The sequence below is a fragment of the Molothrus aeneus genome, unplaced genomic scaffold, assembly GCF_037042795.1.
Source record: "Molothrus aeneus isolate 106 unplaced genomic scaffold, BPBGC_Maene_1.0 scaffold_34, whole genome shotgun sequence".
Classification (NCBI taxonomy): domain Eukaryota; kingdom Metazoa; phylum Chordata; class Aves; order Passeriformes; family Icteridae; genus Molothrus; species Molothrus aeneus.
In genome coordinates this window covers 1,260,939-1,331,456 of record NW_027099005.1, presented here as the reverse complement: position 1 = coordinate 1,331,456, position 70,518 = coordinate 1,260,939, and the positions used below count along the sequence as shown (strand labels likewise).

At 52.1% G+C, this 70,518-nt stretch overlaps 3 protein-coding genes across 3 annotated transcripts; 2 read left to right on the top strand and 1 right to left on the bottom strand.

Annotated features, from left to right (window-relative positions):
* Positions 1–14,626: 14,626 nt before the first annotated feature.
* On the top strand, positions 14,627–15,544 carry LOC136570437 (olfactory receptor 14C36-like). Its single transcript, XM_066570910.1, has one exon. It carries the CDS (start codon positions 14,627–14,629, stop codon positions 15,542–15,544), a length of 918 nt encoding a protein of 305 aa, XP_066427007.1.
* Positions 15,545–32,640: 17,096 nt separating this feature from the next.
* LOC136570435 (olfactory receptor 14C36-like) lies at positions 32,641–33,573 on the bottom strand. The gene has a single exon (XM_066570909.1). The coding sequence runs from the start codon at positions 33,571–33,573 to the stop codon at positions 32,641–32,643; it is 933 nt and encodes a 310-aa protein (XP_066427006.1).
* A 20,245-nt stretch (positions 33,574–53,818) lies between these two features.
* On the top strand, positions 53,819–54,751 carry LOC136570530 (olfactory receptor 14C36-like). Its single transcript, XM_066570993.1, has one exon. The coding sequence runs from the start codon at positions 53,819–53,821 to the stop codon at positions 54,749–54,751; it is 933 nt and encodes a 310-aa protein (XP_066427090.1).
* Positions 54,752–70,518: the final 15,767 nt, after the last annotated feature.

The following is a 70,518-nucleotide window of genomic DNA, read 5'->3' as shown; positions in this document are numbered from 1 at the left end:
CTATTCCCAGCAGCCGGGCAAGCTTCTATTTCCCACGTGTCACAAAGGGGCCTTGGACACCGGGTTCCGTTCCATGGCATGGTGACCGTGCTGCAGCGTGCCAGCCAGGGCCCTTGCACACACTGCCTTCTGCCCTGGGGCTGCCCCCAGCCCAGCCCAAGTGGCCCAGCTTGGAAGGAATGCCTGGCCCCATGTGTCTAAGACAGCCCGCACAGGATATTTAGCAAGGGATCAGAGCATCAGCAAACGCTGCCCGGCTCTGCGGGCTCACTCCTATCCCCATATCTTTGCCTGAGAGCATTTGAATTTCTAAATTAGAATCATTTGAAGGGAGGGCATGTTCATTTTCCATTTCAGAGAAGCCTTCTGCCTTCATTAGCAGACGCCTCTCTCTTCAAAGCAAGGCAATTTTTTATCATCTTGCAGATCCGCAGTTGCTGGGGAGCCCCGTTTTACACCAGGGACCTGGAGAACCATTGCCAGCAACTGGGAAAATCCTAGCTGCTCCATCCACCTGTAGATGAGCTCTCCAAATTTGCCCCAAAATTGGGTCCAGCTCTTAGAGGCCACAAAGAGCAAGTCCAAGTGACTTGATGATATTTTTAGCCCAGAAAGCCCTGCAGCTGATGGCACACTTGACAATCAGCAGGGGACACAGCTAGGCCAAAGGCCAGACCTCTGCTGGGAGCCTTTCTCCTCAAACACCCTTCAAAACAAACCTCCATGCAAGTCACTTGGGAAAGTTTCTTCAAATGATCCATTGCTGGCACACAACTACACAGCCTTATGGGAAAGATCCTAAAGCAGCTGCTCTGGAGTCAAAGAGCCAGCACTAAGAATCCTTGTCATCTATTTGGAGCTAAATGCCACTTTGGGGGATTTGAAGGAGTTTGGAAAGAGCTAGAGAGCGGACCTCTGAGCTTTTTAAAGGATGCCATTGCTTTTTCTTCTCTTCTACATAGCCAGGAAGGGTGACTTTGGCTCACATCTCCACTGCATGGCTCACAAGGCCGCAAGACTTGTAGTTCCAAGAGCTTTGAAGGACTTCTTGGCCAAGAAGACACTGCCAACAAGGATATTGATGTTTTGGAGCCAATGCTTCAATATTTCCTCTTCTGGACTCACGCTACAGTGGAAGCTTCCTTAGCCAATCATGTTAGGACACACAAACCTACAGCACTGCATCCTAAGCTTCTTGTTTACCATTGGAACTACTTGGATTTTTTCTAGATCTTCAGCCCTAAAACTCTCAACTTTCCTCCACTTCAACTTTCCTCCCCGTGTCTCTGCTCTAATCAACTAGAAATCCGCACGCTGGCTTCTAGCACCTAAGTTTGGAAGCCCTTTGCAAGGTCTCCGATCAAATGCTGTGTTGAATTCTAAGCTTTGCTGACAAGACCAAAGGTCTGAGATTGCCCTGCCTTTGGCTTTCCAAAGGCACTGCTGCTGTTAGTTGCACAGTGCCCAGGATCCCTCTTGCAAGTCAATTCTGGCAGGAAGAAGGCAGCTGCCAGGGGGCTGCTTGTGGCCTCTGACAGCCCCATTGCTCAGGGCTTGCCAGCGCCCCAGCCCCTCAGGGGCTGCCCCAGCCCGGCCAAGCTGCCCGGCAGCAGCGCCGCAGCCCCACAGCAGCTCCAGAGGAGCCCCATCCAGAGGCAGCCGGGAGCCCTCAGCAATGCAGCCAGCAGCACGCGGGCAGGAGGACACAGAGGGCGCTTCCTGCCTGGCACAGGGCTTGTGGCCATCTCCAGGCACCGCTCTCACAGCGATCCCCGCAGCTCCGGGCCCTGCCCAGCCGCTCTGTCACCAGCACAAAGGCTTCCGCAGAACCATCAAAGGCCAAGGGGCTTCTGGCCATTTTCCCTGCAACACTGCACGCCTGGGCAGCTGGCTGAGCCCAGGCACCCGTGTCCCCCTCTTCCCCTAAGCCCTGCAGAGCCTGTGTTGGATCGGCGGAAGAAATGCAGCTCGCAATATGCGTGATCAGCAAGTCTCCAATTTTATTGATAGTTCACACATATCTATATTGGTGTTAATGAAGCTTATACATATTGCAGGTCTGAGCTCATTATTGGTTAATCACTTATCGGTCTACCATGCCTACTTCTATACTCTTATGCTTATTTTGTTTCTACTTTTACCCGATTCTACCTGTAGGTTCCCAGTTAACCTCCGCAACTCAGAGAGTTGGGAGTGAATGGACTGTGAATGATCAGAAAGATTCATGCAACACATGCCCTCAAATTCTTCACAACCATGGCCTTGCGTAAGTAAAAGAAAATCGATTGCAGCTCTATTTTGAAGTGTCGCATGGCGAATAGAATCAACATCAAGCAAAAGGCTAGAAAGTGCTAAAGAGGTGGCATTGGTTTGCTTAGCAAGCCAACATCCCAACTTGTTTAAAATACCATGAGCACGTGCTGCTGATGCGCCTGGAGTCAAGAAAGATGCTGCAACTATGGCCTCTGGGGACCAGAATTTTACATCATCCCTGCAGTCTGCAGCAAATGCATGAGCCATTCGTTTATTTCGACGATGGTGGCGGCTCATGTTCAGTATCATGGACATGTTGGGTGTGAGTAGAGACAGCCGTCCCATTGTACATGGGCCCCTGTGCAGCATTGATTGGACACCGGCCCAAGCATGGTCCCCATATATCAGGAAGTATCCTGCTGGCAATTGAATAGGCTCATTTGATGAGATTGACACTTTCTTTGTGGTATAATTGCACCAGGCTGTTGCATTACGGTAGATAGCCATGCTGGAAGTTACAATATTGGAATGGTTCTTGGCTGGCAGCTGGCTTCTATGGTTGAAATTAAGACATGCATCTGCCATCACTGAACCTAACAGCTCCAATTCTTGGGGTTCCTGCGGTGCTATGGGAAGAAAGGAAACCCATTGGTCCCGATTATCTACACTTGCCCTAGCATTGTTAACTCTACAGGTGTGTACATGTGAGGGGCATGGCCTGGGATCTGCTGGTAACCCAACCAAACAGGTTGTAAATGGATTGCCAGGAGAAGACAATGACAGGCAAATAGCCTCCTGGTTAGTTAAGTTTGCCAGGGTGACCCATATGTTAGTCTTGGGCTGAAGTGGGGCCCATGCCTGATGGTCTACACTGTCCACAGAAAGAGCAGAAATTAATAAAGTAATAGCATAAAGTCTCCACATCAAACCGATCTTTCCAGGCACTACTTTGAACCACCCAGACATTTTGGAAACAAGCATGTCTGTCACAAACCGTTAAGAATATCTCTTTTTTCCTCTTCTTTCCTTTCCCTTTGACCTGCCCAGATTTAACCCTTTTAGGTCTTTGAAACAATCATCCCACACTTGGTTGGGATCCTGACCTCCTGAAATCGGACCTATTACACTTGACTGTGACAGGAGAATACCCTGACCACACTTAGACTGTAAAATACACGACTGAGATTGCCCTAAAGCACGTTTGACTAAGTGCTGGGTTTCCCACCTAAACCATGCAAGGATTTTCTGCTCTGGGGATTCATACAACTGTAACCCTTGGCGGCCAGGTAGCCCTGTAAATGCTTCAAGTTCTCTCTGCCAGGAGTTTGACTGCCAATAGAAACCACAGCTCCTACACCACAACTCAGGTAATTGGGATTGCTGTACCCACTTAGTTTCCAGACAACCCCCGCAAAAAAGCAGTATCCATGCAGCACAATGTCTATTTTGACACTTAATACAAGCTAAAATCCTAGGTCCTCTAGATTAAAATGTAGAAAGCACCGAAAGCAAGCTTAATATATTATCAACAGATTTGCACCAATCAACCACTTGGTCGATGGCAAAATCACACGGTCCTTTCAGTTTAAGAAGTATTGGTTGAAGAATGATCAACAGCCTCGTCTCCACTCGCTGACGATCCTCTTCGCTCAGTTGATTGAGGTCTTCCATCAAACACAGCTGCTCGGGTCCATTTAGTACCCACAAAGATCCTGTAGGGGTAGAAACACAAAGATATCTGCGGCCCCAATATAACACCTTAGCAGGACCTTGCCATTGTCCTGTTTTAGGATCCCTGTATCTTACCCATACATCTTGTTTCACATCATCTTTTTCCTGTACATAGTGACGAATTACAGCAGGAACTTTACTTTCCCCAAAAACACACAAGTGATTCAAAACAAATAAATGCTTTAACAATCTTTCTTGTGGCTCTCTGATATCTGTGTATTTACTCAGATATCTTTTCAAGGTACCATTTGCTCTTTCTATGATTGCTTGCCCTGTTGGAGAATTAGGGATGCCTGTCACGTGTTCTATCCCCTACATTTGCATGAATTGCTTTATTCTTTTGCTACAGTAAGCAGGCCCATTATCTGTCTTGATGCGCTCTGGCACTCCCATTACTGCAAAACAACTGCTGAGATGTCTCTCTACCTGCCCTGCTTTCTCACCAGTCTGTGCTGTGGCCCATATAAAATGACTATAAGTATCTAAGGTAACATGCACGTACTTCATCCTTCCAAACTCAGCAACATGTGTGACATCCATCTGCCAGGTCTCATTTGTGCTCAGCCCTCTTGGGTTAACTCCCAGACCTAACCTGCAGCCCCCATTATGATGACTACATATAGGACAGGCTTTGACTATTGCCCGTGCCTCCTCCATAGATATCTGAAATTCTCTACGGAGGCCTTTTGCATTTTGGTGGAACATGGAGTGTGCCTCTCTGGCCATAGTCTGCCTGGGAATTGGAGTTGCTTGTGAGATTGAGACTAACTTATCTGCTCGCGCGTTACCCTCTCCCAGACCAATCTCCCACTTGTGACTTCTGATATGGATAACAGAGAAAGAATGTTTCCTCAGCTTAATTGCCCTCTGCAACTGTATAAACAGCTCATGCAACCTCCTGTTTTTAACCTCTTTTATAGAGGCATCTTCTATTCGTTCACACACTCCTGCAACATACAAAGAATCTGTTACTATTTTGAGAGGCCCAGAGAAATGCATCATGGCCCATACAACAGCCAATAGCTCCATCGTTTGTAAAGTATCCAACTCGGTAGCCTGGAGTATTTGATGATGCCATTGTCCCTCTTCCTGCCAGGTCACTGCAGCAGTTTTGGATTTTCTTCCTGCATCCGTGTAAACTGTTATAGCATCATATAAGGGCTTTTGTGATCTTTTTGGGCATTGAATCCAACCCCACTGTCCTATCCAATTCAACGGTATATTGGGAATATCATCAGTGGCAATCACACTACCAGCTCCCAACAGAGCCTCTTGTAATTCCATACTGTTTGTCAGGTACCAGGTCAATGTATCCTTCTTCATTGGCATCCATATCTGATCAGGTTCCTTTCCCGTAATCTGTAATGCCCGTTCACGACCCTTTTTGAGCAAATCAGCCAAAATTTCAATATTTTGAAGAAGGGTTTTATGTTGTTGAAGTGGAGGAGATATCCATTCCAAGGCCCACCCCTCCCCCGTTTTTCTGACTTGCTGAGTAAGTGCACCCAGTAAAAATTTAGTTCCACACCAAACTGCCAGCTGTATGGGGAGGTTAAGATCGCGTCTCCAAACACTGCCTTGTGTCACACAGTCCAGTATCTGTTGCAGTGTCTTAACCTGCTCAGAGGTTACATGAACAGGCTGTGCTGGATCAGTTCCTTTCAGCAAAGGTCGAAGTTCATCTAACAGTTCATTAGGGATACCAACAATGGGGCGCAGCCATTGCAGATCACCAAGTAACTTTTGAGCATCATGCAATGTATGTATTTTAACATTTAATTGCAATTTCTGGGGGGTAACAATTTGATCAGTAAGTATCCATCCTAAATATTTCCAAGGCGCAGATAATTGAATTTTTTCAGGTCAACTGTATGTTGACACAAGGTGGCGCTGTTGCGCCTGCCCTGGGGAAGAGAAACCCATTCAAATCCCTTGTCCGGCTCTTCCCTGTTTAAAGCTGGCGAGCTAAAGGCAAACCTCCGAGTGTCTCGAGAATGAAGAGCAATAGTAAAAAAGCAGTCCTTCAGATCAATAATCAAAAGTGGCCAGTCCCTTGGCAACATAGCCGGGTTAGGTAATTCTGGTTGTAAGGCTCCCATAGGCTCCATTTGTTCATTTACAGCCCACAAATCATGTATTAAGCGATACTTCCCCAATTTCCTTTTAATAACAAAGATAGGGGCATTCCATGGACTTGTTGACAACTGTAAATGAACTTGTGTATATTGTTCATGTACTAGTATATGAACTTGTTCCAGACTTTCCCTTTTTAACAGCCGTTGCTTAACCCACACTGGAACGTCCGTGATCCAGGTTAATGGGATTGGGAAAGTCCACGCAATGGCCATTAGCCTAAATGGTGCTCGTTTGTCAGTACTACTCCCATTTGAGCCAAAATGTCCCGACCAATAAGGCATTGTACAGTAGGGGGCAAAGGTACAATTGATAAAACACTCTGCAAAGTTTTTCCATCAATAGTTACAGATAACATGGGTGATTTTCTTGCAAGTGTTAGGCCTCCAACCCCGGTAACTGTCACTGTGGTTGGCTGTAATGGCCAGTTGTGGGGCCAAAAATCCGGACTCACAATGCTGGAGTCTGCTCCAGTATCCAATAATCCTTCCAAGGTTTGCCTTTCACCCCGATAATCCAGTATTACAGTGCGCTTTGGTCGATCATTCAGGTTCATTGTTAATAAAGTGAGTCCTCCAGTGGAACCAAATCCTCGCTCCCCTCTTGACCGTGATTGACGAGGGGGTAAAGTTTTAGCCATTTGTTCCAAAGGAACCAATTGAGCTATCCTTTGTCCTTTCTCGATTTGTATAGGTGGAAAAAGAGTATGCACCATAACACAAATTTCCCCCGTATAATCAGCGTCTATTACCCCAGGTAAAACAAATAATCCCATTATGGTGGCCGATGATCATCCCAGAAGCAAAGCTCCCATAGGTAATCTATCAATAATGATTGGTCCCTTTATTCCAGTCGGAACCTTTTCCGGTTGGGTGGTCATCAAGGTTACTGCTGCTGCGGCTGCCACGTCCAGCCCGAGGTTCCCGGTGGTGGCTGGTTGAAGGGAAGCTGGGCTGAGGTGTTGACAGCAGCTACTTGTGTCTGGGCGCGGCGGCTGGTGGACGCGCTGGCTTTCCCGTTTCCCGAGTGGCGTCGGCAGGCTCCAGTGTTGTGGGTATCCAAGCGACAATTTTGGCACCAGACGCTGGCTGCTTGACAGGCCCGTCGCGTGTGTCCTGTGCCTCCACACCGGTAACATTTGAATCGGCCAGTAGATGGAGCCTGTGGAGTATTTGTTGCTGCTGCTTGTAGGGGGGCAAGAGCAGCTAACACCTGACTCTGTGAGGCTTCTGCCTGTTTTTGTAATCCTGCCCCTAACTCCTTAATAGCATCTACTAACATCGCTTGATTCCCTACGGGCACATTCACCAATTGTTCTAAAGCTTCTTCTATAGACCAATTAGCTCCTAGGGTATTTAATACGTTCTTTGTAGCCTGATTACTGTTCTGGAGTGCACATTGTTTTAACAAAGTACCCTTCATGAAATCAGGGACTCCTGCCCGCTCAATAGCATTGGCTACCTTATCTATAAAAGATCCAAATGACTCATCTCTTCTTTGCTTTATTCCCATATAAGAAGGAATCCCCCCTGGCTCTTTTATCCTATCTATAGCCAACCGCACCAGACGCATTGCCTCCCGACACTTATCAGGACCCAGTAACGCTTGTGCTTCTGTCCGAAGAAAAGGCCCGAGACCCATTAACTCCTCTAGGGTTATCCCGTGTAACGGGTCGCCTGGCTGCCGTATTACTGCTACACATTCCTGACAGAGTGACTGCCAGTGTGCATTAAACAAGAGCTGCTGATGCTGAGTGAAGATAAGCTTCGCTATTCCTCTGCAATCAGCCGGCAGCAAAACCTGAGTCCCCCAGATATAATCCAGCATTTGTTTTGTGGGCTCACCGGTTACCCCAAATTGACTAACTGTGGACTGTAATTGCGACAACAACTTCCAGTCTAGAGCAGTTATTGTTGCTTGAAACCCGCCCCCTGCCATGGGTGAATATATCACCAGACAAGCAACATCCATAGCTGCTTTTATAGCCTCCTCATCCCCTGTATCCATGATATCTTTTGCTACCGCTGCCCATGCCTCCCTTCACCCCTGTGCAATGGCCCCTGCTAGGTCACTCTCTGACCCAGGGATCGGCTCATTACTAGGAGGAGGAGATGGAGGGTTTGACACGGGCGGTGCGGATGGTGCTGTTGTAGCACACGCAGGGGGTGAGCTGCTGCTTTAGGCAGGAGCCGATGTTGGTGGCAAAATGACTGTGGATGTGGCAGGGGGTAATGGACAATTAAACCAGTCCCCATAACCCTTATTCTTTTCATGTGCCACGCTAGCTTGCTGAGCAGCCTTTTCTTCTGCCTGATATTGTCATAACTCATCATGCACAACTCGCCACAGCTTTCCCAACTTTTTTGCAGTTTTATCATCTATGATTGCCTCCCACAGCTTATCCCCAAATTTGCACCACTCTGTTAACTCATGAACTGTATGAGGATTTTGAAAAACTCCCTGTTCATACCCATAAGCTAACAACCCAGGAAGCTCTTTCTGCAAATCTATGCCCTTAACCTGACGCTTTTGTAAAAAGCTAGTAAATAAATCATATGCTGCTTGCATTTCTCTATCCATTTTAAGAAGGTCAGCGCTGTTGCAGCCCTACAAGGTCTCGGCAGCACGTATCGGCCGGGCTCTCTGTTGAGGTCACCCAGGGCACGGCACCTTCCCTTTTTCAGCCGTGCTTGTTCGCCGTCCTTGCTGCGACAGGACCCGAACTCCTACACTGATCCACCGTGGTTGCCGTTGCCGGTATCACGTTGCGGGGTCACCAATTGTCGGATCGGCGGAAGAAATGCGGCACACAATATGAGTGATCAGCAAGTCTCCAACTTTATTGATAGTTCACACATATTTATATTGGTGTTAATGAAGCTTATACAAATTGCAAAGCTGAGCTCATTATTGGTTAATTACTTATCAGTCAACCACGCCTACTTCTATATTCTTATGATTATTTTGTTACTACTTCTACATTCTTGTGGTTATTCTGATGAAACTATCATATTTTTGGCAAAAGATCTTCTCCTCTATCCAGTTGTTGCACCAAGGGCACAATGTCCTTGTCAGTGGTTGGACACTGACTGCTGAATCCTAGACTTGCCTCCTTCTAACTTAACCAATGGTATTATGTCAACGTGACCTTTCTCAGCTAGCCAACTCTCCACAAAGCTCTCCACACTTCAGGACCCACTGGAACCAAGGGGCCATTGTGACACTGCAGGGCCTCATGGAATCAAGGGGATCGTAGTGGGGCTCCATGAGACCAGGGGACATTCTGACTCTGGGGAACCAAGGAGACCATTGTGACACTACAGGGCTTGGTGGAACTAGGAACTCATGTGACAGTGAGAAGTCCAATGTAATCAAGAGCCTATTCCGTACTTCATGGTTTCAAGGAGCCAAGGAGCTCTTTGTGACACTGCAGGGCCTTATGGAAGCAATGAGACCATTCTGGCACTCTGAGTCCCCATGGCACCAAGGGGCCAGTGTGACAGAGCCAGGCCTTGTGGAACCAAGAGTCTATTGTGATCCTGGGGAGCCAAATAGAACCAAGGGGCCATTGTGGCACTGCAGAGCCAAGGAGACCATTGTGGTATTACTGGGCCTTATGGAAACAAAGATCTGTTGTGATACTACAGGGCCTCATGGAACCAAGGGACAATTGTCATACTGTAGGGGCCTCAAGGATCCAAGAACATGGAAAAGTTCGGCTGGCTTGGCTCAACTGGTCCAGCTGACCTTGGCATGTTGAGGGTTGCTTCTCATCTGCCCCTGAAGCCCTGGAGTTCTGTGCTTTCCTTCCTGTGGGAAAGAACTCTCCTTTTCCTCCAGGGGTTCATGGCTGAAATTGGGATTCTACCTCCATATTTGATTATATCCAAAGATTATCCCATATGAAACCTGCAAGAACAGACAGCTCTGGATGGCCTTGGCATCCTGGGGGCCATCTCCCATCTGCCTTCAAAACACAGGGGGGCCAAGCTTTTCTTTCCATGGAAAAAACATCTTTCATATGCAGGTGTCCATAGCCAAAATTGGGAATCTGCCTCCAAAATTCCCTATATCCAAGGATAGCTCCCAGACAAAAGCTGCCAGGACTGACTAGGTGCCCTTGGCTTCCTGAGGGCCAGCTCTCATCTGCCTATGAAACTGGGGCTCTGTACTTCCCTTCCTATGGAAAAGAACTGTCCTTCTTATCCAGACGCCCATGGACAAAACTGGGATTTGGCCTCCCAAAGTTCATCTACCCAAGGACTGCTCCCAGACAAAAGCTGCCAAGACAAACAGGTCTGGCTGGCCTTGGCCTCCTTGGGGCTGCCTCTAATCAGCCTTTGAAACACTGGGGCTCTGCCCTTTCCTTCCTGTGGAGAAGAACTGTCATTCTGGTCCAGGCACTCATGGCTGAAATGGAATTCCACCTCCAAAACTCCCCAAATATCCAAGGGTTGCTTTCAGACAAAAGCTGCAAGGACAGACAGGTCTGGCTTGCTTTGGCCTCTGGTGACTGCCTCTGATCTGCCTTCAAAACCCTGGGGCACTGTGTATTCCTCCCTGCAGAAAAGAACCGTCCTTCTTGTCCAGGCAGCCATGGCCTCAAGCACATGAGCACTGTACAGGGACAGAGGAGCTCTGTGCTCAGTGGGGTGGAGACTGAGGACAGCAGAGGAGAGCCCTGGGAGGGACTGAAGGGTGCTTTCAGAGATGGTGGATCCTTTTGACATAATAGAAAAAAGACAAAGAAAGAATTAATAAAAATAGCAGCTGGGGAGGTCCAGACTGGACATAAGGAGACAGGAATTTCCCTTCCAGGGCAGGGCTGTGGTGCAACACATCCCTCAGAAGGAGTCTGGGTCAGTGCAAGGCTTTGTGTGGGCAGGCAGAGGCAGGCAGGAGGCAGAGCTGTCAGCAAAGGAAAGGCTTAGCCAGGTGGGGCAGCCGGGGGATGAGTTTTACAACATGGCTTATGTGGTCCAAGACCTGTTCCACATTGCCAAAAGATGGCTGTAGCCCTGGGAGATATTATTTGGCCAACACCCCTGTCAATCACTGTAACATAAGGTGACCAGGAGATATTCACATCAGACCTCTGTCAGTAGTTTGGTTCCACTGAAGGACAGAAGTTTATTCTGTATTTTCTCCATTTTGAAAGTAAGAGCAGTGATACTGGAGTCTTCTGTAGCAGGGGACATGGTATACCATATGGAACATGTGGACCACGGTAAAAGATGCTAAATAAATAAATAAAATACATTAAATTTAAAAATAAATTTCTAAATAAATAAATAAAAACATTCCCAGATGTTCCAGGAGCACCTCAGCCTCATGCTCTGGGAAGAAAACTTATCACCATGAGTCAGCAGAGTGGCTCTCCAGATGGCTTTGCAGAATGGCTGGTATCAGTGCCTAGTGTTACAGGGTTAATATTGGGGTGCAAGGAAGCAGCATTTTTGAATTTCACTAGACTTAATATGGAATCTTAGGGGAAGAACCAGAGAAGGAAAAGGGAGGGATCAAGGTGGTTTGGAAAGAAATAGACATAGGAAAATAGAGGAAGAATACAATAAGTGGGGTCAGTCATGCTGACAGATGCTGACAAATGCTGATCAGTGTGCTTGTAAAGCCAAACCTGCACTGTTCCACAGTGCCCTGTTTCCTCATTAGACTCAATGTGTATTTTCTGACTGCTCTGCAGAGCCAGTGGGATCTGGTGGAGTCAGATGAGAAACCTTTTTGCACTCTTGTCTGTGTGTATGAACATGTCTGTATGAGGTAGCTGAAAAGTTGAGTGTCCAAAGGCCAGCTGTGGGGTGGTCCATATGGTGTTGATAAAGGGACCCTTTATCAAGGTATACCATGATAACTTATCCTTTGGGGCTCAGTAATCTAAAGATTTATAGAATATCTGACGGATAGGCCTTAGTTACCCTTAATCACCCATTTTTCCTCTAAAAATACAAGTGACATCATATTAGTTATAATTTTACACACAAATTTGTTAAAAAAGAAGCAACATAAGGCTGCAGGACAAAGTCACTTCCCAGTTATCCTCTTCAGTTATGTTTCAAGCTTCCAGAACAATAGTTGTATTGCAAAACACATGGATTCTAACTTGGCCCCTTCCTGGAGTGCTATGGTCATGAATTCCAATGCCTAAAATGATTCCTAATAATTTTTACCTTTGTATTAGATATTACACACAAAGAAGGACACCCTTCTATTCAGAAAGGTCAGTTTCATAATAATGAAAACCACCAAAGGATAGTATAGGGACTTATGATCCTATATTTTCAGAAAAAAGGGATGAGAATGTATGTTTTGGTGTTCTGTAGCCATCCATGTGGACAACATACTATTATGCCATGGTGTGCGTCCAAAAAAATACAGGGGGAACTGTTCCCAAAGCCTGCAGGGACAGAGGCGCAGGGCAGGGACACCGTAGGACAGCCTGGGCTGCACAGGGCACAGGCATGGGCAGCAGCTGCAAGACAGCCCTGCCAGAGCCAACTTGGGCAGCACTTTGGCCATGGCTGCTGGGCCTGGGCCTGAGGCAGGAGCAGGAGACAAGTGACCCTTGCAGGCCTGGGGCCTCATGGCCTCCTTGTCCCTGCTCAGCAGCCTGGCAGGGGCCGCCCCATGCTCCTGCCCTTGGCATTGCACATCCCCACGTGCCAGTGCCCATCCTGGCAAGAGCCCTGAGCAAGGAGGGAGGGACAGGATCTGCCTGGCCAGGCCCTGGGGCTCAGGCCTTGGCCCTTGGCATTCCTCAAACACATCCAGCTTTGCTCAGCACCAGAGACACCTTGGCCTTGTTTGTCCCCAGCTGTCATCACTGCCTGCAGTGTTCTGCTCTAACTGGAACCTGGGGACTCTTTCTCAGTTGTGTCCTTCAGTGGGACCTGTTAAAACTTTGAGAAACTTCAGAGATTCAATTTAATTTTGAGTTCTTGAGAAGTTTTCTGAAGACTCTCTCAGGGACTGAGTCTGATGTAAACAACCCCAAATCCCCGAGAGGCTCATTAAAGTCCTTGTGCTGTGTCTGTGCCGCTGAGCTTTAAAGGAACAGCTCTTCCAGGGCCACCTCCTCTCCCAGCCCAGCAGGGCTGAGGGCTCTGCCTGCAGGCACTGAGGGCACAGGAGCCAGGCAGAGACAGGCTGAAGGCAATCAGGATTGGGAAGACATTGAGCTGAGACTTCACTTGGGGAAAGATCTTCACAGCCCTGTGCATGGTGAGTGTGTGGGTGCAGGGCAATGTCCCCTGTGCTCCTGGAGGGATCTCCTGAAGCCAGCACACCCCAGAGCCTGGGGGATGTGTCAGGAGGACTCTCCCAGTTTCTCTGTGGCACAGGAGGAGCAGGAGCAGGAGGAGGAGGAGGAGGGGAAGGATGTGCTGCAGAGCGGGGCTGCCCTGGGCACCGTCAGAGGGACAGGGCAGGACGGCTCCTGCTGCCAGGGACGGCTGCAGGGGCTGAAGCTGGGGCTGCAGCCAGGGTTGCCCAGGGCTGTCCTGCAGAGCAGCTCCTGCAGCCCTCAGGGCTCTTGGCCAGCCCAGGGCATGTGCCACCTGCCAGGGGCAGCTCTCAGCCTGCCTGGCAGCTCCCCATGGACGCTGCAGGGGAGAAGTTCCAGGTGCAAGGAGCCACCCCCAGCAGGGCAGATTCCTCCTGCTCTGGAGATGGTGCTGCATGGCCAGGGCTGCTCTCAGCTTTCTCCTAAAGGGAAGGCAAAGGGGCTGCCAGCTTTGGCTGTGTCACTGAGCCTCCTGCACTGTCAGCCTGGGCATCAGCAGATGGGCCTCAGATCTCCCTCAGAAAGTGCCTCCTCAGCCTCCTCTCCCTACAGACAGCAGCAGCAGCACCCTGGCTTGCAGCATCTCTGTTTGTCTGGCCTGCCCTTAAGGCCCTGCTGCCAGGGAGATGCCCCTGGGCAGTGCCCTGTGCTGGGAGGGGTCTGCAGGGCAGAGCTGAGCCCCCGGGGCTGGGCTGGGCTCTGGCAGCACTGGCAGGGACAAGGCTTGGATAGAGAGAAACAGCTCCCAGCATGCACAACTCCAGGCAGCAGAGAGCCAGACCATCTCTTGGTATCCAATCCTGTCCAGCTGCACAGGGAAAGAGAGAAGGGCTTAGAGAAACTGACTTTAAAGCTGGAGTCTTTAAAAACTCCACTTTATTTTTCAAGCACATTTTAATTTCAGTCATGCTGAACTAGAGGAAGGTGTAATAAGCAAAGGCACCTGTGTGGTTCCAGTAGTTCTGACTGCACTGGGGCCCAAGGAGCCCTGTTTTCCCTCTGGGCTTCCCAGCGTTCAGCCTGAGAGCAATGCTGAAGATGAGGCAGGAACTCAGGAGCACAAACACAAGCTCAAAAATAAAAATGTTGAGTGAAGTTCTCCAACAGGTAGAGAAGTAGTTTTGAGGGAATTCCTAAAATAACTCCATAGGATTGACTCAAAGAGCTTGTCAATGTCTTGTTTCAACAGTCCACTATGGCCAGAGTGAAGCAATGTCCAACAGCAGCTCCATCAGGCACTTCCTCCTGCTGGCATTGGCAGACACGCGGCAGCTGCAGCTCCTGCACTTCTGCCTCTTGCTGGGCATCTCCCTGCCTGCCCTCCTGGGCAACGGCCTCATCATCAGCGCCGTAGCCTGCGGCCACCACCTGCACATGCCCATGTTCTTCTTCCTGCTCAACCTGGCCCTCAGCGACCTGGGCTCCATCTGCACCACTGTCCCCAAAGCCATGCACAATTCCCTCTGGGACACCAGCACCATCTCCTACTCAGCATGTGCTGCACAGGTTTTCTTCTTTGCCTTTTTCATTGCAGCAGAGTATTTCCTCCTGACCATCATGTGCTACGACCGCTACGTGTCCATCTGCAAACCCCTGCACTACGGGACCCTCCTGGGCAGCAGAGCTTGTGCCCACATGGCAGCAGCTGCCTGGGCCAGTGGCTTCCTCAATGCTCTGCTGAACACAGCCAATACATTTTCCCTGCCCCTGTGCCATGGCAATGCCCTGGGCCAGTTCTTCTGTGAAATCCCACAGATCCTCATGCTCTCCTGCTCACACTCCAAACTCAGGGAACTTGGGATTGTTGTGGTTGGTGTCTTTGTAGTTTCTGGCTGTTTTGTGTTCATTGTTTTCTCTTATGTGCATATCTTCAGGGCTGTGCTGAGGATCCCCTCTGAGCAGGGACGGCACAAAGCCTTTTCCACCTGCCTCCCTCACCTGGCTGTGGTCTCCCTCTTTGTCAGCACTGCCATTTTTGCTTACCTGAAGCCCTCATCCATCTCCTCCCCATCCCTAGATCTGGCAGTGTCAGTTCTGTACTCGGTGGTGCCTCCAGCCCTGAACCCCCTCATCTACAGCCTGAGGAACCAGGACCTCATGGATGCCCTGAGGAAAATGATGACCAGATGATTTCTGAAGCAACCAACTTCCCGTTTTCTTCTGCATAGTTTTTGGATTGCAACTCATGACAGGCCAAATAGCCCTTCCCAGTTCTTTGGTAGTTTTCAATGGGGCTTTCTGTTATTAAATTATTCTAAAAGAAATTTTTTAATCACCCCCATGAAATTCACTGTCTGCCTCTTGAATTTGACCCAGAAGCTCTGTAAACCAGGGTTTGGGCTATCACTACATTTGAAGAAAATAAACTACCTTGCAGTGCCTGTTTTATCTGGGATCCCAGCTCAGAGACCTGCATGAAGTTAGAGGGGAGAAGGGGAACAAGTCCCAGCAGGGCAGCACAGCCAGGGAGCAGCAGGGATTGGTCCTTTCAGAGCTGCTCTGCCCAGCTCCACCCTGTCCTTGCCAGCCCTGCTGTGGCTGTAAGGCCGGAGTGCTCTGGCAGCTTGGTCCCTGTCCTGCTGCGTGTCCCTGCTGTGGCCACAGGCAGGGCCAGGCCATGGGCACTGCTGGGACACAGCTGGGCTCCAGCACAGCAGCTCCATCAGCAAAGGGCGTCTCCTGAGGGCAGGGCAGGGAGGCTTTGCTCTCCTCCAGAGCTGCTGTCAGCAATGTGCTCCAGGAATGCCCTGGCCCAGCAAAGCCCAGTGCCTGGGGCAGGGGGGAGTGTGCAGGGGGGGCTCACAGCAGTGTCCTGGCCCAGCCAGAGCTCCTGGCATGGACCTGAGGCAGCAGCAGAGCAGGGCCTGGGCTGTGTCTTTGTTCTGGGACAGCCTGGGAAGGTGCCCCGGGGCAATTGTCCCACAGCAGCCCCTGCAGCCACCATTGCCAGCACTGGCCTCTCCCCACCTGCAGGAGGTTGTTTGGCCTTGCATGGAGGGACACCAAGGGACCAGGCCAGCAGGCCATGTTTGCTCTGTGCTGAGGAGATCTCAGCAGTGCATGGTGTGTGTGTGGGGAGATTAACCCCAGTGAGCACAAACACCAGCAGCAGCACCCGGGGGTGGCACAATTCCAGCGGCACAAACAGTGCCTTGAGGCCACTTCACTCTGAGAGTAACATCCTCTGGGAAAACACCTGAATTCTTTGCTGGGTTGTGGTTAGGACTGCAGGGACAGAAATATCCCAGGCAGGGAGGCTCCAGGAAAAATGCTCAGGGCAGCCATGGACTGCACAGAAAGACATTGGATAGAGTGAGAGTCTGTGGGGAGAAATCAGAGCTGCCTCCCTGCTGAACCAGCCCGAGGACCTGACAGGGCTGTGCTGTGTTCTGGGCACTGAACTGAGGGATGTGGAAAAGGCCTTTGGTGTCAGGGCTGTTGAGAAGGCTGGGCAGTGTCACTGTGGGACCTCTCTCAAACCCCTTGGAAAGGCCAGAGCCATCCCAGAGGGTCCTGGGCACTTGGGAAGGGCAGACATGGAACCAGTCTGCAAACAGGGCAGGGAGGGGGACTGGGAGAGTCACAGCCTGGTCAGGCTCAGCAGGGAAGGGGATGTGGCAAATCCTCCTGCAGCCATTCCAGGCACTGGCAGGACAGGGCAGGGACTGCAGAACCCACGTGGGAGGGAAAAGAAGGGGATGTTGTGTGCCCAGACTTCAGCCAGGCCTGGGACAGGGTCTGCTGTGGTCTCCTCAGAGCCAGACTGGAGAGAGCTGGGCTGAAGGAGTGGAACATGGGCTGGGTGGGAATTTGGCTGAACAGTGAGGGTCAAATGTCATCCATGGTACAGAGTCCTCTTGGCAGCCACGGCCTGGTGACATCCCTCAGTGACCAGCCCTTGACCACCACTGTGGAATATTTCTATTGTCTCTAAAACAGCATGAAATGTACTTTCAATTCCTTTGTGGATGCTGCCAAATTGCAGGGAGTCTGTGACTGAACTCATCTAGTTAATGGTGACTGCAAAACGTAATTGAGCAAGATGACTGAGATGGGTAAATTTGTCTTGCCATCAGGTGCCAAGCAAGCCACAAGAAAGGGCAGAAGAAAGGCAGTTCAATAGGGAAAAACCCACACCCAACAAAAAAAAAAACAAAAACAAAACAAACCGCACAGTAGGACCCACCTACAACAACACAAAAACCCCACAAACAAACAACCACAAAAAGAAATGTCCACAAACAGAAGAAAAAAAAATCCACATGAAATCTCCTATCAGCAGAAAATGTTTGACCACCTTGTGGCAGGAGAAGATTCTGTATGTGTTGGTGCTGTTTTGAAAGAAAAATGTCTTAAAAATAAATTATTCCCTACCCCCCTTGCCCCCCTGCTTCTCTCAGGTGATTGCTGATCATGGTGTGACATGGAGTGGAACATCCCTTGGGTCAGTCCAGCCCAGCTGTCCCATCCCTGTTCCCCAGGAACGCTTGCCCACCCCAGGCCCATAGGTTGGGGGGGTTGCAGACGCCTCATGCGGGGCGAGCACTGAGACAAGGACAGGAGAACAGGACAACATTTACTCTTGTCACGGACAGTAGAACAGAACAGCACAGCCTTGGAGAAACTGATTGAGGATGTGCCTCTGGCAAACAGAAGCCACACAAAATGCAAGCAGGATGCCAGCTCAGCTCTGCAAGGCTGACAAAACAGAAGTTATGCAGAACAATAATATTGCCCTTACTCAAAAGGGGGGGTCAAGAAACAGCCACCTAAAAAGGACACTGGATGTTGAAGACAGACCCCAAAGAATCATAAAAGGATTTGTCATAAGGGGTGCAACTATGTCAAATAAATTCAAAGACATGGGGATAGCTAGTGGATACATAATGAGTGTGTGTGATAAAAACTCTGTTCATTCAATGCTCAGTGCAGTCGAATGGAGGAAGGATGGCCCAAGTGACCACCATGTCGTAATAAAGAATACCTGCTTTCAAATACTCAAAACTGTTCAGAAGTTTCTATCCAGTGGATTTCAGTATCAGTGGTGTCCTTGACTCCATTATGCCCCACAGTTTCAGAATGGCCCCTTGGTTCCATGAGGCCCTGCTGTAGAACAATGGCCCCTTGGTTCCATTGGGTTCCGTACTGTCAAAATGGCCTCCTTGGTTCTGCACTGCCACAATGCTCTCCTTGGTTCCACGAGGCCTTGGTGTGTCACAACAGCCCCTTGGTTCCATCAGCTGCCACAATGTCACCCTGGTCTCTTGGATCTGCAGTGTCACAATGGACAATTGGTCACAAGCAGCCCCGCTGTGTCACCATGAATATTTGGTTCCATGGGGCCCCAGAGTGTCACAACGGCCCCTTGGTTCCATGAGGTTCCACAGCATCACCATGGTCTCCTTGGATCTGCAGTATCTCCATGAACCCTTGGTTCCATGTGGCCCTGCTGTGTCACAATGGGTCCATGGTTCCATGAAGCCCCAGTGCATAACAATGGAATCTTGGTCCCGTGAGGTTCTGTACTGTCACAATGGTCTCCTTGGTTCTGGACTGTAACAATGGACCCTTGGTTCCAGAGGTTCCATGATGTCACAATGGTCTCCTTGGTTCCATGAGGTTCCATGATGTCACAATGGTCTCCTTGGTTCCATGAGGCCTTGCTTTGTCACAATGGACCCATGGCTCCATGAGCTTCCATGGTGTCACCATGGTCTCCTCAGATCCTCATTGTCACAATGGACAATCGGCTCCATGGGCCCTGCTGTGTCACAATAAACCCTCAGTGCCATGAGGTTCTGTGGTGTCACAATGCTCTGCCTGGTTCAATGAGGCCCTGGAGTGTCACAATGGCTGCTTGGTTCCATGAGCTTCCACAGCATCAACAATGGTCTCCTTGTTTCTGCAGTGCCATAATGGACCCTGGTTCCATGAGGTTCCTAAATGTCACTGGTCTCCTGGGTTCCATGTGGCCCTGCTGTGTCATCACGGCCCCTTGGTTCCATGAGTTTTTGTACTGTTAGCAATGGTTCCTTTGTTCCAATGAGGCCCTGCTGTGTCCCAATGGACCCTGGGTTCCATGAAGTTCTTCAGTGTCACAATGGCCCCTTGGATCCATGAGTTTCTGTACTGTTAGCAGGGAGTCCAGGGGGGAGTCCAGGTTTCTGTATCTCCAGAGGAAGGGGCTGATCAGTGCCATGGGGGCAGTACAAAGATGGAGCCAGTGGGGGAAGGGGGAGGGAGTGGCTGAGGGACACAGAACAAGGGGAAGGAGCCAATGGGGTCAAACAGCTTTTGAAGGAAGCTTCTTGTGTCTCCCTAACCCAGGGAATGACTCTCAGGGTCTCCACAGCTGCAGAGTGTCACAATGGCCCCTTGGTTCTTTTGGGCTCCTCAGGATCCCAGTGGCCCCTTGGCTGCATGAGGCCCAGCTGTGTCACACTGGCCCCTTGCTTCCATTGGCCCCAGAGCATCACAATTGTCCCCTCATAGTTCCATGAGGCCCCTCAATGTCACAATGGACCTTTAGTTCCATTAGTCCCACACTGTTCCAAGAATCCTTAGCTCCATGGGGCCCTGTAGTGTCACAATGGTCCCTTGGTTCCGTGGTGCCACACAGTGCCACAATTGCCATTTGGCCCAACAGGGCCTCATAGTGTCACAATGGACTCCTTGGTTCCATGGAGACACAAAGTGCCGCAATGGCCCTTTGGTTTCACTAGGCCTCAAAGTGTGAAAATGGCCTCCATGGTTTCATGCAGCCATGCTGTGTCACAATGGACCCTTGACGCCATGATGCCCCATAGTGTCACAGTGGTCTCCTTAGTTCTACATTTTAAGAATGCCCCCTTGGTCCCATGGAGCCCCACAGTGTCACTATTGTGCCCTTGGTTCCATGAGGCTTTGCTGTGTCACAATGGCCTCCATGGTTCAATGATGTCCCGTAGCAGAGCAATGGTCTCCTCGGTTCCATAGTGTCAGAATGGCCCCTTTGTCCCATGGAGCCCCACAGTGTCACTGTGGTCCCCTTGATTCCACGGGGCTCTGCAGTGTCACAATGGCCCCTTGGTTCCAATGGGTTCTGAAGGGCCATAATGGTCTCCATGGTTCCATGAGGCCCTGCAATCTCCCAATGGACCCTTGGTTCCAAGGGCCCTGCAGTGTCACAAGGCTGCCTTAGTTCCACGAGGCCCTGCAGTGTCATGGTGGCCCCTTGGCTCCATGAGGCAAAGCAGAATCAGAATGGCCTCTTGGTTCCATGGAGCACCACGGTGTCACCACGGTCCCATTGGTCCCACAGGGCCCCACAGTGTAACAATGGACCTTTGGTTCCATGAGGTTCCTCAGTGTCTCAGTGGCCCCTTGGCTCCATGTGGCCCCGCTGTGTCACAGTGCCAGGTGGTTCCATGAGGCCCCACAGTGTCCAAATGGTCTCCTTGGTTCTGGGAAGCCCCACAGAGCCACAAGGGACCCTTGGTTCCAGGAGGCCTTGCTGTGTCACAATGGACTTTTGGTTCCAGGAGCTTTCACACTGTCAACAATGCTCTGAGCACTGCAGTGTCACCATGGATCCTTTGTTCCATGAGGTTCCGGAGCATAACATGATCCCCTTGATTCCAGAAGGTCCTGCAGTGTCCCAATGGACCATTGGTTCCATGCAGCCCCACACTGTCACAATGACCCCATGGCTCCATGAGCTTCCACACGGTCAGCAATGCTCTCCTTGGTTCCCTGAGGCCTTGCTCTGATACAATGGACTTTTGGTTCCATGGGGTTCCACTGCATCACAATGGACCCTTTATTCCATGGGATTCCACAGTGTCACAGCTGACTCCTTGGTTCTGTCAGCCTCTGCTGTCACCAAATGTCTGAAATATCAGAATAGGACTCCATAACACTCATTTGCTATTAAAGAGGGCATCATTTATTGAGGCCTAAAGTGCAACATGAAATAACTCCTAACCTTATGAGGACATGTAATTCTACCAGTGTATTGCTTATACATAGTCACTAAATGCCAATTACAACTTACCCATTTCCATAAAACCCACCCCAAGTTCCCAGATTCACCCCTTGTTTTCTCTATCCCTGTACCCTTGAGCCAGATGCCTTCTTCTTCTCTTCCAACCACTCTTGCTGGGAAAGCAGCCCCTGCATGCCTTGTTCCTGTGCTGAAAGTTCCCAGGCAGGGTAAAAATGGAAGGAACCCTTTTGGTATCAGCCCAAGGCTTTGTGTGGGCAGGCAGAGGCAGGCAGGAAGCAGAGCTGCCAGCAAAGGAAGGGCCCAGTCAGGTGGGGCAGGCGGGGGATGCCGACAGCCTGCAGGGACAGAGGCACAGGGCAGGGACACCGTAGGACAGCCTGGGCTGCACAGGGCACAGGCATGGGCAGCAGCTGCAAGACAGCCCTGCCAGAGCCAACTTGGGCAGCACTTTGGCCATGGCTGCTGGGCCTGGGCCTGAGGCAGGAGCAGGAGACAAGTGACCCTTGCAGGCCCGGGGCCTCATGGCCTCCTTGTCCCTGCTCAGCAGCCTGGCAGGGGCCGCCCCATGCTCCTGCCCTTGGCATTGCCCATCCCCACATGCCAGTGCCCATCCCGGCAAGAGCCCTGAGCAAGGAGGGAGGGACAGGATCTGCCTGGCCAGGCCCTGGGGCTCAGGCCTTGGCCCCTGGCATTCCTCAAACACATCCAGCTTTGCTCAGCACCAGAGACACCTTGGCCTTGTTTGTCCCCAGCTGTCATCACTGCCTCCAGGGTTCTGCTCTAACTGGAACCTGGGGACACTTTCCCAGTTGTGTCCCTCAGTGGGACCCATTAAAACTTGAAGTAACTTGGGAGTCTAAATTTATCTTTGAGTTCTCAAGAAGTTTTTTGAAGACACTCTCCGGGATTGAGTCTGATGTAAACAACATCAAAGCCCTGAGAGGGTCATTAAAGTTTTCCTAGTCCAGTGATGGAAAATGATTTCAAAGAACTTGTCAGAAACAGACATTCCTATTTTAAATTATGTATTTTTATTTTATTTCTCTTTAGAGCAGAGGTGATTGCAGCATTCTGTGATTGATATTGAGCCAGGGTCTCTCCTCAGCAGCTCTGGCCTGCTCACAGAAGCTGTGCCTTGAGGTCTGACCCAGTGTGGATAACCTTGCTCCACCTTCCCCAGCCCCATCCTGTCTGTCCTCACTCCCCTGGGACCTGCTGTGCTTGGAGTGCTGGCTGCACTCAGCCTAAGAGGAGTTTTCCCTTTTTGGGGTTTTTTGAAGCAATCTGAAACTCCTGAGTTTCCCCACTGAAAACAGACACACTGCTCAGGTGTGCGCCAGCCCAAGGTGCCACCAAAGCTACTGCAGAGCTGCCCTGGGCCAGCTGTGAGGGTGGATCATCAGCCCAAGCTGCACTGGGCCACTGCAAGGGGCTGTGGCCATGGGCACTGCACTGACCCCACTGCTGGGTTTGGCTGCCACGGCCACCATGAGAAATTAAACTGTCCTTGGAAACACTGGGGAAGACTGGGACATACTGGGGAACACTGGGAATGCTGTGAGAGACACTGGGACATACTGGGAGTGACACTGGGGAAGACTGGGACAAACTGGGGACACGAGGAATGCTGACGGGGAATCTGGGTGGACTGGGATGGACTGTGGGGGTGCGCTGAGACACTGGGACATACTGGGACATACTGGGAGTGATACTGGGGGATACTGGGGCAAACTAGGGATACTGGGGTCAATGAGGAGAAGACTGGGGACACTGGGGCATCCTGTGGATGATAGTGGGAGGAAACGGGAAGGGACTGGGAATAAAGTCAGGTGTATTGGGTGGGACTGGGCTGTAGTGGGGTTGTACAGGTCTGTACTGGGGATTAACTGGTCTGTACTGGAGGGACTGCAGGAGGGTGAATTTGCTGTTCCCACCTCCACCGAATCCAATTTGCTGAGTCTCCCGCCCATCACCAGCCGCAGCGAATCACAGCCGGAGATCGGGGCCACTGGGGCGGGGCCTAGTATGGAAGACATTTTTTATTTTTAACTACAACTCCTGTCATGCCCCGCGGCTGAAATGACCCGTATTGCAGCCGGGACTACAACTCCCATTATGCCCCGCGCTCCACAGCCCCCCCTCCCCCCCCCCCCCCCCCCCGGATTCGCTCCCATCTCTCCCATAAGTGTCCCCCAGACCCTCCAGGATCCCTCAGTGCCCCCTCAGCGCCTATTCGGGACACCCCAAAAGCGTCCCCAGATCCCCTGAGTGCTCCCAAGCCCACAGATGCCCGGTACAGCCACTCCTCTCATCCCCCGCGGCCCCCGAGCCCCTCAGAACACAGTCCCGCGCCTAAAACTCCTGCCGTGCCCCGCGCCCTAAAGAGCCCGGTTAGAGCTCCCCGAGCTCCCCCCAAGGGCTCCGGAACCGTTTACGTTCCCCCCCCCCCCGAGGCCCTCAAGTCGCGGCTCGGAGGCAAAAGTGTCCCCCAAGAGCCTTCCCGGACCCCCAAACGTCGCGTTCCAACCACTTCCGGGACTACCGCTCCCATCATGCTCCGCGGCAAATTTTCAGCGCTACTCCAGCCGGGACTTCATCTCCCGTCATGCCCCGCGCCCCTCCGAGAGCCATTGCAGCTGCGCCCAGAACTCCCGTGATGCTCCGCGGCCCCGTTCAACCGTATTAGACCCGCGCCTACAACTCCCATCACCCTCTGTCACCCCCTGCACCCCAGAGAGCCCCGTTCGACCCCCCAAGGGCCCGCCTGGATCCCGAAGGGCCCCAAATTCCCCTCCCTGACTTCCAAGGGCCCCCCTGGGCCCCCAAGTGCTGCCCCGGACCCCTAACTGTCCCTCAGAATCCCTGAGTGCCCCTCCAAGTGCCCACCCAGCTTCACCAAGTGTCCTCTAGACCCTCAAGTTCTCTCTGAATTCCCTCCCCAGACCCAAAACTGCCTCAAATGTGCCCCAGAAATGTCTCCAGAGACCCCAAAGTGCCCCCCAAAGTGACCCTGTGTGAGAAAATAAGAAAAAAGATGACAGAAGTACTAAATTATAAAGAAGGAGAAATCAATAGCCAATAGTTGTCAATTAATTAATTAAGGGAATTATGTTACTTAGAACCAATGCTGAAGAATTCTTTTATTGCTAAAAATGTATTTATTTTTCATATCAATTTAGAAATTGGGTAATAAAAATATTGAATAATAATATTATAAATAAGAAAAATATAACTATAATTTTATAGTAATTATTATATTTTAATTTTCAAGTAAAATGAATAATTTTTTTTATGTTTTGGGACGTCAGTTCCAGGTGGGCGATGTCAGACATGGTGAGGCTGGGGGTGAGGAGCAGCTTGTCCAAACAGGCTCAGCCTGCAAGGGGCTCATTCTTCTCCGTCCCCAGACCTCGTAAGGAGACAGCATCAAGATCACCTGGGGAATGCTTCTATCAGCTCTTCTCTGATCTGGAAAATAAAAAAATACTCACTTGATTAAAGAAAAAAGTCATGAGGTACACTTTGAAGTCTTCATCCTTAACAGAACTCCAAACTGACTCCAATCACTGCACAAGCCCTGGAGAATTGAAGACCATTGAAGGAAGAGAAAGAGCCCCTGAGGTCTTTCTGTATCTTAATCAGACCCATGGTGGATTTGGGGCTGGGTCCAGGAGCCTCAGGCACAGAGAGAAGGATGAAGAAGCTGCTCAAGGAGTCAGCAGCAAAACTCCAGGTGCCTTGGAGCATGGATGGGCCCCAGTGAGGGCAGGGAGGGCCAAAGGCTGCCCAGGGCCTGGTGAGAGCAGATCCTTGAGGCCAGGATTGCAGGGAGCCCAAGGCTCTGAGCAGGGAACTGCAATGCTGAGCAAGGCCTGGCTTGGCTGCAGGAAGCAGAAAGGCCAAGGCCTGAGCCCAGCCTGGGCCAGCAGGGCCTGTCCCTCATGGCTGCCTCGGGGCTCTTGGTGGGCCAGGGGGATGTGAGGGGCAGCAAGGACAAATGGCATCAACCTGCAGCCCCTGCCAGCCTCCCCAGGGAGGCCGAGGGAGAAGCAAAGTGCAGCCCCTGCCAGGAAAGTTCCTCCTGTGGGGCCTCCAGAGGCGCTGCCCGAGCCCAGGACACAAAGGCCTGGCTGCCTGTGGCCCTGCCAGCCCTGCCCAGCCCTTGGCCATCTGTCCTGCAGGCTGTGGCCCCTGGGCGTGCTGCTCCTCTGCCCTGGCCGGCTGCACTCGCCCATCTCGCTGTCCCCCAGCATTTCTCACCCAGCGTTTCTGTGCCCTCCCTGGGCTCCCTGCACCCAGCGCTGCCGGCTCCTGGCACACAGAGCCCGGCCATGGCCCAGCCTCACGCTGCCACACCTCCAGCACCAACATTCTGCCCTGCGAGGGACTTTGCTTTCTCCTCAGCTCCCGCCTGAACCTTCCAAGCTGCACTTTGAGGAGGTTTCCTGCAATTCCCACTGCCAAGCAAAGCTCTGTCTCCTGCTGGTCACAAACAGAGATGGGCTGGAGGGAGATGTGGTGGTCAGAGGCTCCCTGGGACACAGTGACCATGAAATTATTGAGTTTTTACACATTCTGTGAAAAAAGAGGCATCAACAAATCTTCTGCACTGGACTTGTAAGAGCAGACTTCAGCCTATGAGGATGTAGATTTGGCAAGTACCAAATCAGGTACTGATTTTTTAAAGTGAAACAGCCCTTTTAAAACAAAGGATTCCAGGAAGGATGGATGCACTTCAAGAAAGAAATCTTGAAAGAGCAGGAACAGCCTGTCCCTCTGTGCCAAAGAGTGAGCTAGCAAGGAAAAGGACTGGCCTGGCTGGACATGGAGCGTTTTCCAGGAACTCAAGGGAAAAAAGAGGGTGCAACATCTTTGCACAGAGGGGCAGGCAACTCAGGAAGTGTTTTAGGATGTTGTTACGTCATGCATGTCCCAGACTGCAAGGCAAGGTGGATTCTATTTGCCATCTCTATGGCAGTTTTCTTCTGTTAATTGGGCAGTTTTCCTTATCTCTTCCATAACCACTCCTCCCTCCAGGGGTCATCTGCTGATACTGGGCTATTGAATGCCACTGCATGACTGATAAGAACTACAGCATCCCATTGGGAGATGCTCCGCCCAGAGGGAGGAGCCAAGCAGTCCTAGCTGGATATAATCTGAGTTTCTGGAACACCAGCACAGCTTCTCCCCTGGATTTCCCAGAGGAACAGCAGCTGCCTCTTCCACTGGATCTTCAGAGGAAGACTACACCTTTCTACAGGATCCCTGCTCCAATAGAACCACACCTGACACTCCAGGAGGGCTGCAGCCACAATTCCAATTGGACTGCTACCAACACCCTGACCCACAAGTGTCAGGTTGAGTTCTGACTCTGTCAGTGTTGTTTTGGTTTACTGCATTGTTTACTTTATCTTTTTATTTTCTTTCCTAATAAGGAACTGTTATTCCTGCTTCCATATTTTTGCCTGAGAGTCCCCTTAATTCCAAATTGATAACAATTTGGAGGGAAGGGATTTACATTTTCCATTTCAGGGGAGGCTCCTGCCTTCCTTACCAGACACCTGTCATTCCAAACCAAGACAATGCAGAAAGAAAATTAGAGAGGTGAAAGCATAATAGTTGCTGGCCACTTCTTTGAAGAATATTAAAAATATTTTTTATTAATGCATTAATGGCAAAGGGGTGAAGAGGAACACCTCCATTCCTTATTGGGGGGATATGGTAACCAAAGCTGAGGAAAAGGCTGAGGTACTTAACCCCTTCTTTGCCTCAGTTTCCAACAATAAGTCAACTTGTCCTCCGGGCAAGTGTTCTCCTGAGCTGTAGATGGCACAGGAAGAAGAACAGCCCTCCTGTAATCCAAGAGGAAGCAGCTGAGGACCTGCTGAGCCACTCAGATGCTCACAGGTGTCTCTGGGAGCAGATGGGATCCATGCCAGGGGGATGGAGGATCTGGTGGATGAGCTCCCCAAGCTGCTCTGCATCATTTACCATCAGTCCTGGCTCAGCAGGGAGGTCCCAGAGCACTGGAGGTTCCAAGGTGAGCCCATCCCCAAGAAGGGCTGGAAGGAGGAGCTGGGGAACTCCAGGCCTGTCAGCCTGACCTGGGTGCCCGGCAAGGTTATGGAACAGATCACCTTGAGTGCCATCACAGGGCACACACAGGATGGCTGAGGGATCAGAGCCAGCCAGCGTGGATTTCAATGTCTGCACTGATGATCTGCATGAGGGGACTGAGTCCAGCATCAGCAAATCTGCAGATGACACCAAGCTGGGTGTGAGTGTGGATCTGCTGGAGGGTAGGAGGGCTCTGCAGAGCGACCTGGACAGGCTGGATCCAGGGCCCAAATCCAGCCAAGGTGAGGTTGAACAAGACCAAGTGCTGGGTGCTGCACTTTGGCCACAACAACCCCTGCAGTGCTACAGGCTGGGGACAGAGTGGCTGGAGAGCGGCCAGGCAGAAAGGGACCTGGGGCACTGATGGACAGCAGGCTGGACATGAGGCAGCAGTGTGCCCAGGTGGGCAAGAAGGCCAATGGCTCCTGGCCTGGATCAGGAATGGTGTGGCCAGCAGGAGCAGGGCAGGGATTCTTCCTCTGCACTCGGCACTGGTGAGGCCACACCTCGAGTGCTGTGTCCCGTTCTGGGCCCTCCAGTTAAGGGAGGACCTGGAGGGGCTGGAGCGTGTCAAGAGAGGGGCAACAAGGCTGGTGAGGGGTCTGGAACACAAGTCCTGTGAGGAATGTCTGAGGGAGCTGGGGTGGTTTATCCTGGAGAAGAGGAAGCTCAGCGGAGACCTCATCACTCTCTGCAACTCCCTGACAGGAGGGTGCAGCCAGGGGGGTCGGGCTCTTCTCCCAGGGAACAGCAACAGGACAAAAGGAAACAGCCTTAAGCAGCACCAGGGGAGATTTAGGCTGGACATGAGGAAATATTCTTCACAGAAGAGGTGATTGGGCATTGGAAGAGGCTGCCCAGGGATGTGGTGGAATCACCGTCCCTGGAGATGTTTAAGGAAAGACTGGATGTGGCACTTACTGCCATGGTCTGGGTGACAAGGTGGTGTTGGGTCACAGGTTGGAGTTGCTGCTCTCCAAGGTCTTTTCCAACCTGGTTAATTTTGTGATTCTGTGATGATTGTGACACTGCAGGGCCCTGGGGAAGCAAGGGGCCATTGTGGCACTGCAGGGCCTCGTGGAACTAAGAGGATCACAGTGACACTGGGTACTGAAGGCACCACAGAACCAAGGCCCCATTGTGACACTGTGGGGCTGAATGGAAGCGAGGAGTCCAGTGGGACTCTCTGGGTCCACATGGAACCATGGAGGCCACTGTGACTCTGCAGGGCCTTGTTAAACTCAGGGGCCATTGAGACACTACGGAACCAAGGAGACCCTTGTGAGACCCTGGGGCCCAATGGAACCAAGGGGCCATTGTGACACTGCAGGGACTGGTGGAACTAAGGGAACAATTGTGACACTCTGGTGCCCCATGGAACCAAGGGGCCATTGTGACACTGCAGGGACTGGTGGAACCAAGGTGTGGTGGGTTCAGTGCTGGCTAAATGCCAGTGCACCCACTAGAATATACTTACTAATTTTCTAATGTGAGATAGGATTAGATGGAAAGCAAAGAAGGTTTAAGACTTTAAAAGGGTATAAGGAAAACTTTATTAATAGTAACTAAATGTAAAAAATTAGAATTTGAATAAAACATTTAAAACATTTCTTCTAGCTCCTACAACCTTTTCTTTCCCACTAAGAATGTACAGAAACAATTCAATCAGTTTATCACCTCTAGAATAGTCTTTCTTCAGTTCACTTAGGGAGAGGAGTCTCTCTTGTCATTTTATGGAGACTTCTCCACAAGAAAACAGTTCTCTCATTGCTTTTAATTTCCACAAACAGCAGCTGCCCAGGACTCTGCAATTTTGAAGTCCCTCCCATCTTTTCACAGCCTTCCCACAGCTGTGTTTGTGAGTTATGTCAACTTTTGGGGTATAAATTTAAGGATGAGCTATTCAAGAGCAAAGGTTCCCTTTATCTGTCTCTGACATCATCTCTGGGAACAGAGGTCTTCTTCTTTCCCTGGGGGCAAAGGGTCTTCATCACTTCTCTCGGTTCGAACGTCTCATGGGATCACAGCTACTTCAACATCTGCTTGCTTTAGCAGAAATGCCTTTGCTCATATCTACAATTTGAACACTTCCATCCCCCCATACTTCAATGAGTTACAGGGAAAAGAGAGTCTGATGTATCAATTATATTTTCTCCATAGCCTTACAAGAGGATTTCAGCCCAGGACTGAGGCATCTCCTCAACCCTCCCATCTGGAACTTGACTTCCTCTTACTGACCTTCATGTCTCATGTTGTTCTGTACGTGTCTTCACTCTGTCCTTTTCTCTCACCCGAGGCAGGACTGAAGGTCTGTAAGCCTTATCTATGCACTGAAAGAGTTAATATCTCACCTGGGGCCTGCAGATGGTCATGTGCTTCCTGCTGTGTGGCAGCTCAATCGCGGTGATGGATTTTTCAGGCTGCCCTGGGGGCTGTGTCAGGATCAGCCCCATGGCTGGTCTCTGGCCCCTGCTGCGCTCAATTCCAGGCTCAGGGCCACTCTCTGTGTGGGCTACAAGGCCGCCTCTGGCCTCAGCCACACGATCTCGTGCAGCGGCCACACTGGGGGGAAATGGCTGAGATCTCAGCTGGAACACGCCAGGGGCTGATGGCCTCTCCTCCCCCTGCCTGGCAGCTGCTGGTGCCCGGCTCTGCTGGGACAGGGCTTGGCAGGGTCCCTGAGAAGGGGCCCAGCCCTGCAACAGGGCCTACCTGGCCTGGCTCGGCTGAGACGGGAGCCAGGCCGGCCTTGTTACCTGTTCCCAGCCAGAAGGAAAAGAGAGCTTTTCCCAGGGCTTGGTCATTTTTAAAATGTGTATTCATGGAGGTGTGTTCAGCTTTCTAGTGGTTTAACAAGGTGTCAGTCTTCAAAACCAGTCACTGATTGGTGCTGTTAGCCACAGAGGAAGCTCTCAGCAGCTCTTCTCGAATAATCATTTCCATGGGTGGCTTCTTCCCTCCTCACCAAATGTCAGTTAATGCAAAACCAGCACATAAAGGAACAATTGTGACACTCTGGTGCCCCATGGAACCAAGGGTCCCTCATGACACTGCAGGATCTTCTGTGAGCAGGAGTCCATTGTGACACTACACCACCAGGGAATCTATTGGGGCACTCTGGGGCCTCATGGGACCAAGGGACCCCTGTGACACTGTGTGACCTTGTGGAACCATGGAGGCCATTGTGACACTGCAGGACCTCGTGCAATGATGGGGCCATTGTGACGCTGCAGAGCCCCATGGAACCAAGGGGCCAGTGTTGCTCTGCAGGGACTCATGAAATGAAGGAAACATGTTTGTCACTGTGGTTCTCCTTGGGACAGGGAGGCCATTGGGACACCGTGGGACCAAGGAGAGCATTGCTGCACTGTGAGACCTCATGGAACCAAGGATCCATTGTGACACCGTGGAACCAGAGGATCCAAGGGACTTTGTGACACCAAGAGGTGCCATAGATCAAAAGGGCCATTGTGAACCTGTAGGGACTCCTGAAATCATGCAGATATTGTTACACGCTAGGGCTTCATGGAACTGTGGTGATCAACCTGTGTGCGAGTGTGGATCTGCTGGAGGGTAGGAGGGCTCTGCAGAGGGACCTGGACACGCTGGATCCAGGGCCCAAATCCAACAAGGTGAGGTTGAACAAGACCAAGTGCTGGGTGCTGCACTTTGGCCACAACAACCCCTGCAGCGCTAGAGGCTGGGAACAGAGTGGCTGGAGAGCGGCCAGGCAGAAAGGGACCTGGGGCACTGATGGACAGCAGGCTGGACATGAGGCAGCAGTGTGCCCAGGCGGGCAAGAAGGCCAATGGCTCCTGGCCTGCATCAGGAATGGTGTGGCCAGCAGGAGCAGGGCAGGGATTCTTCCCCTGCACTCGGCACTGGTGAGGCCACACCTCGAGTGCTGTGTCCAATTCTGGGCCCTCAATTTAGGAAGGCCATGGGGGGGCTGGAGCGTGTCCAGAGAAGGGCAACAAGGCTGGTGAGGGGTCTGGAAGAGAAATCTGGTTAAAAGGACCTGAGGGAGCTGGGGTTATATGATCTGGAGGAGGCTCAGTGAAGACAAGGTGGTGTTAGAGTGCAGGTTGGACTTGATGATCTCAAAGGTTTGTCACAACAAACCTGAGTGGTTTCCCTGGCGTCCCCCAGCCCTTGCTGGCCCCAGGGGCTGATGGCATTTGTGCTCCCTCAGGTTCATGTCCCCACAGCAACAGCATGGGGGTGCTGCCCCTGCTGTGTGCAATGCAAACAGGGGCTGCTGAGCCAGTGCTGCCGTGTCTGTGCCTGCAAGGATGGGGCACCTGTGTGAGCTGGGGGAGAGGCCAGGGCTGCAGAGGGGGGATGTTGTTGGCAGCTGCATGAGGACGCTCTGGGACGCTGCCCTGGGCTGTGCAGCGCACTGGGGATGGATCAGGCCCTGCTCTGCTGCTCCTTCCCGTCTGCCCCAGGACCCTTGCAGAGCCCCAGCCGTGCTGTTTGCCCCCAGCCTGCCCACGGCCAGCCTGGGGCTGCTCACGGGGCTTTTCTGTGCTGAGCATTGGCCTGGCCGTGTTCTTGAGAGAGCCTGGCAAGGAGCCTGGAGCCCCCAGGCCCTGGCCTGAGGCGTCAGCGCTGCCCCAGCAGTGCCCATGGCCTGTCCCTGCTGCAGCCCCGGCACTGCCACCCCCAGGGCTGTGCCCGGCCCCGAGAGCACTCAGGCCCTGCAGCAACACCAGGGCCACCAGGGCAGCGGGGCAGGGCCACGGCAGCAGCACTGGCAACACCAAGTGCTGCTGCTGCTGCTGGGCACAGCTGCTGGGCCAGCCCTGATCTGCCCCAGCTCTGCACACAGACATTGCTGCTGCAGCTCCAGAGAAGGCAACAAAAGGGCATCTCTGCAGAAAACTCTGCTGGGAGATCCTTTAATTCCGTTAAAGCCTCCAAGAGTGTAGCTCCTCATTCACACAGTCTGGGGCCACAGCAAAGGTGGAGATAAACAAAATGATAAAGGGCAGAAGCAATGACCTTGATTTGTGACCATCATTGAAATCTAAAACAATGGAAAAAATAACCCAACAACCAAACCAACAAGAACTATTAAAGATGACTTTTGTTATATGTGATTTACAGAAAATTTTCCAGCAGTTTAATGTTTCAGAAATCGTCCAGTCATCATTTTGCACACTGCAGCCTTGAGCTCCTGGTTCCTCAGGCTGTAGATGAGGGGGTTCAGGGCTGGAGGCACCACTGAGTACAGAACTGAGAGTGTCAGATCCAGGGATGGGGAAGAGATGGAGGGGGGCTTCAGGTAGGAAAATATGCCAATGCTGACAAAGAGGGAGAGCACGGCCAGGTGAGGGAGGCAGGTGGAAAAGGCTTTGTGCCGTCCCTGCTCACAGGGGATCCTCAGCACAGCCCTGAAGATCTCCACGTAGGAGAAAACAATGAACACAAAACAACCAAAACCGAAACAGACACCAAGCAATGAAATCCAAATTTTTCTGAAGGTGGAGTGTGAGCAGGAGAGCTTAAGAATCTGGGGAACCTCACAGAAGAACTGGCCCAGGACATTGCCATGGCACAGGGGCAGGGAAAATGTATTGGCCGTGTGCAGCAGAGCATAGAGAAAGGCACTGGCCCAGGCAGCTGCTGCCATGTGGGCACAAGCTCTGCTGCCCAGGAGGGTCCCATAGTGCAGGGGTTTGCAGATGGACACGTAGCGGTCGTAGCACATGATGGTCAGGAGGGAAACCTCTGCTGACATAAAGAAAAGAAAAAAGAAAACCTGTGCAGCACATCCTGAGTAGGAGATGGTGCTGGTGTCCCAGAGGGAATTGTGCATGGCTTTGGGGACAGTGGTGCAGATGGAGCCCAGGTCGCTGAGGGCCAGGTTGAGCAGGAAGAAGAACATGGGCGTGTGCAGGTGGTGGCCGCAGGCTACGGCGCTGATGATGAGGCCGTTGCCCAGGAGGGCAGCCAGGGAGATGCCCAGCAAGAGGCAGAAGTGCAGGAGCTGCAGCTGCCGCGTGTCTGCCAATGCCAGCAGGAGGAAGTGCCTGATGGAGCTGCTGTTGGACATTCCTTCACTCTGGCCATGGTGGACTGTTGAAACAAGACATTGACAAGCTCGTTGAGTCAATCCTATGGGGTTATTTTAGGAATTCTCTAAAAACTACATCTCTACCTGTCGGAGAACTTCACTCAACATTTTTATTTTTGAGCTTGGGTTTATGCTCCTGAGTTACTGATTCATCTTCAGCATTGCTCTCAGGCTGAACCCCAGGGAAGCCCAGAAGGAAAACAGGGCTCCCTGTGTCTCAGGGCAGTCAGACCTGCTGGTCCCCAGCCAGGTGCCCTTTGCCCATGACACCTCCCTCTAGCTCTGGATGATCAAACTTTAAACATGCTTGAAAAAAAAGTGGAGTTTCTATAGACTCCTGTTTCACAGTTAGTGTCTCTAAGCTGTACTCTCTTCCCAGTGCACCTGAACAGCAATGGGTACCAAGGGTTGCTCTGGCTCTCTGCTGCCTGGAGTTGTGCCTGCTGGGAGCTGTTTCTCTCTATCCAAGCCTTATCCCTGCCAGTGCTGCCAGAGCCCAGCCCAGCCCTGGGGGCTCAGCTCTGCCCTGCAGACGCCTCCCAGCACAGGGCACTGCCCAGGGGCATCTCCCTGGCAGCAGGGCCTTAAGGGCAGGCCAGACAAACAGAGATGCTGCAAGCCAAGGTGCTGCTGCTGCTGTCTGTAGGGAGAGGAGGCTGAGGAGGCACTTTCTGAGGGAGATCTGAGGCCCATCTGCTGATGCCCAGGCTGACAGTGCAGGAGGCTCAGGGACACAGCCAAAGCTGGCAGCCCCTTTCCCTTCCCTTTAGGAGAAAGCTGAGAGCAGCCCTGGCCATGCAGCACCATCTCCAGAGCAGGAGGAATCTGCCCTGATGGGGGTGGCTCCTTGCACCTGGAACTTCTCCCCTGCAGCGTCCATGGGGAGCTGCCAGGCAGGCTGAGAGCTGCCCCTGGCAGGTGGCACATGCCCTGGGCTGGCCAAGAGCCCTGAGGGCTGCAGGAGCTGCTCTGCAGGACAGCCCTGGGCAGCCCTGGCTGCAGCCCCAGCTTCAGCCCCTGCAGCCGTCCCTGGCTGCAGGAGCCGTCCTGCCCTGTCCCTCTGACAGTGCCCAGGGCAGCCCCGCTCTGCAGCACATCCTCCTCCTCCTCCTCCTCCTCCTCCTGCTCCTCCTGTGCCACAGAGAAACTGGGAGAGTCCTCCTGACACATCCCCCAGGCTCTGGCGTGTGCTGGCTTCAGGAGATCCCTCCAGGAGCACAGGGGACATTGCCCTGCACCCACACACTCACCATGCACAGGGCTGTGAAGATCTTTCCCCAGGTGAAGTCTCAGCTCAATGTCTTCCCAATCCTGATTGCCTTCAGCCTGTCTCTGCCTGGCTCCTGTCCCCTCAGTGCCTGCAGGCAGAGCCCTCAGCCCTGCTGGGCTGGGAGAGGAGCTGGCCCTGGGAAGAGCTGTTCCTTTAAAGCTCAGCAGCACAGACACAGCACAAGGACTTTAATGAGCCTCTTGGGGATTTGGTGTTGTTTATATCAGACTCAGTCCCTGAGAGAGTCTTCAGAAAACTTCTCAAGAACTCAAAGTTAAATTGAAACTCCAAAAGTTTCTTGAAGTTTTAACGGGTCCCACTGAGGGACACGACTGAGCAAGTGTCCCCAGGTTCCAGGTAGAGCAGAACACTGAAGGCAGTGATGACAGCTGGGGACAAACAAGGCCAAGGTGTCTCTGGTGCTGAGCAAAGCTGGATGTGTTTGAGGAATGCCAAGGGCCAAGGCCTGAGCCCCAGGGCCTGGCCAGGCAGATCCTGTCCCTCCCTCCTTGCTCAGGGGTCTTGCCGGGATGGGCACTGGCATGTGGGGATGGGCAATGCCAAGGGCAGGAGCATGGGGCGGCCCCTGCCAGGCTGCTGAGCAGGGACAAGGAGGCCATGAGGCCCCGGGCCTGCAAGGGTCACTTGTCTCCTGCTCCTGCCTCAGGCCCAGGCCCAGCAGCCATGGCCAAAGTGCTGCCCAAGTTGGCTCTGGCAGGGCTGTCTTGCAGCTGCTGCACAGCCCTGGTGCTTCTGACGCAGATGAGATATGACCACCAGAGGCCAAGGCCAGCCAGAGCTGACAGGTTTTTCTCTGAGAGATACACTTGCATACAGCAAGGTTTTAGGGCGGAGTACCAATTTTGTCCATGGGCGTCTGAAAAGAGAGACAGTTCTTTCCATAGGAAGGAAAGCATGGAGCCCCAGTGGTTCATGGGCAGATGAGAGGCAGCCCTTGACATTCTGAGATCAGCCAGACCCGTCAGGTCACCCCTAGGAGGCCAAGTCAGCCAGATGTGTTCCATGTTCCTCTCATTCCGTGGTCCCCCACAATGTCCCAGTGGTTCCCTTGATTCCATGAGTCCCTGAGGTGTCACAATGGCCCCGTGGTTACACGAGGCCCTGAAGGGTCCTAATGGTCTCCATGGTTCCACGAGGCCCCGCAGAGCCATGGTGGTCTCTTGGTTCCATGAAGCCCCACAGTATCACCATGGTATCCCAGAGTGTCACAATGGTCTCCATGGTTCCACCAGGTCCTCACAGTGTCACCATGGTCTCCATAGGAAGGAAACAACCAAGCCCCAGTGTTCCAGGGGCAGATGAGGGGCAGCCACCAGAGGCCAAGGGCAGCCAGACTAGACAGTGCTGGCAGATTTTTTCTGGGAGCCATCCTTGGATATAGGGAATTGTAGAGGTGGAATAACAGTTTCGGACATGGATGTCTGGAGGAGAAGGACAGTTCTTTTCCATAGGAAGGAAAGCATGGAACACCAGTGTTTCAGGGCCAGATGAAAGGTGGCCACCAGAGGCCAAGTCCAGACAGGCCTCTCTATCCTGGCAGCTTTTGTCTGAAAGCAGTCCTTGGATATAGGGAATTTTGCAGGTGGAATCAAAAATTCGGCCATTTCTGCATCGATAAGAAGCACGGTTCTTTTCCATTGGAAGGAGAGCACAGAGCTCAAGAATTTGAGTGGCAGAAGCAGAGAGAGAAGGCTCCTGAGAGTCCAAACCAGCCAGACCTGTTTGTCCTGGCTGCTTACATCAAGGAGAAATCCTTGCATACATAGAATTTGGGAGGTGGAATCTCAGTTTTGACCATGGGCACCTGATAGAGATGGATGGTTTATCCATAAGAAAAAAAAGTGTGAAGTCCAAGTTTCTTAGAAGAATTCAAGAGGTGGCCACCCATGGGCCAAGAGAGCCCAATCTGTCTCTCCTGGCACGTTTCATCTGGGTGAAATCCTTGGACATGGGGAATTTTGGAGGTGGAATCTCAGTTTTGGCTGTGGGCACCAGGACAGGAAGGAGAGTGCTTTTTATTAGGATGGAAAGCACAGAGCCCCAGTGTTTCAAAGGTAGATGAGAGGTGGTGTCGTAGACATCTTTTTCTGAAAATACTTTCTTAGGTTTTTTTTTCCCTTCTGAGAAGCTGAGGCCTCAGAAACAAAATGGTTATCTGGTTATCTGCTGCTGTGGAATGCATCAGGTGGATATTTGATTGGCCCATCTAGGTTGTTTATAATTAATGGCCAATCAAGGCCGAGCTATCTTGGACAGAGTCTGAGAGAGCTGCCTTTTGTTATCATTCTTTTCCATTCTATTCTTAGCTAGCCTTCTGAGATGAACCTTTTCCTTCTATTTCTTTTTAGTATAGTTATAATGTAATATATATATATATCATAAAATAATAAATCAAGCCTTCTGAAATATGGAGTCAAATCTCTGTCTCTTCCCTCATCCTGAATACCCCTGTGAACACTGTCACAAGGTGGCCCCCAGGTGGCCAAGCCAGCCAGATCTGTCTGTCCTGGCAGACTTCATCTGGGAACAATCTTTGCATATATGGAAATTTGGAGGAGGAATCCTGATTTTGGGCATGGGCATCTGGAGGAGAAGGGCAGCTCTTTCCACAGGAAGGAGAGCCCAGAGCCCCAGTGCTCCAGGGGCAGATGAGCAGCAGCCCTCGACATGCCAGGGTCAGCTGGACCTGTCAGGTGGCCCCCAGGTGTCCCAGCCAGCCAGGCCTTGATGCCTTGAGAGGCTGCCTAGAACAGGGGCTGGACAGTGTTACAGGAATGGAGTAGGGATTTATTAAAAGGCCTTCAAAGGATACACCTGGGGCAGTGCAAGAGCCTGGCTGAGGGTACACCCAAGATGGACAACGGTTCACACATTTTCACATTTTTATAGGTTTTGGTCCATTTCCATATTGGGGTTAATTATCCAATTACAGCTTCAGGTTGTGAAGTCCCATCCTCCCAGTCTGCTCTCCTCAATTCACTGTTTGCACTTTTTGGGCCTGAAGCTGCAACAGTGTCCTTGGCTCTCCTAGGTTTCTAGGTTTCCTAGTCCAGTTATGGAGAAATATTTCAAAGAGCTTCTAAAAAATATACACTCCTATTTTAAAGGACGTATTTTATTACTGCTCTCTTTGGAGCAGAGACAATTGCAGCCTTCTGTGACTGATATTGACTCAGGGTCTCTCCTCAGCAGCTCTGGCCTGCTCACAGAAGCTGTGCCTGGAGCTCTGACCCAGTGTGGACCTTGCTCCACATTGCCCAGCCCCATCCTGTCTGTCCTCACTCCCCTGGACCTGCTGTGCTTGGAGAGCTGGCTGCACTCAGCCTAAGAGGGGTTTTCACTTTTTGGGGTTTTTTGAAGCAATCTGAAACTCCTGAGTTTCCCCACTGAAAACAGACACACTCCTCAAGTGTGTGCCAAGACCAAGCTGTCACCAATAACATTCCCCTCACCCAAGGCAGAACTGAGCAGGAAATGTTTTAGACCTTTGGACTCCATGGTTCCATGAGGCCTTGCTCTGTGGCAATGGACTTTTGGTTCCATGAGGTTCTGTGCTCAACAGTGGTATCCTTTGTTCCAAGTGTCACCATGGCCCCTTGGTTCCACGGGGCCCTGCTGTGTCACAATGGGCTCCATGATTCCATGATTAATGCAAAAGCTTTGCATGAACAACGAGCAACACCATGGTCTCCTTGGATCCACATTATCGCAATGAACAATGGGTTCCATGAGATCCCAAACTGTGACGACGGATATTTGGCTCCATGTGGCCCCTGTGTCACAAAGGACCCTTGGTTCCATGAGGCCCCACAGTGTCACAGGGGTTTCCTTGGTTCCATGTGCCCCAATATGTCACAGGGTTTTCCCTCTTCTGCAGCAACCAGCAGCAAACCCCAGTGCCAGGGTCAAATGTCTGGCAAGAAGGAGCAAGGGGGGACATTTGGAGTCATGGATTTTGCCTTCCCAGGTCACAGTGATGTGGGATGGGGCCCTGCTGTCCTGGAGATGGCTGAACACCAGCCTGCCCATGGGAAGGGGTAAAAGACAACAACCTCTGTCCATGGAACTTCAACAGCAGAGAGGTCAGGAGAAGGCTGGGTTTAAAAGACTCTCACCAGCACAGGAAACATCAACCTAGGACATTTTCTTGAAAGCTGACATTTGAGAGCATTCTTTTATACAGACATGGACCACCAAATACCAAGTTAAACAGGCTTTCTCTGTGCCCTGAGACCAGCTGGAATCTTTTCAGCAGTCTGTGCTGTTCCATCCCTTGCTTAGGGCGAGGATGTCGGATATTTCAGCAGCCTCCGCGCTTCTGGAAGGCTTCACAGGCAGGCTCTAAAAGCCGAATAAAACAAAACAGCAGTGTAAGGCACAGCACAAAGGAAGCACCAGGCTGATCAACACCGCCCTTGCAGTGACATTTCCCATGAGATCCTCAGCACCCCAGGCTGCAAACAAACCCCGCTCGGGGTGAGCACAAGAGCCGGGCCCAGCGCTGAGCACCAGCCCAATCCCAGCAGGGCCTTGGAGGAGGCAGGGGCGAGCCCCGAGCCGGGCTCCAAAGGGGCCTCAGGGCTGGGGGCGATGGCGCCGAGCACCCTGCCCGTGTCCCCCTCGGCCCTGCGGCGCCACGGGACCAGAGCCCGGTGCTGGGGCTTGGTCCCTGCTGCCGCAAGGGCGCTGCCCAGGGCTCCCCGCCTGCCGGGGCCAGGCCCGGGGGCTGAGGGGCGGCCGCCAGCCGCAGCGGCGCCTTGTCCGGGCCGGAGAAGGGCTCGGGGCCAGGGCAGCGGCGGCAGCGGGGTCGCTCCTCCGCCCGGGGTGTTTGCGCTTCAGCCGCAGCAGCACCGGTGGCTTCTCGGAGCTCGGCGAATGCCCAAGCTCAGCGGGGGCAGCCGAGCGGGGCCCAGAGGAGCCGCAGTCCCATCTGGGCCCAAAGGGCGCCCGCTCGGCCCGGGCGGCACTGAGGGAGCGGCGCCACCATCGCTGTCGCCCTCAGGGGAACCTCCGGAGCATTCACCTGCCTCAGACACTTGTGTATACAGCGGCATGAAAGCATCGCTCCTTCTCGAGGCTGCATTACAGCACACAAGTAAAAAAATCAGATTTAGTCCAGATTTGCTCCTTCCCATGCATCATCTATCAAGAATCTACTCCAAGTGCAGTGAATGATCGGAGACACATCCATGTATATTTCTAGATCATTTATTCTCACACCAATTTTCAAAGTCCTTACACTACTTTGAAGTGCCCGTGTCCTCCTCCTTATTCTCCTCCTCGTCCTCCTGCTCCTCCTCGTCCTCCTCCAACTCATCCTCCTCCTCTTCCTCATCATCTTCCTTGTCCTCCTCCTCCTCGTCCTCGTCCTTGTCCTCCCCCTCCTTCTCCTTATCCTCCTCCTCGTTCTCGTCATCCTCCTCCTCCTCTTCGTTCTCCTCATCCTCGTCCTACTCCTCCTCCTCCTCGTCCTCCTCCTGCCTTTCCTCCTCCTCGTCCTCATCCTCGTCCTCTTCATCCTCATCCCCCATCTTGTCCTCCTCATCCTCCTCCTCATCCTCATCCTCCTCCTTCTCCTTGTCCTTCTCCTTGTCCTCCTTCTCCTCCTCCTCCTTTTCATTCTCCTCCTCCTCGTCATCCTCATCCTATTCCTCCTTCTCCTCGTCATCCTTGTCCTCCTCCTCCCTTTCCTTCTCCTCCTTCTCCCCCTTTTCCTCCTTCTTGTCCACGGCCCCCTCCTCATCCACCTCCTCCACGTCCTTTTCCTTGTCCTCCTCCTCCGCATCCCCTTCCTCCTCATCATCCTCCTCCTCCTCCTCCTCATCCTCCTCGTCACACTCCTCCCCCTCCTCTTCTTCCTCCTTGTCCTCGTCATCCTCCTCCTCGTCAACAGAACTGGAGATTTTCTCCTCACTCTTTTCTGTGGAAGGATGAAGCCCAGCTGCCCTTTTCCTCTGGTGCCTCCTCCTTTCCTCAGCTGAGGATGTCAAACTCACCAGGAGCAGGAAAATCCCCATTCCCTTTTTGCTTGTGGCTGCAGCCTGGAATATCCTCTCAGAACAAAACCTTTCTGACAGCCCTGCTGAATGACACTGGCAGGAGGTTTGTGAGAAATGGAGAAAATTGTATTTTGATAGGAAATCAAGTTACAAAATTACTTCTTTCTGTCCCATTCATTTTCAGTCAGTTCCAGTTCTGTTTTTCAGAGTGCCACCTTCTCAACTGATTGTGTTTGTGTCCCCCTTTCTCTCCTGCCTTTCTCTGCCTGCTCTGTTTCTCTCTCAGTGTCTCCCTTGACCCAGGGCAACTCTCACCAAAGACCCTGTCCTGATTGAATTCCCAGTCCATGAGCTACAACAACCATGGGTGAAGTTATGAAGGCTGGCAGGGAAATGTCACTATAAGAGCAAGATCTCACTTGGTTTTTGGTCCCTTCTTTAAGGGCTTGTGCCTTCCAGGTCAGGAACATCTTTTCCTGGCTGGGAACTGGAATTCCAGCCCCTGGCAGTGTGTGCCATGGATGCCAGAGGGGCATTCCCGAGGTTCCCAGGGTGCTGCTCCTGCCGTGCCTCCCAAGGAGCTGTGCAGGGCCAGGGCACAAGGTCCAGCAACTCTGTTGGTTCTGCAGTGCCACAAGGGCCCCTGGTTCCATGAGTTTCCCAATGCCAACAGTGGTTCCTTGGTTCCCATGATGCCCTGCTGTGTCACCATGGATATTTGGTGCCATGAAGTTCTTCAGTGTCACAATTGGCCTCCCTCGCTCCATGAGCTCCCACAGTGTCACAATGGCCTCCTTGGATGGGCAGTGTCACCATGGACCATTGGCTCCAGGCAGCCCCGCTGGGTCACCATGGACTCCTTGGTTCCATGAGGTTCCAGGGGTGTCTGCATGGTCTCCTTGGATCCACAGTGTCACAATGGACCACTGGATTCATGTGGCCCTGCTGTGTCACCATGGCCCCTTGGTTCCATGGCACCCCAGGGTCACAATTGACTCCTTGCTTCCACATCGCCCCCTCAGTGTCAAAATGGCCCCTTTGTTCCATGGGGAACACAAAAGTTTTGAGGAAACATTGAGTAAATCCTGCTTGACACACCTGGGAACATCTGTTTGCATTCAAGAGAGAGTTTAAAGGTGAGGATGGCACCAGCAGCTCTTCCATCTGCAACAGACAGCCAGGGAAAGGACAGGGACAGAGGATTCAGCTGCAAGACTGAGAGAATTCTGCTCCCAGAGATCATTTCTGCTCACACTGTCCCGTGTAGAAAGGTGACACCATTCCAGGCAGCCTGGACTGAGCAGGTGGGTCCTGAGTGGGGTTTGCTGTTTAGGAAACCTGCTCAGGCTTTTCTATTCTTTCCTTCCCAACAGGAAAACTTCTCCTGGGCCTGTGTGCAGGTAGAGCCCCGAGGAGAGCAGGTGGGACATGGTGCAATGGGCTGGGACATGGAGCTGCAGAGCTCAGGGGACAAGGTTCTGTGCAGGGCATGGGAATGTCAGTCCCAGGTGGGCCATACAGACATGGTGGGGCTGGGGGTGAGGAGCAGCTGGTCCAAACAGGCTCAGCCCTCAAGGGGCTCACATGGCCAGACCTCGTAAGGAGACATTCAGCATCAAGATCACCTGGGGAGTGCTTCTATCAGCTCTTCTCTGATCTGGAAAATAAAAAAATACTCACTTGATTAAAGAAAAAAGTCATGAGGTACACTTTGAAATCTTCGTCCTGAACAGAACTGCAAACTGACTCCAATCAGCTGCACAAGCCCTGGAAACCCCAAGCTCTTTCTGTATTTTAATGATGTCCATTGTGGGAACTCAGCACATCACTCTGGATGTCCAGAGTTACCGAGAGAACCCTTGGGGGTCTTGGAAGTCCTGGAATATTGCCAGGAGCATCTGGTGGCTTGACTTTGATCCCTCTAGGGATGTGACATCTGTTTGAGGACATGAGAGTCACTTGGGAGTGAATGGTGCAAGAATGATGTATTTACAGTGTAAAATATAGATTTTAGGGTTTTAGTACAGGGGGTTATGGAGACAAGATGGAGGGATCAGGGCATGATTTGTCCTTCTTCTTTCTTCTTCTTGTCATCCATTTTCTGTGGTGATGTTGGCACTTGGGGATTGGTTCATGGTGAAGGTGCACTTGCTAATATGGGTGAAAGGTATTGGGAAATAAAGGTAAATATGATATACGTAGTTTTTAGTATAAAAAGACACGACTGCCCCATGGGTGATCAGAGTGCCCTTGGCTGCCTTGCAGGTCAGACCTCTGCTGCGCAGAAAGAAAATTCTGTAGATAAGAAATAATAAACAATCTGAAGACCGAAAACTGAAGAGTGCAGACTCGTCCTTTGAAGTGCGGGCAGCCCCAGAACCACCCTACGCGTGTCTGGGCAGAGACAGACAGCCAACTGGACATCTGGCGTCCCTGGGTGGGCCCCGGTGGGCATCGGTGGGCCCCAGTGGGCACCCATGAGCGGTGAATGGCAGGCATCTCTCACAGACCCCGAAGTGCTGAGTGGGCAGCTCCCAAGCTGGACTTGTTCCCAGGAGAGCGCTGATAACTCCTTGGGAAAGCAGCCAGAAAGCAGCCAGAGGAGTCTGAAGAGGCAGCAGCCACTGAGAACATCGCACTCCACTTCTGCCAAAGAAGGTTCGTAGCAGAACAGCCCGGATCAGAATCGGAAAGGCGCCTCTGAATCCATCTCCTGTGACCTGCGGGCCGGAGACCAGGAGCCTTTGGACTGCTCTGATGACACAAATTTGGTGAGAAAGTCAAAAATTAAGAAAATGGGGGGTGCACTCTCCCAGGAACAATTAGGGATTTTGTCTGCCTTACAAGGCGTGGCAGAAACACATACTATAGGAATCCCAAAGAAAAAGCTTAAAGATCTGTTGGTATGGGTGCGGTGTAATAACCCATACTCAGAGATGCGTCTGTTGTTTGAAGTGGGTTTTTGGCAGGAAATTAATAGACACCTTTATCTCTTAGCTATTAAAAATGATAAGACGGCCTTGAAGCTGCTGTCTCCTGCACAAGTTATGTTAGAAGCGACCTCAGCACAGTCTAGGAGGTTGGCCAGGCAACAACTTGTTATAAATCCCACAGGGGCGGAGGGAGGAGAGCAAGGCTCGGAACGGAGATTGGCTCTGATCCCGAGGAAGGGGAGCAGGGAGAAATGTCATTGCCTTCAGTCCCACCATCCCGAAAACCCAAGGGACCTCCAAAACGTCCTGAAACCCCAGAGAGTACAGGGGCTTCGGGCTCCGACTCAGGCACAGACGACACCATTCCAATCCCAGACGAGTTAAGGTTTTCTCCCAGCGACATTGAGGAAACAGGTCGCTCCTTAGGAGCACACCTTCCCGATTCACAGGAGCCAGAGGGAGACGGCATGAAATAAGTGGCGGAGTCGGGAAGGGGGGGTCGAAGGGGGACCAGAGGGGACGGGGGATGCGCTTTCTCGCGGCGGGCACGGCTGCGCAGTGGCGGCGGCACTAGCTGGTGGGAGGGGCACGGAGGCGATGGAGGACACAGGTTGTGGTGTGGCTTTTGCGAGCGCAATGCCGAGGGTGGCGGCAACCTTGGCCGGCGCGGTGCCAAAAGTGCACGTGGAGGGCAAGGCTCACAGGACATCTGGGGAGGGCTCTCAAACCAACGTGGCAGCGTCAGACATGGGCAGTGAGCATGCGGCAGCTGCAGGGCTCCAGCCAGCTACCGTAGGGAGACACAGGAGACACACAGTGATGACACCAAAGCCGGAAGTCGGGACACGGAGATCGGCCTGGATCATGGCCCAAACAGGGGTACCAGCAGGGGGAGGGCTGCACTCACCGGCAGGGGATGTGGATAAAGCATCAGAGGAGGAGGAGAGGGGGTCAGGAACGGATCCTAGGGAGGAGACTTCGGAGACGGAGCGGGAAGGAGACAGTGACATCAGTTCAGGGGAGGCAGGAGGCGTTCCCGAGGGCGCGCGTGGGTGGAAAGTAGGGGCAGAGCGCAGTCGGAGGTGGGTCCGATCCCCCGTGATGTCTCGAGCGAGGAGGAGGGGCCATGTTCGGGCTTCGACATCCCGGGGCTCTACCCCCTCTCCAATCCCGATGCCTTCAGTTTCAATCCCTGTGGTCCAAACCTCTTCCATCCAAGGGAGACGTTCACGTATTCAGCCTCCATTGTTAGCTCAGTCAACATCCATGCAGACTCGGTCTTAAACGCCATCGCAAACGTTGCAGTCTGCTGAACAGGAGCAGATTGAGTTTGCGACACCATCACGGTCGTCCAGGCAGATGACAGCGCCACCTTATGGGGGGAGGACCGCAGTGCAGGATATGCCAGGCCTCTTAACAGAGCCACAACGCCACCTGCTGGCGAAACTGCAACAATGCAGCGATTTTTTCCAACAACGTATAAAAAGAAAACTACATCGAAGAAAACAATAACAGCGACACAACAAATGGACTATCCCTCAACTTCGGGATTTCACGAAGTTGAAGACACTTCAGGTGAGGTGCACTCACAAGGGGAAGACATGATACGAATCACAGCATCAGAAGGAATTCCGGCATGGATGTTTTTGGCAGCAGAAGCAACAAAGAGCCTTCTGCATTCTTTTGATACAGCCAGAAGAACATGACCACAAGAACCTCAAGTTTCTTTTTTGGATTTGGCAGCAAGACCAAAAACCTCAAGACAAAGAATGTGGAACAAAGAATCACCAAGGACCTCTACAACTCCACTGTGCATACAGCTACCAATGGAGTTTCCAGAGGAGGAAGAAGAACAGCCAGTGAAAACAATGAATTGGAAAAGAATCAGGAAAGAGTTGGCAAAAGAAAAGGATTTGTTTCAAGGATCAGGAGATCTGACAATGCCAGTGACATACGATGCACAGGGTCAGAATCCGAGATGGGAAAGGATGAGTCATGAATAATCAAAGACCTAGCAAAGGCCATTCGGAATAATGGGCTGAATTCTTCAAACAACTCCTGAGGGGGACATTCAATATGTACGACCTCACACCATATGATATCCGAAGCCTCGTGTCAATGATCCTCACAGACACGCAGAACCTCATCTGGGAAAGAAGATGGGGAAGGTATCTTACAGAGTTGAGAAACAGTTATCAAGGTGGGCCAAACGCAAATCTCACAGAGGCACAGTTGGCAGGGGATCCTCCAGATGACAATCCAGCAGAGCAAGCAGCACGACTTCTACGACAGATGTTGAATGACATCAAGGAAGCAGCGCGCAGAGCGATCCTGCAGATTGCTCCAGCGGGAGTTCTGGACGTTCCATTCTCATGCATCAGGCAAGGTCCCACGGAACCATATTCGTCATTCATAGATTGACTCACGCAAGCTGTGGATCGGCAAGTGACTGATGAGGCAGTGAAAAGACCTCTCATGGAAAGTCTAGCCTTCAGCAATGCCAACCTGGATTGTCAACAGGTCATTAGCGCAATGCCAGGACAGCCATCCTTGGCAGAGCTGGTGGAGGCATGCAGCAAGGTGGGAACGCCTCAGCATGTCACGTCGATCGTGAGGGACGAGCTGAGAGGAGAATGGGAAGAACAGTTGAAAAAACACTTGGAAAAACAGTCGGAAGACAAGGTGTTGGAAAAACATGATGGAAAAAGTACTTCAACAATAGAGTGAAAACATGAGTAAAGTTGTTGCAACCATCCAGAAAAAGAACAATCCATCAGGAGAACAATGCTACAAGTGTGGGGCGTTTGGACACATGAAGAAGAATTGTTCACAGATGCATGCACAGGTGCAGATGCCAAAACCGGAAAAGCCACTTTGTGCACGGTGCGGAAGAGGAAGGCACTCTGTGAGAGAATGTTATTCTCAGACGGATGTGGAAGGGAATCCTTTACTGTATCCGGGAAACAGGAAAAGGAGCGCGCCCACAAACCGCCAGCGCGCGTTGACACAAGTGATGGCAGCGACACAACAGCAAACAAAACAGTCATCGGAGAACATCAAGCAGACACCCTCAGCAAAATCTTCAGCCGATTCCCCAGCGACCCAGACCTCCTTCCATCAGGAGCACAGTGCACATTGGCAGCTTCAAAATTAGTATGCTTTCTGGATGAAAGTCATGCAGAGATTCCAACAGGTATCCACGGAGATTCATATAAGAGACAAGATTTCTTAATAGTAGGACAAGACAGAAGTAGCATCCTTGGACTCATTGTTTGTCCAACAGTTGTTTCTGCAGACAAGAATATAGAGCTGACAGTTTTGGCAAAAGTGCTTCATCCACCTTTGACCGTAGCAGAAAGCACTCAGGTCGCGAGAGCTTTCGCCTTGCCACCACACGCCATTAAAGAAGTCATGTCAATTTTCAACAAGGAAGAGCTTCCTTTGAAGGAGCATGTTGAAATACACACTACATGGATAAAACACATAGATCGAGACCGACCCACACTCACTTGTCAGTTGACTTGTGGAGACAGAACAATAGCGGTCAGAGGCATGCTCGACACAGGGGCAGATGTCACAGTAATATCTTACATCTTTTGGCCCCGCAATTGGAGCTTGATTGCGCCCTTGGGATCTCTCTCAGGCATAGGGGGAGTTTCTTTGTGTATTCAGAGCGAGAATTCCATTGTTGTCATGGGACCAGGAAACAAGACGGCGATCATTTGTCCTTTTGTTCTGCAAGAGCCAATCACAGTTTGGGGACGAGATCTTTTGGCACAATGGGGCACGAAGATCAAGATGGATTTTTAGTCGGGGTCACTGCGGCACTCGCCACACTGAAGTTGACTTGGAGAACGGATGATCCAGTCTGGGTGGATCAGTGGCCCCTGGAGCGAAAAAAGTTGGGTGCGCTGAAAAACCTGGTCCAAGAACAATTGCAGAAGGGACACATCAAGCCAACAGACAGCCCTTGGAACTCTCCAGTGTTCGTCATCAAAAAGAAGCTGTCAGGCAAATGGAGGCTGTTGCACGATCTCAGGAAGATCAACGAAGTTCTCAAAGACATGGGACCACTTCAGCTGGGCCTTCCATCTGTTTCAATGATTCCCAGAGATTGGCCACTTGTGGTCATTGACCTCAAGGACTGTTTCTTCAGCATTCTGCTTCATCCAGATGATGCTCCAAGGCTTGCCTTTTCAGTTCCAAGTATCAACAAGGAAACGCCTCTGCAGCGGTACCATTGGGTGGTTCTTCCTCAGGGTCTCAAGAACTCGCCGACAATCTGCCAATGGTACATGGCACGAGCTTTGTCACCAGCGCGGAAGAAATTCCCGAAGGTGAAAATCATTCATTATAATGATGATTTGCTCATTGCGGCATCAACACAACAAGAGCTGCAAAAAGCTTGTGACTGTGTGATTGCAGAAGTGCAAAAGGCAGGTCTGGAAATCAGTGTTTCAAAGATTCAGGAGGTCGCACCTTGGAAATATCTAGGGTGGAAGATCTCGGAGAAAACGATAAGGCCTCAAAAGATGGAAATCAGCACAAGAGTCAACAATCTGCATGATTTACAGCAACTCCTAGGAGAGATCAACTGGATGAGATCGATTTTGGGAATCACAAACAGTGACATTCCAGCATTGCTTGATCTCTTGAGAGGAGACAGACATTCGATCTCCCAGGACACTCACATGGGAAGCAAAGAAAGAATTGAAGAAAGTTACGGATGCTATTCAGAAAAGGCAAGCACATCGATTCATTGAATTGTTGCCTTTTCAGTTGGCAGTGCTGGGAAAGAAAACACAATTCCATGGTTTGATCTTCCAATGGGATTCATCTCAAAGAGATTCTTTAATAATCATAGAGTGGATTTTCTTACCATACAGGCCTTCAAAGACGATTGTCACAGATCTGGAAATAGCGGCACAGATCATCATAAAGGGGAGAACAAGGTTGCTGACAATGGCAGGAAAAGAATTCTCAAAGATCCATTTACCTTTGAAGCAAGATTATTTTGATTGGGGGATGCAAAAATTGAAAGATTTGTTAATTGCATTGTTAGCCTTTCCAGGAACCTGCACAATCAATTTCCCACAGCACAAAATGTTGCAATCACAAATATGTTACAGAGCAAAGCTGACCAGACAGCCCATGGTGGATTTGGGGCTGAGTCCAGGAGCCTCAGGCACTGAGAGAAGGCTGAAGAAGCTGCTCAAGGAATCAGAAGAAAAACTCCAAGTGCCTTGGAGCATGGCTGGGCCCCAGTGAGGACAGGGAGGGCCAAAGGCTGCCCAGGCCTGGTGAGAGCAGATCCTTGAGGCCAGGATTGCAGGGAGCTCAAGGCTCTGAGCAGGGAACTGCAATGCTGAGCAAGGCCTGGCTTGGCTGCAGGAAGCAGAAAGGCCAAGGCCTGAGCCCAGCCTGGGCCAGCAGGGCCTGTCCCTCACGGCTGCCTCGGGGCTCTTGGTGGGCCAGGGGGATGTGAGGGGTAGCAAGGACAAATGCCACAAACCCGTGTGACACTCCAGATCCTCAGGGAACCGAGGGCCAGTGTGACACAGCGGGGCCTCATGGAAACAAGAGGCCATTGTGAGCCTGCGGGGCTGGGACACCCCAGAACACTCAAATGCTTGGGGTGACCAAAGGCTCCTTTCCTCGAGTTTGGTGCACAGGAGAAACACCTGCCAGATATTCTCAAGAGGTCAAAATGACACAAAATTTTACTGGCAAAGTACAGAAAATCAAGGAACTTTGGCAAAAAATTTAATACAACATCCAATTCAACAAAAAGCTCTCATTATAGCATTAACTTCATTAACTTAGCCCATTTATCCTGGATACCTCTAACCCTTAAGATCCTGAGTTACCCAAAAAATGTTCAAGGTAAAGAGGATAACAATTAAAAACAAAGAGAGACAGACACACATTCAGCTACTAACTGCTTGGGTTCCAGTGTGGATGATACACAAACCCCAGGAGAAGGAGGGTCCAGACCATGGGCTGAGCTCGTGCTCTGTTCTTTTGAACCCTCAGGCCTTTGTGCAGCCACTGTGACACTGCAGAAACAAGGAGACCATTGCTGACAGCACAGAACCTCATGGAACCAAGGGGCCATGGTGACACTGAGGTGCCTCATGGAATCAAGGAGACCATTGTGAAACTCAGGGGCCCCATGGAACCAAGAGAACACGGAACAGGTCTGCGGCTGGTTTGGCCTCCTGGGGACCACCTGACAGGTCCAGCTGACCCTGGCATGTTGAGGGCTGCTGCTCATCTGCCCCTGGAGCACTGGGGCTCTGGGCTCTCCTTCCTGTGGGAAAGAGCTGCCCTTCTCCTCCAGGTGCCCATGGCCAAAATCAGGATTCCTCCTCCAAATTTCCAAATATGCAAAGATTGTTCCCAGATGAAATCTGCCAGGACAGACAGAACTGGCTGGCTTGGCCACCTGGGGGCCACCTCTCATCTGCATTTGAAACACTGGGACCATGTGCTTTTCTTTCTTATGGGAAAAAGGCACCTTTCACATTCAGGCACCCATAGCCAAGGTTGGGAATCCACCTCCAGAATTCCCTATATCCAGGGATTTCTTCCAGACAAAAGCTGCCAGGAGGGACAAGTCTGACTGGCCTTGGTTTCCGAAGAGCTGGCTCTCATCTGCCTTTGAAACACTGGGGCTCTGTGCTTTCCTTCCAAATGAAAAGAACTCTCCTTCCTGGCCAGGTGCCCATGGCCAAAATTGAGATTCCACCTCCAAAAATCCAAAGATTTCCCACAGATGAATGGTGCCAGGAGAGACACCTGTGGCTACCTTGGCCAGTGGGTGGCCACCTCTCATCTTCTTCTAAAAACCTTGGAATTTGTGCTTTTCTTTCCTCTGGAAAAACCATCCACCTCAACCAGGTGCTCATAGCCAAAACTGGGATTCCACCTCCAAAACTCCATCCATCCAAGGATTGCTCCCAGGTGAAAGCTGTCAGGACAAACAGGTCTGGCTGGCTTGGCCTCCCAGGAGCCACGTCTCCTGTTCTGCCTTTGAAACACTTGGGCTCTGTGCTCTCCTTCCTGTGGAAAAGAACCGTCCTTATCTATGCAGAAATGGCCAAAATTGGGATTCCACCTCCAAAATTCCCTCTATCAAAGGGCTGCATTCAAGCAAAAGGTGCCAGGACAGAAAGGTCTGGCTGGCCTTGGCCTCTGATGGCTGCCTTTCATCTGGCCCTGAAACACCAGTGTTCCCTGCTTTCCTTCCTATAGAAAAGAACTGTCCTTCTCCTCCATGGCTGAAATTGATATTCCACCTCTACAATTCCCTATATCCAAGGATGACTCCCTGACAAAATCTGCCAGCACTGTCTAATCTGGCTGCCCTTGGCCTCTTGTGGCTGCCCCTCATCTGCCCCTGGAACACTGGGGCTTGGTTGTTTCCTTCCTATGGAGACCATGGTGACGCTGTGAGGACCTGATGGAACCATGGAGACCATTGTGACACTCTGGGATACCATGGTGACACCGTGGGGCTTCATGGAACTAAGAGACCACCATGGCTCTGCGGGGCCTCGTGGAACCATGGAGACCATTAGGACCCTTCAGGGCCTCATGTAACACGGGGCCCTTGTGACACCTCAGGGACTCATGTAATCAAGGGAACCACTGGGACATTGTGGGGGACCATGGAATGAGAGAAACATGGAACACATCTGGCTGACTTGGCCTCCTAGGGGTGACCTGACAGGTCTGGCTGATCTCAGAATGTCAAGGGCTGCCTCTCATCTGCCCATGAACCACTGGGGCTCCATGCTTTCCTTCCTATGGAAAGAACTGTCTTTCTTTTCAGACGCCCATGGACAAAATTGGTACTCCGCCCTAAAACCTTGCTGTATGCAAGTGTATCTCTCAGAGAAAAACCTGTCAGCTCTGGCTGGCCTTGGCCTCTGGTGGTCACATCTCATCTGCGTCAGAAGCACCAGGGCTGTGCAGCAGCTGCAAGACAGCCCTGCCAGAGCCAACTTGGGCAGCATTTTGGCCGTGGCTGCTGGGCCTGGGCCTGAGGCAGGAGCAGGAGACAAGTGACCCTTGCAGGCCCGGGGCCTCATGGCCTCCTTGTCCCTGCTCAGCAGCCTGGCAGGGGCCGCCCCATGCTCCTGCCCTTGGCATTGCACATCCCCACATGCTAGTGACCATCCCGGCAAGAGCCCTGAGCAAGGAGGGAGGGACAGAATCTGCCTGGCCAGGCCCTGGGGCTCAGGCCTTGGCCCTTGGCATTCCTCAAACACATCCAGCTTTGCTCAGCACCAGAGACACCTTGGCCTTGTTTGTCCCCAGCTGTCATCACTGCCTGCAGTGTTCTGCTCTAACTGGAACCTGGGGACATTTTCTCAGTCGTGTCCCTCAGTGGGATCCATTAAAACTTCAAGAGACTTTGCAGTTTCAATTTAAGTTTGAGTTCTTGAGAGGTTTTTTGAAGACACTCTCAGGGATTGAGCCTGATGTAAACAACACCAAATCCCCAAGAGGCTCATTAAAGTCCCTGTGCTGTGTCTGTGCTGCTGAGCTTTAAAGGAACAGCTCTTCCCAGGGCCAGCTCCTCTCCCAGCCCAGCAGGGCTGAGGGCTCTGCCTGCAGGCACTGAGGGCACAGGAGCCAGGCAGAGACAGGCTGAAGGCAATCAGGATTGGGAAGACATTGAGCTGAGACTTCACCTGGGGAAAGATCTTCACAGCCCTGTGCATGGTGAGTGTGTGGGTGCAGGGCAATGTCCCCTGTGCTCCTGGAGGGATCTCCCGAAGCCAGCAGACCCCAGAGCCTGGGGGATGTGTCAGGAGGACTCTCCCAGTTTCTCTGTGGCACAGGAGGAGCAGGAGGAGCAGGAGGAGGAGGAGGAGGATGTGCTGCAGAGTGGGGCTGCCCTGGGCACCGTCAGAGGGACAGGGCAGGACGGCTCCTGCTGCCAGGGACGGCTGCAGGGGCTGAAGCTGGGGCTGCAGCCAGGGCTGCCCAGGGCTGTCCTGCAGAGCAGCTCCTGCAGCCCTCAGGGCTCTTGGCCAGCCCAGGGCATGTGCCACCTGCCAGGGGCAGCTCTCAGCCTGCCTGGCAGCTCCCCATGGACGCTGCAGGGGAGAAGTTCCAGGTGCAAGGAGCCACCCCCAGCAGGGCAGATTCCTCCTGCTCTGGAGATGGTGCTGCATGGCCAGGGCTGCTCTCAGCTTTCTCCTAAAGGGAAGGGAAAGGGGCTATCAGCTTTGGCTGTGTCCCTGAGCCTCCTGCACTGTCAGCCTGGGCATCAGCAGATGGGCCTCAGATCTCCCTCAGAAAATGCCTCCTCAGCCTCCTCTCCCTACAGACAGCAGCAGCAGCACCTTGGCTTGCAGCATCTCTGTTTGTCTGGCCTGCCCTTAAGGCCCTGCTGCCAGGGAGATGCCCCTGGGCAGTGCCCTGTGCTGGGAGGGGTCTGCAGGGCAGAGCTGAGCCCCCAGGGCTGGGCTGGGCTCTGGCAGCACTGGCTGGGACAAGGCTTGGATAGAGAGAAACAGCTCCCAGCAGGCACAACTCCAGGCAGCAGAGGGCCAGACCAACCCTTGGTATCCAATCCTGTCCAGCTGCACAGGGAAAGAGAGAAGGGCTTAGAAAAACTGACTTTTAAACTCGAGTCTTTAAAAACTCCACTTTATTTTTCAAGCACATTTTAATTTCAATCATGCTGAACTAGAGGAAGGTGTAATAAGCAAAGGCACCTGTGTGGTTCCAGTAGTTCTGACTGCACTGAGACACAGGGAGCCCTGTTTTCCTTCTGGGCTTCCCCAGGGTTCAGGCTGAGAGCAATGCTGAAGATGAATCAGTAACTCAGGAGCACAAACACAAGCTCAAAAATAAAAATGTTGAGTGAAGTTCTCCAACAGGTAGAGAAGTAGTTTTGAGGGAATTCCTAAAATAACTCCATAGGATTGACTCAAAGAGCTTGTCAATGTCTTGTTTCAACAGTCCACCATGGCCAGAGTGAAGCAATGTCCAACAGCAGCTCCATCAGGCACTTCCTCCTGCTGGCATTGGCAGACACGCGTCAGCTGCAGCTCCTGCACTTCTGCCTCTTGCTGGGCATCTCCCTGGCTGCCCTCCTGGGCAACGGCCTCATCATCAGCGCCGTAGCCTGCGGCCACCACCTGCACACACCCATGTTCTTCTTCCTGCTCAACCTGGCCCTCAGCGACCTGGGCTCCATCTGCACCACTGTCCCCAAAGCCATGCACAATTCCCTCTGGGACACCAGCACCATCTCCTACTCAGGATGTGCTGCACAGGTGTTTTTCTTTCTCTTCTTCATTTCAGCAGAGTATTTCCTCCTGACCATCATGTGCTACGACCGCTACGTGTCCATCTGCAAACCCCTGCACTACGGGACCCTCCTGGGCAGCAGAGCTTGTGCCCACATGGCAGCAGCTGCCTGGACCAGTGCCTTTCTCAATGCTCTGCTGCACACAGCCAATACATTTTCCCTGCCCCTGTGCCATGGCAATGCCCTGGGCCAGTTCTTCTGTGAAATCCCACACATCCTCAAGCTCTCCTGCTCCAAATCCTACCTCAGGGAACTTGGGCTCATTGTGATTGTTGCCTCTTTAGCTTTTGGTTGTTTTGTGTTCATGCTTTTCTCCTATGTGCAGATCTTCAGGGCCGTGCTGGGGATCCCCTCTGAGCAGGGACGGCACAAAGCCTTTTCCACCTGCCTCCCTCACCTGGCCGTGCTCTCCCTGTTCCTCAGCACCATCATGTTTGCTCACCTGAAGCCCCCCTCCATCTCCTCCCCATCCCTGGATCTGGCAGTGTCAGTTCTGTACTCGGTGGTGCCTTCAGCCCTGAACCCCCTCATTTACAGCCTGAGGAACCAGGAGCTCAAGGCTGCAGTGTGGACACTGATCACTGGACAATTTCAGAAGCATTAAACTGGTTGCCAATTTCTGCAATTCACTTTTAATAAAAGTCATCTTTGATAGATCTATTGGTTTGGTTTTTTTCCTGTTCTTTCTTTTTTTAGTATTCTCCCTAAACCAAGGCTATTGTTTGTGCCACTTCCCCCTTTACTGTGGCCTCAGACTGTGTCAAAGAGGGGCTGCACTCTCGGTGGCTTTAAATGAAATAAAAGATCTCCCAGCAAAGTTTTCACCAGAGATGCCCCTTCTGTTCCCTCTCTGGAGCTGCAGCAGCAATGTCTGTGTGCAGAGCTGGGGCAGATCAGTGCTGGCCCAGCAGCTGTGCCCAGCAGCAGCAGCAGCACTTGGTGTTGCCAGTGCTGCTGCCGTGGCCCTGCCCCGCTGCCCTGGTGGCCCTGGTGTTGCTGCAGGGCCTGAGTGCTCTCGGGGCCGGGCACAGCCCTGGGGGTGGCAGTGCCGGGGCTGCAGCAGGGACAGGCCATGGGCACTGCTGGGGCAGCGCTGACGCCTCAGGCCAGGCCCTGGGGGCTCCAGGCTCCTTGCCAGGCTCTCTCAAGAACACGGCTAGGCCAATGCTCAGCACAGAAACCCCCGTGAGCAGCCCCAGGCTGGCCGTGGGCAGGCTGGGGGCAAACAGCACGGCTGGGGCTCTGCAAGGGTCCTGGGGCAGACGGGAAGGAGCAGCAGAGCAGGGCCTGATCCATCCCCAGTGCGCTGCACAGCCCAGGGCAGCGTCCCAGAGCGTCCTCATGCAGCTGCCAACAACATCCCCACTCTGCAGCCCTGGCCTCTCCCCCAGCTCACACAGGTGCCCCATCCTTGCAGGCACAGACACGGCAGCACTGCCTCAGCAGCCCCTGTTTGCATTGCACACAGCAGGGGGAGCACCCCCATGCTGTTGCTGTGGGGACATGAACCTGAGGGAGCACAAATGCCATCAGCCCCTGGGGCCAGCAAGGCCTGCGGGACACCAGGGAAACCACTCAGCTTTGTCCTGGCCTCTGCAGTCAGCCAGAAAGTTTGTTCCCATCAGCTGGGAGTTTCCTGTCCCACTGCAGACGCTGTTGCTCAGAGCCAGGGCTGCCTGGCAGCCACCCTCAAACTGCCCTGAGCATTTCCTTGGCTTCACCTTTGCTTTATTTCCTCTTTCCTGATCCAGATTTCTTCCTATTGCCCATCCCTGTTCCCTCCCCTGCAAACAGCCCATCCCTCTTTGCCCTTTCCTCTCTGGCCCCACTCCCCATTGCAGTTCCTGACCTGGCCCCATGGGAACGTCCCTTGGGCAGCAGGATCATCCTGCAAGTGCTGCAGGAATTGTCTGCAGGCTCCTGCAGTGCTTGCTGCTGCTCCCTTGCCAGAGGCACCCCAGGCCAGGGGGGCACATCTGGGCTGCTGTGTCTGGCTCTGGGGCTCCCTGTTCTGGGCACTGAGGAGGGGCTGCAGAGGCTCTGCAGGACTGACAGGATGGGCTTTGGGGCTGGCAGGAGAAGCTGAGGGACCTGGGCTGCTGGAGCTGCTGAAGAGGAGGCCCAGGGCTCCTCCTGCACCTGCTCCAAGGGTGGTTCCAGAGAATCACAGAATCAGCAAGGTTGGAAAAGACCTTGGAGATCATCAAGTCCAACTTGAGCCCTGACACCACCTTGTCTCCCTGAGCCTCCTCTTTTCCACAATAAACAACCCCAACTCCCTCAGCTGCTCCTCACAGGACTTGTGTTCCAGACCCCTCACCAGCCTCGTTGCCCTTCTCTAGACACGCTCCAGCCCCTCCATGGCCTTCCTAAATTGGGGGCCCAGAACTGGACACAGCACTCGAGGTGTGGCCTCACCAGTGCCGAGTGCAGGGCAAGAATCCCTGCCCTGCTCCTGCTGGCCACACCATTCCTGATCCAGGCCTGGAGCCATTGGCCTTCTTGCCCACCTGGGCACACTGCTGCCTCATGTCCAGCCTGCTGTCCATCAGTGCCCCCAGGTCCCTTTCTGCCTGGCCGCTCTCCAGCCACTCTGTTCCCAGCCTGTAGCGCTGCAGGGGTTGTTGTGGCCAAAGTGCAGCACCCAGCACTTGGTCTTGTTCAACCTCACCTTGTTGGATTTGGGCCCTGGATCCAGCGTGTCCAGGTCCCTCTGCAGAGCCCTCCTACCCTCCAGCAGATCCACACTCACACCCAGCTTGGTGTCATCTGCAGATTTGCTGATGCTGGACTCAGTCCCCTCATGCAGATCATCAGTGCAGACATTGAAATCCACGCTGGCTGGCTCTGATCCCTGAGCCATCCTGTGGGTGCCCTGTGATGGCACTCAAGGTGATCTGTTCCATAACCTTGCCGGGCACCCATGTCAGGCTGACAGGCCTGGAGTTCCCCAGCTCCTCCTTCCAGCCCTTCTTGGGGTTGGGCTCACATTGGCACCTCCAGTGCTCTGGGACCTCCCTGCTGAGCCAGGACTGATGGTAAATGATGGAGAGCAGCTTGGGGAGCTCATCCACAGCTCCCTCATCCCCCTGGGATGGATCCCATCTGCTCCCAGAGACACCTGTGAGCATCTGAGTGGCTCAGCAGGTCCCTAGCTGCTTCCTCCTGGATTACAGGGGGGCTGTTCTGCTCCCTGTGCCCATCTACAGCTCAGGAGAACACTTATCCTGAGGACAAGCTGTCTTATTGTTGAAAATTGAGGTACACAAGGTGTTAAGCAGCTCAGCCTTTTCCTTATCTTTAGTTACTCTGTTCCCCACTGCATCTACTCTCAAGTAGAGGTTCTCCTTATTCCTCCTTTTGCTATTAGTTTATTTATAAAAACTTTTCTTTATTACTTTTTACAGAAGTGGCCAGGTGAAGCTCTAATTGAGCTTTCATCTCTCTTTTTTTCTTTCTGCATGACCCAACAACATCCTTAAACACTTCCTGACCTGGCTGACCTATTTTTTCTGAGTTCCCACAAAAAGCTCATGCCCAGCCAGGACAGTCATTTTCCTCTCTGGTTAAACTTTGTCACAGAGGCACAGGCTGCTCCTTCCCCTTTAAGATTCCTTTCTTGAGGTGTGTCCATCCTTCGTGGACACCTTTGTTTTTAAGGCTGTTTCCCTTTAAAAAATCAGTACCTGATTCAGTACTCTCCAAATCTGCATCCTGAACAGGCCAAGGTCTGCCCTTCCTGATTCCAGGGTAGACGTTTTGTTGATGCTCTGTGGAGAGCTTTGTGGATAATTTGCTAGCTGAGAAAGGCCACTTCGATGTGATACTGTTGGATAAGAATAGGGGAAACAAGCTGGGGATTAAGCAACCAGTGTCCAATCACTGACAAAAGTCATAGTGACCTTCGCTGAAACAGGAAGATGGGGGAGAAAATCGCTTGCCAGAAAATGAAGATAGCCTAGGTAGAGTAGCTATAAGAATGTAAACATAGAAACAAAATAATCATTAGAGCATAGAAGTAGGTGTGGTTGATCTAAGTGTGCTTTAACCAATAATGAGCTCAGCTTTTGCAATATGTATAAGCTTCATTAACACCAATATAAATATGTTTGAGCTATCAATAAACTTTGGGATTTGCTGTTCACGCATATTGTGTGAGGCAATTCCTCCGCCGATCACGACAATTGGTGACTCCATGATGTGATAGCCGGTAGCCACAGTCGATCGGTGTAAGGAGTTCAGGTCCTACTGCAGCTGAGGATGGCGAAAGCACCGCTGAAAAAGGGAAAGTGCCGCACCCCGGGTGACCTCATCGGAGAGCCCGGCCGATACGTGCTGCCGAAGCCTTGAAGGGCTGCAAGAAGCGCGCTGTTATCTTTAACATGGATAGAGAAAGGCAAGCAGCATATGATTTATTTACTAGCTTTTTACAAAAGCGTAAGGTTAAGGGTATAGATTTGCAGAAAGAGCTTCATGGGTTGTTAGCTCATGGGTATGCACAGGGACTTTTTCGAAATCCTCACACAGTGCATGAGTTATCAGAGTGGCGTATATTTGGGGATAAGTTGTGGCAAGCAGTCATAGATGATGATAAAACTGCAAGAAAGTTGGGAAAGTTGTGGCGAGTCGTGCATGATGAATTGTTGAAATATCAGGCGGAGGAAAGAGCTGCTCAGCAGGCTAGTGCAGCCCATGAAAAAAACAGGAATTACGGAGACTGGTTTGGTTCCCCGTTACCCCCTGTTACGTCCACGGTCAATCTGCCGCCGGCATCGCCTTGTGCTTTAAACAGCAGTTCCCCACCGACATCGGTGCCTGCTTTAAGCAACGCTGCCCCACCGACATTGGCGCCTGCTTTAAGCAACACTGCCCCACCGACATCGGCACCTGCTTTAAGTAGCACTTCCTCGCCGACTTCGGTTCCTGCTTTACGCAGCAGTCCCCCGCCGGCACCAGCACCTACTTTAAGCGGCGGCTCCCCGCCGACATCAGCTCCTGCTTCAGGCAGCAGCTTCCCCCCTGCGTGTACTCCAGCAATGCCATCCGCACCGCCTGCCCTGGTGTCAAACCCTACACCTCCTCCACCTAGTAATGTGCCCATCCCCGGGTCAGAGAGTGACCTAGCAGGGGCCATTGAACAGCAGCAAAGGGAGGCATGGGCAGCGGTAGCGAAAGAATTCATGGACACGGGGGATGACGAAGCGATATTGGCTGCTATGGAAATTGCCTGTCCAGTGGTTTATTCTCCCCTGGCGGGGGGAGGGTTTCAAGCTACAATAACTGCTTTGGATTGGAAATTGTTATCACAGTTACGATCCACGGTTAGTCAATTTGGAGTAACCAGTGAACCCACAACACCGGAGCCTGCAGATGCCGCTCGGGAAACGGCAGAGCCAGCGCGCCCACCAGCCACCGCGCCCAGACACAAGTAGCAGCTGTCACCGCTTCAGCTCAACCTGCCTCCAACCCGCCACCACCAGGAGCCTCGGATTGGACCTGGCAGCCACAGCCACAGTAACCCTGATGACCACCCACCCAGAAAAGGTTCCAACTGGAGAGAAGGGACCACTCGTTATTGATGGATTACCTATGGGAGCTTTGCTTTTAGGTCGTTCCTCGGCTACCATGATGGGATTGTGTGTTTTATCTGGAATATTAGATGCTGACTAAACAGGGGAGATTTCTATTATAGTGCATACTCTTTTTCCACCTATGCAAATCGAAAAGGGGGCAAAGAATAGCTCAAATCTTTAAGCTTAAGATCATAGTTACGCTCTATTGCTAAAGTTAGCATTGTAGTAGCTACTGTAGCTTTGTTGTTAGTATTAATTTTGCCATGTTTTTGTATATACTTACAGAATATAGTGCAAAAGATGATATCTACCGCATTTAATCAAACCATGCTTGTTCAACAGAAAAACGAGGAAAATGTGGAGAGCTTTGTGGATAATTGGCTAGCTGAGAAAGGCCACTTCGATGTGATACCGTTGGATAAGAATAGGGGAAACAAGCTGGGGATTAAGCAACCAGTGTCCAATCACTGACAAAGGTCATAGTGACCTTCGCTGAAACAGGAAGATGGGGGAGAAAATCGCTTGCCAGAAAATGAAGATAGCCTAGGTAGAGTAGCTATAAGAATGTAAACATAGAAACAAAATAATTCATTAGAGCATAGAAGGGTGTGGTTGATCTAAGTGTGCTTTAACCAATAATGAGCTCAGCTTTTGCAATATGTATAAGCTTCATTAACACCAATATAAATATGTTTGAGCTATCAATAAACTTTGGGATTTGCTGTTCACGCATATTGTGTGAGGCAATTCCTCCGCCCATCACGACAATGCTCTTCCTTCTTTCACAGGATATTGAAAACTCGATTATTTCATAGTGGCTGTGCCTCAGGCAGCCTCCAACCACCACATCTCCCACCAGCCCTTCTCTGTTTGTGAACAGCAGCAGAGCTTTCCTTGGGAGTGGGATTGTTACCAAAAATGCAGTAAAATGAAAACTCCTTAACACCAATATAGCATTAAGAAGCAGCATTCTTTATTTGGCCAGATGCACAGGAGGATAGCCCCTCCCAAAGCTGTGCATGCTGAGTACAGGAAAGTTTCTGTTTACATTCTGTATTTTGCATACATATTCATTGATTGTCCCAGACTAAACATACATATGTGTGGAGTTGGCCCAGCTGTGACTCAGACTCAACTGGATTTTACCCCAAAAGCACTGAGCATGAGCTTCAAGCCCTGAGAATCATTTGTTTAACTTGGGGTGAGCTTGAGTGTTCCCCCAGAAGCCTTTAGTGTTGTTATGCTAAGTTGTCCCAGTTCTGCTCCCCTATTGGTTACCTGTTTGCCCTAGATGGTTGTTGTTCTAGAGTGTTCCACACCCAAGTGTATATATTATTGTTTCGCCTTTGTCTCAGGTCTTTGGATTCTGTCCCTCATACTGTGGTCGTCTTCTCCACATTTGTTGTTTTTCACCCTGTTATTATAGTTCTTTTTGGACAACTCCATCAAACCTGCTCCTTTTCATTTTCACCACCCTCGCCCTGAAGTCAGGGAACCAGAGAGGTTTGTCGTGGCTGCACTCACTGTGATGCATATGATAATCATTTCCCTGAAATCATTAACACATTTCCCCTCCCCTTTACCTATGCGTTCTTCTGTCCTGGGGGTCTCTCTGGTGGTCCCTGGTGCTCGTGGACCCCAAAGTTCCAGTGGGCCTGGCTGACCTGCCAGGACACTGAGGCTGGTGAATTTCAGTTCCCCTTCTCACACAATGGACATTGTGTGGTTTCCATAGGCCTGGGGTTTTGAAGAACAAGCTTCAGGTGTGAGCTCACCTGGTGTAGGCAATTTATCATCTGGTAACATGAGGTCACAGAGTGGGCTATGACACCACAGAGTGGGTTATGGGAGGTCACTGAGTAGCTATGGCATCATAGGCTGTCTCTGTGACATCACAGAGCCAGGTGTGACATCACAGGGCAGAGGACTGACATCACAGAGCAGACTATGACATCACAGAGTTGGCTGTGACATCAGAGACCAGCTGTGTGACATTAGAAAATGGGTTGTGACATCACAGAGCAGGCTGTGACATCACAGGGGGAGGGGTGGCTGTGGGACATCACAGGAGGGCTGTGTGGCTTCACAGAGTGGGTTGTGGCATCAAAGACCAGCATAGCGATATCAGAGAATAAGCTATGACATCACAGAGCAGGCTGTGACATCACAGGAGGGCTGTGTCAGGTCACTGGGTTGGTCATTCTGCCCCTGACCCCCCTCACAGTTTCCCCCGAGAAGTCCAAAGCTGTTCAGGCCCAGCAGGGTCCCTGTCCCCTGGTATCCCCCTGGTCCACCTGGAGCTGCAGCCTCCCCCAAGGATGTTCCACAGGATCCACCCCAAAACCTGACTCAGGGACAAGGGGCCAGGGCTGTGTGACCAGGACAGCAAGGACGGGGATTACCCAGGTCACTGGGGCCTGGGTTGGGTTCCCCAGGGCAGGAAAGATGTCTGGCAGCTGGAGCAGGGTCTGGGAAGGGCCTCCAAGGTGGGGCTGGAGCCCTTGGGCTGTGAGCAGAGGCTGAGGGAGCTGGGCTTTTCCAGCCCAGAGCAGGGAAGGCTGAGGGGCTCCTCATCCCAGCCTGGCAGTGCCAGCGAGGAGGGGATGGAGAACTCAGAGCCAGGCTCTTCACTGGGGGGCCTGGGGGGAGACAAAAGCCAATGGGTGGAAGGGGAAAAAGAGGGGAGATCAGCCAGGACAGGAGGAGATGAAATGAGTCAGGCAGGTTTCAGCATTTCTTCAACACCAAAAGCAGCCTGACTCCCTTCTCTGTCCACCACTGACACCTTAAAAAAATGGGAATTGTTCAGGCTGCTTTTCCCCCACTCCAGGATGGGCATCCTGATACAAGAGTTTGAGTGTGCTTATATCTATCACAGAAACATATTTTTCTAAAATTAATTTTAGTATGGAAATCACTTGTGGATGGTGGACATGTCAGAGGCTGCTGGGACATTGCACATGGCTCAGGGAAGAGCGTGATTGTTACTGAATTGTGTCCTGTTCAACCATGGTCTGTTGGCCATGAAGAGAAACTTCCTGTGCCTCTGAGTCCCACCAGTTCCTGACCCCCAAAGGACACAAACCTGGTGAGTTCTGGTTCCCACTCCAGCGGTGGCACCTGCACCTCCCTCCATCCCCAGAGCAGAGCTCCCTTGTCCCAGAAAGTCCCTGGCAATGCAGGGATGGAGGAAACAGGGCAGGCTGTGGGGATCAGGGGCAGGGCACAGCCAGGGATTTGGGGTGGTTGTGAGCCCAGGGCAGGACTTGGCCCCTGGCCTTGGTGAACCTCATCCCATTGTCCTGGGCCCATGGCTCCAGCCTGGCCAGATCCCTCTGCAGAGCTCCCTGCCCTCCAGCACAGCCACACTGCCACCCAGCTTGGGCTCACCTGGGAACTGACTGAGGGTGCCCTCCATGGCCTCGTCCAGATCAGCAATAAAGAGATTTCACTGACCTGGCCCCAATCCTGAGCCCTGGGGACACCCCGGGATGTGACTCCATTCCTCAGCTGCTCTGAGTGCCAGGGGTTGGATGAGGGAAATGGTGGGGAGGGGGTAGGGACAAAGTCTGATTGATTGTCAGCCATGGAGGGTCTTGATTTTCATATCTGTTCAAACTGCATTAGGAGGGGCTGGGGATCAATATCAAATGAGGATTGCTGATAGCAATCTATAAACAGGGAAAGAAAACTAAATAGGACAAAGCAATTCTCTCTTCATTCTTTTCAATTTAGTAGATTCAGTTTGAATACACATCTGAAATATCTCTAATTAACCACAAAAGAATTCAAGACTTGAATTATTCCCATGGGCTTGTCTTGTTTGGGTGTTTTGAATAAATGTTTATGAGCCTTTGTCACTGAATTCCTGAACTGAAGAGCTCAAGCAGGAAGAGGCCTCTGCAAAAGTAAAGTTCATCACCAACCTCCAAGGTGTTGAGGATCCATCCTGATCAGAGCAGGAATGAACAGAAATGGGCACAGCTTTGTGGCTGGCCCAGCTCTGGGATGGGCCCTGGGCCTGGAGCAGGAGCAGCTCTTGAGGGCCCCAAGGCCGGGGCTCTGGTGCTGCCCTGGGCAGATGGGATGGCAGCAGGGGCTGCAGAGCTCTCAGCATCTCCTGCAGAGGAGAGCAGGGCAGCCAGGGAGCCTCCTTTCCCTTGGCCAGGCACCTTCCCCCATGGTGGGGCTGAGTCCTGTGGCAGCTGCAGCTGCTGCTGTGCCCTTGCCAGGGGCTGAGGCCATGGGCCAGTGCCCAGAGCAGCCTGGCCTGAGCAGAGCTGTGGGGCCAGAGCCGGCTGGGCTGGGCTGGGCTCAGAGAGGCCCTTGGTGCTGCCCAGAGCTCAGGGCAGCTGGCAGAGCTTGCAGGGAGCTTGGCTGGGCTCAGAGAGCCTGGCCCAGAAACCATCAGTGTCCATCTCAGCCTGGCTGAGCGTGCAGGGGCCAAGAAGAGCAGCCCAGGCTCTGCAAGTTCTCTGGGTGGGAGCTGAGCTTGTGAGCCCCTGAGCCCTGCCCAGTGCTGGGGCTGCACCTCCAGCTCCAGAGGAGATGGGACAGATGGGAGCAGAGACAAATCATTCCTGCTGAATTCTTTCTTGTGTTTGCCTTTACAGGTGACCTGGATCCATATGTAGAGGAGGTGTTTTGTGTCAGATAACACTGGTAGAGTGAGAAGAATAATATTATGTAACTGAAAATATTATTTCATGCATAATACACAATGAGGAAATAAAGACTCAAATGATCAGGAGAGCATCTGAATTTTTCAGAGGAGGAGAGACTCATTGATGTTCCAGTAGTCAAACCTGTTCAAATTCTTTCCTCAGGGCTTCCTTGAGATGAGAGGTGACCACCAGAAGCCAAGGCCAGCCAGAGCTCTCTGTCCTGGCAGCTTTTGTCTGGGAGAATCTTGCAGATAGGGAATTTTTCAGGGGGAGTATCAATTTTGGCTGTGGGCACCTGGAAAGGTGGGTGGTTCTTTTCCATAGTGCTGTTTCACACTGGCCCCTTGGAACCATGCAGCCCAACAGTGCCACAATGATTGCCTTGATTCCATGGGGTCCCCACAGTGTCACAATGGCCCCTTGGTTCCTTGATGCCCTATTTTTTTTTTGTTACCATGATCTCCACATGAAGGAAAGCACAGAGCCCCAGTGTTTCAGGGGCTGATGAACAGCAGCCACCAGAGGCCAAGGCCAGCCTGAGCTGTCTGTTCTGGCAGATTTCATCTAGGAGCAACCAAATAAATATCTTGGATTCTGTATCTCAGATTTACAGAATTTTGGGAACAGAATCCTGATTTTAGACATGAGCACCTGGAGGAGAAGGCCAGTTCATTCCCACAGGAAGGAAAGCCCAGAGCCCCAGTGTTTCAGGGGCACATGGGGAACAGACCCTCAACATGCCAAGGGCAGTTCAGCCAGTCAGGCCAAGCCAACCAGACCTGTTCCCTGTTCCCTTGGATCCACAGGGCCCCACAGTTTCAAAATGCTGGTGTCACATTAGATCCTTGGCTACACGAGGCTCTGCTGTGTCACACTGGCCTCTTGCTTCCATTGGGCTCTGCAGTGTCACTATGGTCCCTTGCTTCCATGAGGCCTTGCAGTGTCAAAACGGTTTCCTTGGTTCCATGGAGCTGCACAATGGCACAATGGCCTCCTTGGTTTCATGAGGCTGCAGAGTGTCACAATGGCCTCTTGGTTCTTTTGGGTTCCTCAGGATCCCAGTGGCCCCTTGGCTGCATGAGGCCCAGCTGTGTCACACTGGCCCCTTGCTTCCATTGGGCCCTGTAGCATCACAATTGGCCCCCCTTGCTTCCATGAGGCCCAGCAGTGTCACAGTGCTCCCCTTGGTACCGCTGTATCACAATGGACCCTTGTTCAATGAGACCCTGCCATGTCAAAATGGTGTCCTGTATTTCATGGGGTGTCACAACCTCACAATGGACCTTTGGTTCCATGAGTCCCACACTGTTCCAAGAATCCTTAGCTCCATGGGGCCCTGTAGGGTCACAATGGTCCCTTGGTTCCATGGTGCCACACAGGGCCACAATTGCCCTTTGGCCCAACAGGGCCTCATAGTGTCACAATGGACTCCTTGATTCCATGGAGACACAAAGTGCCACAGGTGCCCTTTGGTTTCACCAGGCCTCAAAGTGTGAAAATGGCCTCTATGGTTTTATGCAGCCATGCTGTGTCAAAATGGACCTGTGGTTCCATGATGCTCCATAGTGTCACAATGGCCTCCTTGGTTCTGCACTTTAAGAATGCCGCTTTGGTCCCATGGAGCCCCACAGTGTCACTATTGTGCCCTTGCTTCCATGAGGCCTTGCTGTGTCACAATGGCCTCCTTGGTTCCATGATGTCCCGTAGCATAGCAATGGTCTCCTCAGTTCCACAGTGTCAGAATGGCCCCTTTGTCCCATGGAGCCCCACAGTGTCACTGTTGTCCCCTTGATTTCATGAGGCCCTCTAGAGTCACAATGGTTCCTCGGTTCCAATGGGTTCTGAAGGTTCCTAATGGTCTCCATGGTTCCATGAGGCCCTGCAATCTCCCAATGGACCCTTGGTTCCAAGGGCCCCGCAGTGTCACAAGGCTGCCTTAGTTCCACAAGGCCCTGCAGTGTCATGGTGGCCCCTTGGCTCCATGAGGCAAAGCAGAATCAGAATGGCCCCTTGGTTCCATGGGGCACCACGGTGTCACCATGGTCCCATTGGTTCCACAGGGCCCCTCAGTGTAACAATGGACCTTTGGTTCCATGAGGTTCCTCAGTGTCTCAGTGGCCCCTTGGCTCCATGTGGCCCCGCTGTGTCACAGTGCCAGGTGGTTCCATGAGGCCCCACAGTGTCCAAATGGTCTCCTTGGTTCTGGGAAGCCCCACAGAGCCACAAGGGACCCTTGGTTCCAGGAGGCCTTGCTGTGTCACAGTGGACTTTTGGTTCCAGGAGCTTTCACACTGTCAACAATGCTCTGAGCACTGCAGTGTCACCATGGATCCTTTGTTCCATGAGGTTCCAGAGCATAACATGATCCCCTTGATTCCAGAAGGTTCTGCAGTGTCCCAATGGACCATTGGTTCCATGCAGCCCCACACTGTCACAATGACCCCACAGCTCCATGAGCTTCCACACTGTCAGCAATGCTCTCCTTGGTTCCATGAGGCCTTGCTCTGATACAATGGACTTTTGGTTCTATGGGGTTCCACTGCATCACCAGGGACCCTTTATTCCATGAAGTGCCACAGTGTCACAGCTGACTCCTTGGTTCTGTCAGCCTCTGCTGTCACCAAATGTCCAAAATATCAGAATAAGACTCCATAACACTAATTTGTTGTTTCAGAGGGTATCATTTATTCAGGCCTAAGGTCCAACATGGAATAACTGCTAACCTTATTAGGACATGTAATTCTACCACTGTGTTGCTTATACACAGTGGCTAAATACGAATTACAACTTACCCATTTCCATAAAACCCACCCCAAGTTCCCAGATTCACTCCTTGTTTTCTCTATCCCTGCACCCTTGAGCCAGATGTCTTCTTCTTCTCTTCCAACCACTCTTGCTGGGAAAGCAGCCCCTGCATGCCTTGTTCCTGTGCTGAAAGTTCCCAGGCAGGGTAAAAATGGAATGAACCCTTTTGGTATCAGCCCCAGGCTTTGTGTGGGCAGGCAGAGGCAGGCAGGAGGCAGAGCTGTCAGCAAAGGAAGGGCCCAGTCAGGTGGGGCAGCCGGGGGATGCCGACAGCCTGCAGGGAGAGAGGCGCAGGGCAGGGACACCGTAGGACAGCCTGGGCTGCACAGGGCACAGGCATGGGCAGCAGCTGCAAGACAGCCCTGCCAGAGCCAACCTGGGCAGCACTTTGGCCATGGCTGCTGGGCCTGGGCCTGAGGCAGGAGCAGGAGACAAGTGACCCTTGCAGGCCTGGGGCCTCATGGCCTCCTTGTCCCTGCTCAGCAGCCTGGCAGGGGCCGCCCCATGCTCCTGCCCTTGGCATTGCACATCCCCACATGCCAGTGCCCATCCTGGCAAGAGCCCTGAGCAAGGAGGGAGGGACAGGATCTGCCTGGCCAGGCCCTGGGGCTCAGGCCTTGGCCCTTGGCATTCCTCAAACACATCCAGCTTTGCTCAGCACCAGAGACACCTTGGCCTTGTTTGTCCCCAGCTGTCATCACTGCCTGCAGTGTTCTGCTCTAACTGGAACCTGGGGACATTTTCTCAGTCGTGTCCCTCAGTGGGATCCATTAAAACTTCAAGAAACTTTGCAGTTTCAATTTAAGTTTGAGTTCTTGAGAGGTTTTTTGAAGACACTCTCAGGGATTGAGTCTGATGTAAACAACACCAAAGCTCTGAGAGAGTCATTAAAGTTTTCCTAGTCCAGTGATGGAGAAAGATTTCAAAAAACAGACATTCCTATTTTAAACGATGTATTTTATTTTCTTTCTCTTTAGAGTAGAGACGATTGCAGCATTCTGTGATTGATATTGACCCAGGGTCTCTCCTCAGCAGCTCTGCCCTGCTCACAAAAGCTGTGCCTGGAGCTCTGACCCAGTGTGGACAACCTTGCTCCACATTCCCCAGACCCATCCTGTCTGTCCTCACTGCCCTGGGACCTGCTGTGCTTGGAGAGCTGGCTGCACTCAGCCTAAGAGGGGTTTTCTCTTTTTGGGGTTTTTTGAAGCAATCTGAAACTCCTGAGTTTCCCCACTGCAAACAGGCACACTGCTCAGGTGTGTGCCAGCCCTAGGTGCCACCAAAGCCACTGCAGAGCTGCCCTGGGCCAGCTGTGAGGGTGGATCATCAGCCCAAGCTGCACTGGGCCACTGCAAGGGGCTGTGGCCATGGGCACTGCTCTGACCCCACTGCTGGGTTTGGCTGCCACGGCCACTGTGAGAAATTAAACTGTCCTTGGAAACACTGGGGAGGACTGGGACATACTGGGGAACACTGGGAACATTGTGGGGAAGACTGGGGACACAGGGGCACCCTGTGTTTGAAATTGGGTGGAACTGGAGGGAATGGGAATGGACTCAGGTGTTTTGGGAGGGACTGGTGTGTATTGGAAGGGATCAGAGGGGCACTGGGGTTTTACTGGGGTTGTACTGGGGTAGTACTGGGGATGAACTGGGCTGTACTGGGAGGGAATGGAGAGGCTGTTCCCGCCTCCGCCGCCTCTCATTTGCCGAGGCTTCCGCCCATCACCACTCACAGCCAATCAGCGCCAGAGATCGGGGCTTGGGGCGGTGCCTAGATGGCTGCCATATTTTCCTTTTGCCTACAACTCCCATCATGCCCCGCGGCCGGATACAGCCCCATTGCAGCCGGGACTGCAACGCCCGTCATGCCCCACGCTCCCAAGAACCCCGGGATCCGCCCCCATCTGTCCCATAAGTGTCCCCTAGACCCTCCAGGATCCCTCAGTGCCCCCTCAGTGCCTATCTGGGAGCCCACAAAGGCGTCCCCAGTTCCCCTGAGTGCTCCCAACCCCACAGATGCCCGGTACAGCCACTTCTGGGAATTCGTCTCCTCTCATCCCCCGTGGCCCCAGAGCCCCTCAGAACACAGTCCCGCGCCTAAAACTCCTGCCGTTTCCGCGCCCTAAAGAGCCCGGTTAGAGCTCCCCGAACTCCCCCCACGGATTCCCGAGCCGTTTACGTTCCCCCGAGGACCTCAAGTCACGGCTTGGACGCAAAAGTGTCCCCCAAGAGCCTTCCCGGACCCCCAAACGCCGCGTTCCAACCACTTCCAGGACTACTGCTCCCATCATGCTCCGCGGTGCACGTCCAGCGCTATTCCAGCCGGGACTTTATCTCCCGTCATGCCCCGCGACTCTCGGAGAGCCATTGCAGCTGCGCCTCGAACTCCCGTGATGCTCTGCGGCCCCGTTAAACCGTATGATACCCGCGCCTACAACTCCCATCAGCCCCCGCGCCCCAGAGAGCCCCGTTCGAGCTTCCCAAGGGCGCTCCCGGACCCCGAAGGGCCCCGAATTCCCCTCCCTGACCTCAAAGGGCCCCCCTGGACCCCCAGGTGCTGTCCCGGACCCCGAACTGTCCCTCAGAATCCCTGAGTGCCCCGTCCAAGTGCCCACCTGGCTTCCCCAAGTGTCCTCCAGACCCTCAAGTTCTCTCTGAATTCCCTCCCCAGACCCAAAATTGCCCCAAATGAGCCCCAGAAATGTCTCCATGGACCCCAAAGTGCCTCCTCTTGACCATATGCGAAAAAAAGATGATAAAAATGATGGCAAAAGGTCTACAAAGAATATTAGTTACCATAAAGAGGAAGAAATAAATACCCAATAGAGCTTAATGAATTAATGAAGGGAATTGTGTTACTTAGAACCAATGACCAATAATTTTCTGTGTTGCTAAAAGTGTATAGATTTTTTAATATAAATATACAAATTAGGTAATTAATTTGAATAATACTATCAGAATAATATAATTATCATTTTATTAATTAATTGAATTTTATTTATAAGGAAAAATGCTTAAATTTTTGGATATGTTTAGGGATGTCACTCCCAGGTGGGCGATGGTTTTATCATTCCAATGGTGCAACTGCCAGACCAGTCTCCTGGCAATTTAGTGTATGCTGTAGTACCACAGATCCAAAACATGTGTTTAGGGGCCCCCCAAAATGTATGCTTAGGTTCTGTTGGACATTCCCAATATTTAGAAATGCCTTTCATTCCCCAAAAGGGGTTTATCCCTTCTTCAGTATACTCATAAAATTCATATGCTTCATGGTAGATACACTTGTTCTTTTCTTTCAACAGACCAAAATCTATTTGGATCTCTTGG

What these genes read in the sequence shown, in the direction of transcription:
- LOC136570530 (XM_066570993.1), top strand. Translation starts at nt 53,819, where the DNA reads ATGTCCAACAGCAGCTCCATCAGGCACTTCCTCCTGCTGGCATTGGCA.
- LOC136570435 (XM_066570909.1), bottom strand. Translation starts at nt 33,573, where the DNA reads ATGTCCAACAGCAGCTCCATCAGGCACTTCCTCCTGCTGGCATTGGCA.
- LOC136570437 (XM_066570910.1), top strand. Translation starts at nt 14,627, where the DNA reads ATGTCCAACAGCAGCTCCATCAGGCACTTCCTCCTGCTGGCATTGGCA.